The sequence below is a fragment of the Motacilla alba genome, chromosome 7 (assembly GCF_015832195.1).
Source record: "Motacilla alba alba isolate MOTALB_02 chromosome 7, Motacilla_alba_V1.0_pri, whole genome shotgun sequence".
Classification (NCBI taxonomy): Eukaryota; Metazoa; Chordata; class Aves; order Passeriformes; family Motacillidae; genus Motacilla; species Motacilla alba.
In genome coordinates, this window is record NC_052022.1 from 38,037,470 (window position 1) to 38,097,707 (window position 60,238).

The following is a 60,238-nucleotide window of genomic DNA, read 5'->3' on the forward strand; positions in this document are numbered from 1 at the left end:
AGCAGCCTCCTTCCTGCAACAACAGCCATGCTCGTAAATAGCAGGAAGTATGGAGAAGCAATGAGAAAATAAATAAATCACAGGAGGCAACTGCCCAAGAGTCCCCAGCCCTGTGGAGCACATCGGGAGCAGAGAGGTGCCCACTGCCCAGCAGGCACTGTGAGGGGAGCACAGGGAACTGCAAACCCACACCTGTGTCTCCTACTGGCTGCATTTGGGAAGAGCTCTGACACCTTGAGTTCTCTCTGGGACAGAACCAGCCCTTTCCCTTCTACACTCAACCCCAGCATGGGAGGGGAGTGGAGAGGCCCCTTCCTCCCCACCTCCAGCAGACAGCAAGGGCAGAAGTGGAAGAGAACAGAAAGCCTCCAGGGGCCAAATTTGCACCTTGTTTCGCCGCTGGGGGCTGGGGGGTGGGAATTTGGCAGCTCTCCTTCTTTGGAAAGGGTCCAGCTGCCTTGGGAGAGAAATTCCTTGCATAGCTTTGCTGTGAAGAAAGTGCTGACCTGTTTGGAGGCGTTTGCTGAGCAAGTGAAGACGGGCCAAAGGCAGCTTGGAAGTGCTTAAAGAAAATGGCCCAGTTTGCTCATCACCGAGGTGAGGCAGCAGGTCAGGCTCTCTGGGGGAAGCGGTGCCTGGGGACAGTGGCTTTGTGTGCCATAAGGGAGCCCATGAGGGTGTCCCAGTGATCCCTGGCTTCCCACACCTCCAGAGAGATGATCCAACTGCAGCGCACAGCGGCTGCTGAGCATCAGGGGTGACCTGGCGGCTACACGCAGACACTGGGGCCCAGGAAAACCCCACCATTCCCAGGGGTGAGACCCAGGGGACACCTGGAGAGCTGGAATCTCAGGGTGGGGATGAGACACTGGGTCAGGGAGGGGACATTTAGCTATGGTTTGACTCAGAGCACATCCTGGGATGCAAGGGACTCATACAGGACACTGATCACTGCCGTGTCAAAGGGGATTTAAACCAGCAGCAGGTGGCTGGGGGAGAGGACATGCAGGGACTGGGGTGGGAAATGCACCTCATGTTCACTTCTGAAAATGCCAGCAGGAAAACAGTGTAACTGCAATAAATATGGGAGGCAAATCCAACCTCTTGCAGTGCCCGGAGAGCAGCCAGTGCATAACTAAAAGAGCATCCATTTAGTTTAGATGTAAGGCAGCATTTTTTTAGGATGAGGGTGGTGGAACACTGATCCAACTTGCCCAGGGAGGTGGTGGATGCTATATCCCTGGGAACATTTAAGGTTGGGATGGACAGGGCTCTGAGCAACCTGGTCTAGTGAAAGGTGCCCCTGCCCATGAGATGCTGTTTAAATGTCCCTTCCAACACAAACTATTCTGGAATTCTATGATTCCATGACTCCATGTTCCTTTGCCTGGATAACAGAGCAAGGGCAAACTTAAATGTGCTTCCACATCAACACCAGACACCTAAACCAGCTACTCACAGATTTTAAGGGAGACTGTAATAAGGGGACACTTCAACTTGCAGACTGGATTGAAATGTTGGGGAGTAAGACATAAGGATAAAACTATTGAATGCAGTACATGGTGCCATTCCCCCAGAAACGGTCTGAGAACCACCAGGAAAAGGTGCTACTCTGGATCTGCTGTGAAAAGGAGGAGATGTGTAAAAAAAAACCAACAAAAAAACAAAACAAACAAACAAACAAAAAAAAACCCACAACAAAACAAACCAAAAAACAATAAACCAGGCCAATTCCAGACCAAAAAAAAAAAAAAAAAAAAAATTAAGAGTACAAGGAAAAGTGATGCTGAGGAGTAGAAGGTCTCCCAGAAGAACAGGAAATCTGAAAAAACACATCAAGCCAGATATAAATAGAGAAGCAAGACAACTAGGAGCAAGCTGGAGGCTTGTTGTGCTAAATGTTCTCAAATCAGTGGTGACCAGCTCAGCCAGTCTTCTGCAGGGACTGGGAGGTGGGAAGGGTGCACAGGGACGGGATGGACACAGTGACAGGGCTTTCCCCTGGGGGCATTCACATTCCCACCCATTTTTTTCCCTCACAGTGGGAAAGGCTCTTAAATTGGAATAAAAATCCTGGTTGGATTATCCTAGAGAGACAAGCTAAATGTCCTGGACAGTTTGGAAGTGGCCAGCACCAGGATGGGGACACTGATGGTCAGCAGGAGCATGGTCAGCTGGAGCATGGTCAGCTCCTCCTGTCCTAGGGGAGCACAAGAATTCTTGAGTCTGGGGATCCTCACAGGAGCAGTCCTTCCTTGGGGCCACTCCCCTTCCCCAGAATGGAGCCTGTGCATCCTGGCACAGGGAACTGGGGCAGAACCTTGGGGTATCCAGCTGCTGAGAAGCCTGGAGCAGTCCAGTCCTCAGTGTGGAGCTGCGAATTTCCTTTTCCTCGGGAGGAAACAGCTCCTATTTTGACGATTTTGAGTCTTGCTTGAACAAATGGCTTTGATTTATTTTTTTCTCTCTTTTTTTTTTTTTTCCAAATGAGTCAAAATTGACCATTCCTCTGCAGGTGCAGCCTAGGAGAGAAGAGGTGACAGCCTCGAAGCTGATGGGACAATCCCCAAGGAAGCAGTGGGAACATGCCAGGGTCTTCCATTTTGGGGCTGTTTCCTCTGTGTTACCAGCACACTGGGAAAGCCCAGATGTGTTCCACTACCCACAGCATCCCTAGGGCACTGCTGCTCCCTCATGCAGCCTCCACCCTGCACTGCAGCCTGTATCCTGTCCCCATCAAGCTCCCTGTGAAGCCACAGACAGCCACGTCAGCGCTGTGCCTGCCAAGGTGACAGGGATGCTTTCAGGGCTGTCCCCCAAGGGACAGCCTGGGCTCAGCCTCCTTACTCTCTCCTGGAGGTCCTTGTCTTGCCTGGCTGGATTTCAAAGCTCTTCCTTGAGCAAGCACCTGTTTGGCAATTTAGGAAGGAGGGAAAACATGTTCTTTTTCTCCAGTTAAAAATGAACTGCTTTTCAAGTGGTCCCTCTGGAAGGGCTGGTGAGGGGAAGCAGGAATCCAGATGAGTTTCCATGCTTTGTGGCTGCTGGCCTCAGCTCACACCCAGCAGAGAAGGCAGCCAGTGATGATTTGAATTGTATTGAATCGAATTGAATTGAATCGAATTGAATTGAACTGCACTTTGTGGGGAAAAGAGGAAGGGGCACAGTCCACAGTCCACAAACCCATCCCAGCCAGGACTTGGAGGCTGTGGATAGCTCTCACTGGTCATAGGAGGGATGTGGAGGGGCTGGCGATGGCAGCTGGGGTGTTCTAGTGTGGGAGGTGAAGGACTCCTCCCTTGAATGAGCAATTCAGGCATCACAGAAGGTTTTGGGAGCTCTCCCAACCTTCCTGAATTTGGCAGAGGTGAGGAACAGCTCTTGTTACCAGCGAGCCCCAGCCCTGCAGAGGGATAGGGTTTTTGGGCAGGATGTGCAGTAGGATGGGGGAAAGGGGTGGTCTCTCCATCCTCTCCAATGGATCCCTCAGAATCTTTGCGGGGACTAAACCTAGACCCTGCACCTGGGACGTGGATGCCCCGAGGTCTGAGGTGGCTGCAGAGCTCTGCCCTCCTCCTCTTGCAGTGCTGGCCTGCGACTGCAGAGAGGGAAGGGAAACAAGTGCCATTTCCCACAGCCAGCTGAGAGGCAGGGACCCGAGGGCGAACCGCTGGGATGAGGCATGCGAGAAGCATCCGCCGAGTCCCCTTTCCCATGGAATGCTTCCCCCAGTCCTTTCTGTGTGCTGAAGTATTGGTTTTCCTCTGGAGTGGATGAGTCACAGAGAAAGTCGGGAGGGAGCGGGGTGGGGGGGGGGGGGGGGGGAGGGTTGGCTGCCCGGACATCCCAGGTGCCCTGTCCGCTGGGAAGGCTGTGTGGGAGGGAATAGGCACTGCCCAGGCGTGTGGGCTCTGGGAAAGGAAGAGGGGTCCCTCCTTTGGTCTCCCTCACCCTTCCCCAGGGAAGAGGTCACTGTGCATAGGGGTGAGCTCCCAGCTGTCCCTCTGCTGAGTGAGTGGCTGTGTCTCTGCTGGCTCCTCAGAGCTCTCACTTGCCCTTGTCTTGCGGCAATTTCATTGACAGTGTCCAGCTTGGGAACACACCAGGCCAGCTCTGTCACGTCAGGATGCTGCCAGATGGGAGCTCTCCACAGCGGCTGCAGGACTGTGGCCAGGCCTGGGGTGCCCTGCCCAGCAGCTCTATGTGCAGGGCTCAGGGCTGTGGACTGTGCCACCTGGAACCTGTCCCTGCTGCGCCGGGAGGTGATGGTTGCAAGTTCCCCGGCCCTGCTCACCTCCCTGCTGAGCCTCAGCAATCTGTGCTGTCCCCATCCCATCCATGGGTGGGGTGCGGGTGGGCTCCACATGCCGCAGCATTTCTGCTGCCAGCCAGGTCTGCAGCTGCCCCTGGAACACTTCATGCTCTCTGCAGCCCCTCGCTAACACACCCACCAGCTCTGGCTGCTGAGGCCAGGCGTGGTGCTGCCGCAATCCCAGCCCCAGCAACCCAGCCTGGCTGAGCTCATCCCCTGCCTACGTGGGCAGGTAACTGTGCTCCCGACTCAGCCAAGCCCTTGTGCCTGCCAGCTTTCCTCATTGAGGGATTATCTGGATTTCCAATTGTTTCCACTCCCTGCCTGCACTGCCTGGGTCCTTCTCAAACACCCACCTTTGTGGCTGTGCATGCTTCACCTTTGGAAAGGAGGGATGGTTTTCATGTCATCCCTTGCCACATCCTCTCCAGAGGTGTCAGCTGAAGGCAGGGCATGATGCTGCCCTTTCCTGAGGACATCCTGGCAGGTCCTGGGCCATCAGCAGACACAGAGGTCTAAGGCAGAGCAACAGATGTGGCAGCAAGACTCAAAAGCATCTGCTCCCGGTGGTCCCGAGCACTCACACCCGGAGGCTGCCCCAGGAGGAAGTGGCTTTAACACGGACAAATGGCACATCAAAGTGGCAACACCAGCCACAGCCTCCCCATGGGGGTTGGCCCAGATGGGACAGCCCTGTCTGGTGGTGGTTTTCTGCTCCCTCTGTCTGCTTCAGCCTTTGTTTTCCTGCAGGGACACTCGCCAAATATTGTCCTCCGCCTTCTTGTCCTTTATTGCCCCCCTGACCCAATTCCTATGTCCCCCACTGCTCCCCAGCCTCCTCACTCGGCATAGTGGCAGCGGGACTAAGCAGGTCAAAAAGGAGCCTCCGAAGGCAGCCGTGCACAAGCCACGTTTCTGGGCCCTGGTGACAGCTCGCTGTGCCCGCTGGCAGCCCCGCCGCTCCCACGGCTCCTGGGTCACGGCTCCTCGGGCCGCCGGCGCCTGGCGACACGCCGCCCCTCCCAGCGCCGGGCCAGCCGTCCCGGCGAGCCGGGAGGGGGACATGGGCCCTGGTAATGCATGCCAGCCCCGGAGCCACTGCCGGGGACGCGCCTGGGCCACAGCAGACGAGTTTCCAACCCCTCCTCTCTTCCCGAAGGAGGGAAAACAGGCTAGTGTCCCGCAAGGTTGCCAGGGTGACATTTTTTGGCGGCCGTGCTGTCGCGGCCGCTGAGCTGGCAGGGGCTGCTGGGAGCTGGGGCAGCCCCTCTGTCCCCGCACCGGGGTGCCCCTGCCCGGGGCTACCCATCAGCGTGGGACCGCCGGCCGCGGGATGCAGGTGGGAGCCAGGCGCAGGGGTGGGGGGACAGCGGGACACTGTAGGATCTGCACAGAGATGAAAAAATGCCAGAGCTTTGCTGGAGCTGGGAGCCTGTGGGATAGGAGAGCCTTTTTGTCTGGGGCTTGGGAAGTCTGGGCTGCATGCTGCAAGAGCCACCATCGGAGCATTGCTGGTTTCCATTTGGTCGGCTTTCGAAAGAGCTGCCTCCACTGGCAGCGTGGGTGTCCCTCCTCCCGCGGCGGGCAGTGTTTGTTTGCTTGGGAAAAGATGAGCCTCATTATCTGTCCTCCATGGCTCTCGGACTTTAAAGCTCAGCAGGAGGAGATTTTGCAATGGGAAACTGCCCTGGTGTCAGGCGGCCTTTGCATGGAGGTCTGCTGGGGGGGGACCACGGCCCCGCTGTGGCAGTGGGGACAGCACCAGGGCTGAGACACAGGCGAGACAGGAGGGTGGCAGAAGGCGATGCTCTCGAACAAGCGCAGCTGGGTCAGGTGGAGTCAGGAGGTGCAGTGAGGAGGAAGTGTGGGATGTAATCCAGCTCCACATTCACCTGCAGCAGCGATAACATCGCTGTGCTCCGTGTGTGGGAAGGTCCGGGCAGGTGGTCAGTGTAGCCCCGAGTGTTTGCACCTTACAGCTCCGGCAGCGAAAATAACATTGGAAGGGCCAGAATTCCCCCATGGAGCCAAAGCAGCCTTCCCAGAGCTCTCAACAGGCTCTCCCACCCCACCGGGGCACTTATCCACCCGCTCTGATCCAGCCCACGTAAAGCCAGGTCACTTCGAACAGGTCTCTGCTATCAGGCAGGATTCTTCTCCATTTTCAAGATTTTTTTTTCCAAGCACCGTCCTTGTCCCAGGACTCTCCTCCCCCTTGCTCCAGGCCCTGCAGTCCATCCACCCCTCCAAAATCCCTTCGAGGAAGTGCAGCCCGGTGACTCAGGGCTGCCAACGTGTTGCCTTTTGTGTAGCTCAAGTACTCCAACGTCTACCTGGAGGGAAGGAATCCAGCTGCGGGAGAAGAAAGGGCTGGTAAATCACTCAGCACTCAGCTGGGAAAGCATAAATTCAAGAGTCCTGACCACGTGAAGACATTCTGCAGCCAAACAAGAGGCAGCTTCAGTGTGTATTCATGGCCCCCAGACCGGGGTTGTGCTGAGGGGCTGCCTGGCTTTGGTGCCGTTGAAAGATTTACAGCCAAAATTCGGAGAGCACTAGCGTGCCCCTGTGCGAGCACAGAGCCGAGCAGCTGGATGTCATGGTTTATCCTGCTAGATCCAAACCCTGCCTTAGACTAAACACGCCTCTGCCATCATTAGTGAATCACTTCTACATCCCCTCGAACCTTCCAGGGCTTGGATTTCAGAAGCTTTTTGCTGCCGCGGGGCACTAAAATGCTACGGAAGACAAAGCAAGGTGTGGCAGCAGGTTTTGTGGGGATTATCCCGCTGGGATAATCCTGGAGCTGGAGGAAGATGAAAGCTGGGGTATGGGGAGGAGTGAAAGTGGCAGCCCCAGCTTTAAATCCCTTCCCCCCACGGGCAGGGTGAGGTGCGGGGCGCTGCTGCCCTGGCTCTGGCACTGCAGCCCACAGCCAGAGCTGCCCCGGGAGGGTGTCCAGGAACCCCCCGGCTCCACACCCTGCCGGGCTGGGCCGGGCTCACGGCACCATGAAGGAGGCAGGATCGTGGAGTTCCCGAGCCCCATGCACACAGTGAGGGCGAGCGAAGGGCCAGGACAGGAGAGCTGCGGTGCCATGCTGAGAGCGCCCAGCCCTGCTCCGTGCCTCGGGGCTCGGATGAGGGCTGGGAGAGGGAATGAGCTCAGCTCGCTGATTCACTCTCTCCTTCAAGACCAGACCTGGCCTGCGAGCCGAAGCCCAGGGCTTGGTGGAGTAGGAGGTGCCCGGGCAGGTCCTGCGGGCAGTGGGTGACCTTTGGGGGCGAGGGTGCTCTCCGGCGCACCGGGCAGAGGGGGGATGCTCCTCGGGGAGGGATGTTCCTCGGGAGGGATGCTCCTCGGCGAGAAAAGCTGTGTCTCTCCCACTCACCCGTCCCCGACTCCTGCAGGAGACCGCCGGCTGTAAGAGTCCCGGCCCCGGGGGCTGGGGGCGGGCTGAGCCCCGGCCCCGGCTCACCCGCCCGGGGCGGGCCGGCCCTGCCGCCCCTCCCCTCCCCTCCCCGCCCCCCGGGCCGTGCTGATCCCGCCGCTCCGAGCCGAGCCGCGCCGAGCCGAGCCGAGCCGAGCCGAGCCGAGCCGAGCCGAGCCGAGCCGAGCCGAGCCGAGCCGAGCCGAGCCGAGCCGAGCCGAGCCGAGCCGAGCCGAGCCGAGCCGAGCCGAGCCGTCGGCGCCGAGCGGGCACCATGCGCACGGGGTGAGCGCAGGGGCTGCGGGGGCACCGGGCCCCTGGAACCGTCGGGGATGGGGGGGCACAGGTAGTGCGGGAAGCACGGACCCGCCGTGGAGAGGCGGCGCCGGGAATCTGGAGCCGCCGGGGAGGGAGGCACCGGGACCCTGGGGGGGCGGGGGGTCCTCGGTGTAACCGTGGCGGGACCCCAGGGGCACCGGTACTGCGGGGGCACCGGGGAAGGCTGGCACCAGGACCGGGAAGCCGCCGGGCTGGGAGGCTCGGGTAGCGCGGGAAGCCGGTGCCCCGACACACGAGGGGCTGGGGGGTACCGGAACCCTGAAGCCCCCGGAGCTGGGGGTCCCGGCTGTGACCGCGGGAGGACCTCGGGCTGGGGTTGGGGGCTGGGGGACGCCTCGCATTCAGCAGGAAGGTGGGTGACCTCTCTCTCCCCTTCCCTTCCCGCAGGTGCCCCCCGCCGCGGCTGCTGCTTGGGCTCTTTGTCCTGCTGGTCCTCGCTGCTTCCCAAGAGCCGGGTAACGTGCACGGGATGCTGCGGGATGCTGGGGAGGGGAGTGCCTGCCGCCGTACTCAGGGTCCCCTACCTCCTCCCTGTCCTGAAGCCCCCCATCGCCTGGGAGGCTCTCCCCAGCAGGAATGGGGGCTGGAGTCTCCCCGCGAGCCAAATGCTGCACCCAGTCGTGATTCCCGAAGCTGAGGCTGATTCCTCCAATGGCCACATCCCTTGTGGCTCCCCAGTCCGGAGGGTCCCGTGTGCTCCATCCCATCAGCGGCCAGGGATGCTGGGGAAATCCTTGGCTGCAGTTCCCTGGGAGGAGAGTGTTTGTCAGGTCCATGCTGGCTGTGGGACAGGCAGGATGGCGTTGCCTCAAAGTGGCCGTGCTCCATGTGTTAGCGATTTCTCCACAAATCGTCCCTGTGGCTGCATGTCCTTGGAAGTGTTGTGAGTGGTCGGGAGCCTGGCGCCTATGCCCTGGGGATGCAACACCTCCCACACCCTTCTGGGCTTTTCCCTGCCTGCGGGGCTCCCTGTAACATCCCACTTCTCAAGCTGCTGGTGGGCCGGGAGAGGGGAATTCACTGCTGACTCAGCTCTCCAGCCCTTCTTTCCCCACGAGGCACACGAGCCGGTTCTCCCACTGCTGGTGTTTCTGGTGAACTTTACCTCCCCGACAGGGAAGCTTCCTGCCAGCTGCCAGGCGGGATGAAAGCCCTCCTCCCCCTGCAGCCCGTCTCTGGATGCGTCTCTGGATGCGTGCCCAGTGCCCGGAGGCGGGAACAGCCACGGCTGACACAGGGAGCCCCCACTTGGATCCCAGGAACCCCAACTGCCAAAGCAGCTGAGCTGCAAGTGACAATCCAAAAACAAGGATACAGTGGATTTTCTCTGGTGTAGTGGTCTGGTCTTCGGCTTGTGCCAGCAGGGTCTGAAGCATCACTCGTGTCCCTCTCTGCTCTCCCAGGCTAGGCACGAAGTTTCTGTTAGTGGCATCCCCAGGTACAGGCAGATTGGGAGTCAGCCATGAAATTGGTGGATTATTTACTGGGGCAAGGCTTTGTGTCATCTAGGAACAGCTCTGGCACTGCTCTGTGGGCAGCGGGGTCAGCTGTGAAGGGAAGGAGGTTGGCTGGGGCAGCGGGGATGCCCAGCACTCCCAGAGCACGTCTGGGAACACTGGGAGAAGCTCTCCAAGTGCCCCGGGCTGCATTTATGATGCTGCTTTCAGTGGCGTGGCTGCCTCCCCAGGGACTGCGGGAACAAAGCTTTCCTTGGAGATCTGCAGAGATGGGAACATCGTTCCCATGTGAAATCCTGAATTGGCTATTTTAGGTCCCTGGAGACTGTCCAGTGCAGCCAAGCTGAGCTGGAGGGCTGGGCACTGCTTTAATAGTGAGTACTCAGAGTTATCCATGCCCTTCCCATCCTCTCCATCAGCATCCTTGGGCACTCAGGGCCAGCCAGGACCCTCTGCTGAACTGCAGGTGCATCCTCCAGCTTTGAGCAGCCATGCTGGGGGTCCCAGGAGGTTCCCCAGGGCATGCAGAGGGGATGAGTGCTGGGGGAACGAAGCCAGCGCCGGTCACCACTGGCAGGGAGGTGCCCGTCTCACCCAGCTGACTTGGCCGTCTCCCAAAGGCAGGCTGCATATCGGGTTTTAAAGGAATTCAGCGGGTTGGTGTGGCTTTTTTTCCTTCTTTTCTTTTTTTCTTCCCCCCCCTTCCCTTGGTTCAATGTCCAAGGACTGCAGGGCCTGTTCTGCCAGCCCGCCTTTGTGATGGCTTCTGGGGAATGTTTGCTCCAAAGTCTGTCCTGGCATGGAGATAACCTTTCTGTTTATCTGCCTGCCTTGCAAATTTGGGGGCTTAGCTGCCCCAAGGGGGGCTGGCCTCTTATCACTGGATCTCTGGGATTCCTCAGAAAGTAGCCATGAGGAATAGTGTGGGGATGCTGCCACACGTCTGGTCTGGCGAGTGTGGGGGGAATCACAAATAGGGCTATGAGTGATCCCAAGCATGGGCTGGGTCAGACGCTGGGAAAATCCCCATTCCCAGGGGGCAGTCCTGTGCCAGGTCCGTGGATAGGGGCGATCTGCTGGCCAGGCCACCCCAATCTGGTGGTAGAAGCAACCATGCATTGGAACAGACTGCCCCGCGAAGTGATGGAATCACCATCCCTGGAAGCGTTTGAAAAATGTGTAGATGCAGCTCTTTGGGACATGGTTTAATTGTGGAACTGGTTGTGCTGGGTTTGTGGTTGGATCTGATGATCTTGGAGGTCTTTTCCAACTGTAGTACTTCCATGATTCTGTTATCTTCTCTCACACTGAATTTCTGCGCTTTAGTTTGGGGCTGGGAGGATCCCCAAAAGCAGCCCCAGCTCTCTGCTGTGCTGCTGCTGAGGGTGCAGCCAGGACCTGGGAATTCAGGCTGCCTCCTCCCACTGTTATGGACAACAGGTGCTGGAGCTGCAGGTTTAGAGGCTCATTCCTGATAATTTCCATCCCCAGGGGGCTGTGGGTCCTTCTGGCTGGGATTCCTCACTAGGAATTGCTGTGCAAAGTGATTTACAAGCCTGTGACACAACTGCTCTGGTGTCAGCACCTGGCGGGGGGGGTGGGGATTGACAAGGGCATCAGAGCTTTCCTAGCATTATTTTAGGGATTTCTTCAAAAGAATTGGCAGTGGGCAGCACCCAGCATTGTGGCTTTGGCTCAGGCAGGGTTGGCACCTCTCAGCTCTGACAGCGTCATTTGACCTCTGAGGTTCCCAGCAGGGGCTGGAGGAACTGGGAAGGATGCTGTGCTCCAGAAGCTCCTCAGGCTCTTCAACTCCTTATCAGCTGGCAGGACTGCTGTTTGCAAAACCTTATCTGTGCCGTGGGAGCTGCTGGGGAGGGGGAGCTGCCCAGGCTGCTGGCAGCTGGAAGGAGACAAGGCTGCGGGCATCTCCTTGCAGCACCTCTGAGTTCTTGGTCCATCACCCTGGCAGGTGGATCCCATCCCTCCTGCCTGTCCCAAGGAGGTGGCAGCAGGGATGAAGTGGCTGTGCTTGGGTGATGCATTGGGGCTGGAAATTAGGTTTAATAAGAGGCTGAGTATTCCTGCAGAGTGGCTGTGCTCCTTGGCAGGATTTTGCTTCCATTGAAGCGCACAAACTTTTCAATCCCTAATCCTAATTCTTCCATTACTTCCCCAGCTCTGTACCTGAACTTGGTTTCCACAGCATCCATTCTCCCAGAGCTCTTGCCTTGGTTTTAGGTTTCCACGTGGTGTCTGCTGGCCCAGCGGTGTGAGTGCCTGGGAGCTTCCTCCCCACTGCTGTGTGTCCCTGGAGGGATGAAGAGCTGCTCTTCCCTGTGGCCACTAGAAAACCCTGCCCATACACTTCCATATTCTGGAGTAGCAGTGGTTTTTTTTTTTTTGCTCTGAAGAGCAGCCTCTCAGTAACACTGCTCCCTATTTATTTTGGCTTGCAGCTGGACTAACCTCTCCTTCCAGTGTTTATGGCGACAAAACTTGGGTGCTGTTAAGCAGCAAATCCAAGCCCTTGGAGAAAACATTTTGCAATACTGCTTCAAGCGTCATCGCCTGGCTTAAAAACTCCCTGAGCAGGAAAAAATGTGCTGCTGGGAAACTGGCTTTGCTCTTGGGGGGGAATGTCACCACTTCTTTATGAGGAGGCAGGAGCAGGTGGAGCCAGGGGCGAGGACTCATCCAAGGCTGCATCCTCTGATAAGAAAGAGGGAGAGAGATTTTTTACATGAGCCTGGAGTGACAGGACAAGGGTAAATGTCTTCACACTGATAGAGGGGAAGGTTGGATGGGATGTTGGGAAGGAATTCTTCCCAGTGAGGCCCTGGCACAGGGTGCCTAGAGAAGCTGCAGCTGCCCCTGGATCCCTGGAAGTGTTCTAGGCTGGGTTGGATGGGCTTGGAGCCCCCTGGGAGAGTGAAAGATGTCCCTGTCCATGGCAGGGGGTGGAACAAGGTGAGGTTTGGTGTCCCTTCCAACCCACCCCATATTCTCTGACAGGGACACCAAGTCTCTTTTGCACCACTCTGGCCTGTCATAACTGTTAGGGATGATGCTCTAAACCCTGGAATAACAATCCCAGCAAGTGTGCTGTCTTTTTTCCCAAACTCTCAATAGTTTACCAAGAAAAGAATTAATTCTGGCATTTCAGTAGAGAGTTCAAAGCGCTGAAGGAGACATCTGGGATTAAGTATTGATGTATATCAGCAGCCCAGAGGTATGGGATTAATAAAACACTCTAACGATTCTTCTGTTGTGTCTGATGACATTTGGGAAAGCATTGGAGAGGAATCCTTTCCAAGAGCATGCTGCAATCTCACTGAGTGTGCAAGCCTGGAGGCAGTGTCTTGGATGTTACGAAGAAATTCTTCCCTCTGAAGGTGTCGTGGCACTGGTACAGGTTGATGTGAGAAGCTGTAGCTGCCCCTGGATCCCTGGAAGTGCCCAAAGCCAGGTTGGACAGGGCTTGGAGCAGCCTGGGATGGTGGAAGTTGTCCCTGCCCATGGCAGGGGGTGGGACTTTTGGGTTCCTTCCCACCCAAACCACTCTGTGAGGTTCCATGATGGATGAGCTCCACCTCATCCCATGTCCCAGTTTCCTCTCTGCCAGCTGTGGGCGTGCTCTCCCTGGCTCTCCTGTCCTCCAGCCACATTCCTCATCCTTTGGGTAGCCATGTGTGTGGAGCAGCCCTCAGGAGGATGTGCCTGCTGATGGGTGGGAGGTGGTGTAGGGGAAATCTGCTATGATTTCAGCTGGTGCTAAGTCCCCTTAAATCCTGGGGATTGGGAACAAGTCCCTGACTTTGTGGGTGGAGGAAGGCACGTGGTAGCAGCAGCGTGTGTGGCTTTTAGTGTTGGGCTTGGTTAGCCTGGGGAGCTCATTGCCAAAGATATCATTGAAGCACAAGGAGCTAGATGGGGTTAGAAAATGGTTTGGGAATTTGTGCAGCTACCAGGGGCTCTGGCATTGCCTTAACATGGATTTGGAACCACTGGGAGAGACAGAGGGAGAGGCTTGAGGGCAAAAAACCTCCACACCCTTGAGGTGTGAGCATGGTTAATCAGCCCTTTGGGGGTGAAGAGGTGGTTCCCACCACACAAAGGTGGATGGCTTTGACTGCCTAAAGACTGTTGGAATGAAGCAGGACACTGACACCCCCTGGGCTGTGGGCTGGGGCTGCTCCAGGGTCGGGGCTCCGGAGGCTTGCTGTGCTCCTGCCTCTGACCAGCAGCACCATTTGGCAGCAGCAGCCCCGGCACCAGGGCTTTCTCAGCGAGCAACATCTGGTCCGGAACATCCCGCGTCTTAAAAAGGTTGCTTTTGCGGAATTTTTATTGCTTTTTTTTTTGGCATGGCCTCCCAGCCCTTTTCTAAGATGGAAATTGGTCATTAGTGGATTTTATTGTAGTTTTATTTTATTCCCAAGCTCTGTCTGCTGGTTTCCTCTTCCCCTGGGGACTGTAAAATCTGGCTGTTCTTCTGACCCTGTCCTCAGGTTGTGGGAGTCTGCTCAAACAGTCCAGGGTGGGAATAGGAGCTGGAGCACCTGGAACCCAGCAATACTATCCCCATGCTCTTCCCACTGGCATAAATCTCTGAGAGCCCAATGGTCCCTGAAGCTACCTCTGAGTTTGTAATTCCTAAATTAGCCACTTGCCTTCCCTCTGGAGAACACGGTAATCAAACCAATTTATTATTTTCCACCCTCCTCGTTAGTCTGAAACTTGAGTTGGAGATTGTTGACTCCTGGATAAACAGCAACTTTTTGATAATCCCCAGATAAACTGGTGGTGCTCACTTGTGGCATGATGGGAAGGCATCTGTACTGCTTATTCCTTCCCCTGGGGTCCCAAAATGCTTTCCAGAGGGGCCAGGAGCCTTATCCTGGGGACCCAGGACATGTGGATGACAGGGAACCCCTGCACACATTGTGTGACCCTATCAGTGATGCCAGCATCTCCCCAGCTGGCTTCCAAAACTGGAGAAGTGCCCTGTCGTGCTGGGAGCTGGGGCTCAGGGGGGTAGTGACGGCTGGGAGTGGGTGGAGTAGAAACCTGCAATGATTCCAGGTGGAACTAAGTCCCCTCGGATATCAGGGTGTTAGAAAAAGTCCCAGCCCCTGGCACTGTGGGCAGAGAGAGGTGTGTGACAGCGGCACGCCTGTGATTTTTTGCTTTTACTGTAGATTCTTTGAATGGTTTGGCTTGGAAGGGACCTCAAAACTCATCTTGTTCCACCCCCTGCCATGGGCGGGAACAACTTCCACTGTCCCAGGTAGCTCAGACTCCAGGATGTGATTAAGCAGTTGTTACTTCTGCAGCTACTCTGGGCACATCTTTTTGGTGGGGAGATGGTGATGTCGGGCCGTGAAGGTGGAGGGTGTGTGGGTGTCCTGGCATCCCCCATGCCCGTGTGTGGTACCCAGTGGGCTGGGCTGGGCTCTTGATCAGAGTCTAATCCCACCAGGATTCTCCTGGTGCTGGACTGGATGGAGATATCAGGCAGTTCCCTCCAAGCTAGGATGCACTGGGGTGGTAGGCCTGGCTCCCTCTGGATGCCAGGGGGATGGGAATCCTCATGGCATCCTTCAAGGCTGGGCTACCAGCCTGGCTCCTTGCCTGATGCTGACACTGATGGCTCCTTTCCTACCTTCTCCTTGGGTTCAGCTGAAAGAGTTAAGGAAGCCACTGGAGAGGGGCCTCCAGAGGCAACTGCTGGAGGTAATAATCTTCCTTCGGCTCTTTTTTTCTTTTCCCTGCTAATTGCGGAGTTGACATCGTCCCCTCTCATGAAAGGCTCTTTTGTCAGCCGAGTTGCTGGGCAAAGCCCGGGCTTGGCAGCAGGTTTCCAGCCCCAGGCCGTCTCCTGCACATCCCTCTCTGGCGGCAGGTAGTGAAATGACTCTTTCAGCGACAGTGACGTCCCTCCCTCTTTGGCTCCCATCTGAAACAAAAACAAACACCTGAACAGCGACAAAAATCCCTCCTTTTAGCCAACGGGGCCTGATTTTCGGCCGGTTTCACCTCGGCAGCAGAGGGAAAGGTCAGCCCGTCTAGACTCTAATCCGACAAGTGTATTTCTTCGCCCGCGGGTGTCCTAGCAACGGGATTAACCCGCGGTGCGGGGGGACATTGACGGGATCCCGCTCCATCCCGGGCCGGTGGTCTGGATGTGTCGCTCCGCATGGCCGGGCAGCCCCAGAGGTGGGCTGGGCTCCGCCCCGCTCCCTGCGCCTGCCCCGGGCTCTGCTAGCGGCTCCTAGTGCCGAACATCAGCCCAAGCGGCAGGGGAATTGAGAATACTGGTGGTAGAACTTGTGGATGTTTGATCCACCCCAGGCGGCTGGTGAAGTGCTTCTGCCCCAGGAAAGACACCAGGCCTGGTTTGGGGGCCATACTGGAGTGGGATGCTCCACACCGGCACCGTGGGACAGCCTGTGTCGCTGTAAATCTGACTCTCACAGTGGAAACGCGTCTTCCAGTGCATCCCCTGATCCCAATGCTCTGATCTCCCTCCCGGAACATTCCTTGCCTCCCAGTGCTCTGGTCTCCCACTACATCCCCTGTATCCCAGCACCTGGGTCTCCCAGGACATCCCTCCCTCTGTTCCAGCTGCGAAGGGGTGGCTGTTAACCCCTGACATTCCTCTGGCCTCGGGGTCAGCCTCGTTGGCAGCAACACCAGTTAGAATGCGTCTGTTTGGTCGGGAGCAAAAATACCTCCCATTTCCTTCATTCAGCTGTTTAATCATTTTGTCTCTCTGCTGCTGCTCAATCACCTGATGGCTCCAGTTTGCTTCCGGGTGTTACTGGCGGAACCTCCCTGCCCGAGTGCAGCCGGTGCTGGAGCTCAGCACCCAAACATCCGATGGGTGGCTCCCAGTAGGTGCTGTGCATCCGGAACCCCCCCATCCGTGGCACAGCTGCCTGATAACATTGTTCCATTTCAGTCTTTTTCAGCCTTTCCTCTGCTTTCCCAGTGGCCCCTTTCCGGGCTTTCTTCTGCCTTCTTTCCTTGTGGAGTGGCCAGCCAGGGTTTCTCCCAAGAGCTGTGCAAGCTTTGCTATTCCCCCCATCCCGCTGAGCTCTGATGTCTCCAAGTGCGGGGTGCAAAGGAGCCAAAAGGGGTTTGGAGAGCACCGTCTGGGTTTAATCCTTGCTGTTGTGACGAGAGGAGCCAGGAGCTGGCTCCCAGTACAGCCCCAGGAGCTTCTGCAGGCTCCAGCATCATCCCAAGCAAGGTGCTGGTCGCAGGGCAAGGCTGTGTCGGAGCTGCTGGAGCCTCAGCGCTTCGGCTCTGTGCCCTGCAAACGGCCCCACGCTTTAATGAGGAGCTGGCTAAAGCTGGTGAGGCTGTGGGCCTGGGAGAAGGGGGGGTTCATTCCCCCAAATCCCAGCTGGGTGCTCTGGAGACAGGCTGCAGCTCGACCCCGGAGTCCCGGAGCGTAGCTCCTGCCTACGTGAGATTTTTTTTCCCCTGCAGCTGGAGCAGGTTAAGTGGGGTTTTAGAAGCAGTTTTCTTTTCTCCTGGGTGCTTAAAACAACAATAAATAAAATCCCAGCCCTGCAAGTGACACTGCTGCTGCTGAGAGGAAGGGAAGATTTATGGGGATTTTTTTTTTAACTTTACAGGTCACTGCTAGTATTTGTGGAATTGGCTTTGCTGCAGGAAAAACTGGTTTCCAGCATTCCCGATAGGAAAAAACGTCTGTGATCGTGTAATTAAAATGCAGAAGAAAATAAAATAGCAATATTTAAGTAGATGCCAGAGGAGCTGGTGCTCATAGCTGGGTCCTTTGGAGGCTGTAGGTGTCCTCTGCCTTGTTCTGACCTTGGCTATGCTGCTTGCAGTCTGTTGCAGGAAAAAATGAACTTTTTTTGCACTTTTTCTGGGCTTTCTGGCTCCTGTACCAGCCTGCAAAAGCAGGAAAAAAAAATCTACATTTTGACCATGGGAATGTTTTAATCCATCTTGAGGCAGTTTCCAGAGCTTTTTTATCACCTTATCTGAGCTGGGGCTGGCACCAAGATGAACTCCTGTTAGGCAGGGAATGTTGAGACTATGACTCCTCCATCCTGTAAATGAAAAATTATGGATTTGACTCATCCCCATCCTCTTGCAGTAGGACAGCTGCAGCCTGCAGGGTCTTATCCTGGGGGTCCCGACTCCCCAGAACTTTTAAGCTGGGAAGGGAAACTCTGCTTCCATACCATTATTTTTGGGGGTTTGTTTTTATGTGGGTTTTGTTGGATATTTTGTTTGGTTGGTTAGTTTGGTTTTGGGTTTTGTTTTGTTTTGTTTTGTTTTGGGGTTTTTTTGTTTGTTTTTTTCTGTTTGTTTGTTTTTTGGGTTTTTTTTTTGTTTTGTTTCCAGAAAAGATTCACTGCTTAGACTTGGATGCTTGGGATGTGAACATTTTTTCATCTGGGATGGTGATATGAGAAAAAAACCCCTTACTTTAGGGCACCTTGAACCCAAAGTGTGGCCATCAGGAACAAAATCATCCCAAATCCCAGAATGCCAGGTTTGGGTCAGAAGGGACCTTGAAGTTCACCCAGTGCCACCCCTGCCATGGGCAGGGACACCTGCCACTGTCCCAGGCTGCTCCAACCCCCAGTGTCCAGCCTGGCCTTGGGCACTGCCAGGGATCCAGGGGCAGCCCCAGCTGCTCTGGGCACCCTGTGCCAGGGCCTGCCCACCCTCCCAGGGAAGAATTCCTTCCCAATATCCCATCCATCTCTGCCCTCTGGCAGTGGGAAGCCATTCCCTGTGTCCTGTCCCTCCATCCCTGGTCTTCCAGTCCCTCTCCAGCTCTCCTGGAGCCCATTTAGGCTCTGAAGGGGCTCTGAGTACTCCTTCTCTGACAATGCTCAAACACCACCTGGGCACGGTCCTGTGCACCCAGCAGGTGAGCCTGCTTCAGCAGGGCTTGGATTTGCCGATCTCCAGAGATGCCTTCCCAGCCCCAGCCCTCTGGGACTCTGTGAATGACGTTCCCCACAAGGCTGCCCAGCCTTCCTAGCCCGCCCCCCCTTTGAACTCTCTGGTATGTGAATTTTTGCTGGTGTCAGAGGGTCGGCGGCTGCAAAATCCCTCCCGGTTAAAGGGTGGGAATACCAGTGTGTGCAGCTTGGGATAATTACCAGTTGTCAGCAAAACAATAGTGACATTGTAGAGCAGGAGTAAAGGGAAAGGGCCCCCGTCTTGAGAGTAATGTTACTTTTCTATTTAGGTTGCCATAGTCTTTGCTGAGAAATGGCCCTATTCTCTCTAATCCCCCCCTTCAGGCATGCCTGCTGAGCTTTTTTGTGTGGTTTGGGGTTTTTTTTTTTAACCCCTTATCATCCCAGGAAACAGTTTATGGGTACCCATCTCGGTGGTGCTGTGCGGCAGGGATGCCCTTGGCTCATGGCATTGTGCCTGTGGGCTGGGCAGCTTTGCCTTGGGATATTGAAGCCTGGGATGGTGCCTGGCTGTGGCATCATCCCTGCACTCAGGAGGGGGTAAACCTGATCTGAAATCTCTGTCTTCATGCAAGCAGGGACACAAATTACACCCCTCCTTGTTCTTGGCACCTGTCCTGTTACAGGTGGTGAACTTCAGTGCATTAAAGCTGTTTATTGCATTGTATTTTGCTTTAAAATCAAGTGACTTGAAAAAGGAATAATTGGTCAAATACTGGCTCTGGTTGTAGGTTGGAAAGGGCTGATGTGAGTTCTGGCCTCATCCAGCTCCTGCTGGTTTTCCCCAGCACTTGCATGGAGCAGCAAAGGATCACCCACCTGTTTGACCCCTTTACTATCCATCTCCAAGGCTGTTTGGACTTCCTCAAAAGTTTTCCTGCTTAAATACTTGTGGAGACATGGCAAGGAAAGGAAGACTCCAGCCTTGGCTGATACCGGGTTGTCATCGTTCAACTTGATTTCAAGGCGTTCAATTGATTGATTTCTCACTATGGCATTGGGACGTGCGCAGTTGGGTGGGTTCAAGGCCTGGGTGATGCTTTTCCTTTCCCTTTTCCAGTTGTCCCCCATCCAGGCTGGTCATGACCCCAGCATCTACCCCTCAAAAGGCCTGCCAGGCATCTCTCTGTGTCATGTCCCCAGTTTGGGGGCCCAAAAGGTCCAGCACGGAGCACGGTGCCCCGCAGACAGCAGAGAGCCCGGGATGGGATGCAATGGGATGTGACAACAAAGCACCACGGCCAAGGTCGGCTGCCTGGTGCAGGGCGAACTTTGGAAGGAGCCAAAACTTTGGAAATGCTGCCAAAGTCAGCGGCACAGGCGAACTATTGTCTGAGGAGTGCAGAGAGGTGGAAGGACCACAGAGCCGACACGGAGTCTTATTACGAGCACAGCTGGGGGCTTCCAAGCCAAACAAAGTCCCCTGCGCTGCAGGAGGGCAGCGCTGACAAGAGCCAGGCTGGTTGGATGAACTGGAGATTGCAGCTGAAATTCCAAAACAACCCCCCCTCCCTGGTCCCCCTTTTCCTGTCCATTCCCTAAGAAAATAGCGTTCCTTGCCACCTGGTCCCACAGCAAGCGTGTGAGCTTGGATTCTGTTTGCTGCACGCTGTGTTGAGGATGAGGTTAATGACCTGCCAGGTGGTTTTCCTCCCTGAAAATCCATGGCGAGGCTCTATAAAGCATCCACGAGCTGTGGCAGTTGCCTCCTGGAGCAGCACGGACCAGCTGGCACCCAGCCTCTCTGGCTGGGGCAGGTGCAGGATGGATGCAGTTCCACGGGATGGAGTCTCTGACGCTCCGTTGTAGCTTCAGGTACATTGCTTGGTAGCGCTTCTGTATTTTATTTGGCGAATTGGGTTTTTTAAGCTGTGTTGGTGTTTTCTTTGCTTCTGAAGTCCTGGAAAAAAGCTGGGGAAGGGCAACTCCCAGTTTTTGTTGTGTAGGCTTCAAAGCTGGTGCTGGGTTACCCACTGACAGTGCTTTGTTTCTCCATCACATTGGAGGGTTAAAATCCTGGCATGGTTGAGGAATATAATTGGCTTGGAAAGGTTTGTTTGAACTCTGGGGACATGTACCCACCTGGGTGCCTTGTCCTCCTCTGATTCTCTGGTTGGGATGGCACCAAGTTGGATCACAAATCCTCCATCCCATCCCTCATCTCCCCTCATCCTGCTACACAGAATGCTAACCGGGGTGCCAGGTGCATTGATCTCCCTGTGTCCTCGGGGAAAGAAGTGCCTGGGAATGGGAATGCACTTCCTCCCTGTCCCTCAGGGACACTGCAACCAACACCCTCCACCAGCTGCCTGTCTCAAGGGTGGTCATGTTGCCGGAGCCAAGACAGGAATGCCAGGAACTCAATTGAAATTTGGGGCTCCCTGGCTGAGCCAGAACCTTGGTTGGGGGTGAGGAGCAGAGTCTTCTCCTGTCCAGGGAGCAATTAGTCTGCAAGATGATTTATTAACGTGGAGGAGGATGACCCACAGGGTCGAATTCCTTCTCTTGCCCTCCCTGCCTTATCTCCGGGCTGTCGGTTGCCCTGGGGGCAGGTAGGTGATTGGAAGCAGAGACATGGCCCCAGCGGAGGCAAGATGAGGGGGGACTGGGAGCTACAGCTCACTCCAAACTCACCTTGAGTTTTATACACCTCCTTTGGGTTTGGCTGTGCCCAAATATTGATGGTCCCTCTCCACCATCCATTCTCTCTAGGAAACCTCACAGGGTGGCCAAAGTCACTCCAGCCCCAATTCTCTGCTGCCTTGTCTGCTTGTCCGTGTGGACGCGGCAGGGTAGGACACCAGCACCTCTTGGCTGTGTCTTGTCCAGCCCTACTCAGCTCAGGAGCAGGAGGATGCAGGTAATGACAGGGGTCTGGGCATGGTCACCCTTCTTCTCCTCCTGGGGCTATTTGATGGCTCCCGCAGGCAGTTGTGACATTTTCACGGTTTATCTTATCGAGGAATTTGCCGGGAGGATGTTTCTGGCTCTCCATGAGTAAATGTTTAGGAACGCAGCGGTCCCGGGGGCTCCATGGTGTTGCACAGCCAGAGGAGGGGGAACACTGTCCCGGAGGCACAGCAGAGCCTGGCAGAGTGGCACCTGTGTCATTTTTGGGGCTGGGCTGGCTGCTGTCACTCTCCCCATCTCCCTGGCTGAGCGCCCACCCATGGGCTGGGTGCCGCTGCCTCTGTCCAGAGACTGGTGGCAGGGGAGGTCAGCGGCTCGGGATGTGGTAACATCCTCGGCGTGCATCTCCAGGAGGGCCTTTCAACTGCTGTGTGGGGCTTTCAGAAGGGGAATGGATTAGAATCCCAAATGTCAATAGGACTTATAGATACCTGCTGACAGTCCCTGAATTTTTCTGCTAAGTGAGAGGGTGCTCCCACCTCTGGCTTTCTGCCTGTGCTCCTACCAGGGTTTCCTCCCTTCCCCTTCCCCTTCCCCTTCCCCTTCCCCTGGTTCCAGTAGGGCTGTGCCCACCCCTGCTCCCTCCCAGTCTCTGCCCGGAGCTCTGTGATCTCAGGGCTGTGTCCAGCCGAGTGGGGTCTCCTGAGGAATCGTCTGTGCTCTGCTCAGCCTGAGGCTCCCTCTGCTGTCCATCCGTCTGTCCCTCTGCCTGTCCGTCCATCTTCCCGGCTCTTGCTGGGGAATCCTTGGCCTGTGCAGGACGAATTGCTGAGCTGGGCTGCTGCAGGCCCCCTGTCCTCTCTCAAAGTCCTGCAGGGAGAGCAATCCTCCCCGGAGAGAAACATCGGTGTGCTTTGACCACGGCTAAAAGGCTGCAGGTCTGGATGATGGGCTCTTTTTACCTATTTTTATCTATCTTCCCCTTCCCCACCCGCTTTGTTTCTCTCTCTCTTTTTTTTTTAGCCTATTTTTACCCCCATTTTCCCTTTTCAGCTTCCTTTTTTCCTCTCTTTTTGTGTTTTTTCTTCCATCTCTTTTCCTTTCTCATCCACTCCCCTTCCCCCTCTTGCCTTGTTCTCCTCTCTTTTCCTCCTTCTCATATCCTTCTTCTCTTTTTTCTGTTATTTTCTCTGTTATTTCCCCCCTCTTTTCCCCCTCTTCTTTTTTCCTCTCTTTTGTCCTTTCTCCCCTCTTTTTTCTTTCCTTCTCTCTCCTTTCCTGCTGTCATTTTCCACTTCTTCCACTTCCCCCCCATACTTTCCTCCACTTCCCACTCTTTCCTTGACTTCCCCAATCTCTTTTTTTTCTCTTTTCTTCTTTCCCTTTTCCTCCCCTCTCATTTTCCCCTTCTCTTCTCCCTACTCTCTTTCCCCCACCCTCTTCCCCCAATCTCTTTTCTCCCCATCTCCACTCTTTCCCCCCACCTCTGATTTTTTCTCTCTTCTCCTTTTTTCCCCCCTTCCCCCCCCCCCTCCCGCCCCATTCTTCTGGCTTCTGGCCCAGGACTGAGCCCTCAGTGCCTTCTTAGGGCAGCCCCCTTTTCCTGAGGAACCGTGTTGCAGCATCAGATGCCAGACAGTTTTAGGAAGATGCAGTCAACCTCTTTGGGAGGGAACTGGGACCAGGGTGAGGGTCCAGTTTTGCTTTTCAAGAAGTCCAAGGTTATGGCAAGCTGGCAGCAGCATCTCATGGAGTGTGCAAAGCGCTTTTTGGGGGCCTTTAGCCTGGAGGAGGCAAAAGCAAGGGGTTTTCCCTGCTCTGCCAGCAAGCCAGCTGCCATGGCTTCTCCCTGGGGGAATACTTCTCCAAAATATTTCACCAGCTGGTGCCTTCCCAGTCCCTGCCTGGCTGTTTGGCCAGTGGCGAGCTGGTTGCACTGGACCAAGATGCTCTAGTGCCACCTGTGCCACCAGCCCACCCTCAGGGCACCTGATTTGGAAATCCCTTTTTTGGGGATGCCCCAGCCCTGGCTCCTTCCCGGGGAGCTTCCAGCGAGGAGGTGTGCATTGAAATGAAGATCATTGACTTAATGAGGGTGTCCCATGGGACTGCTGCTCCACTCCGCTGTCATGAGCTGCCTAATTCCAGCAGAAGGGAGAAGAGGGAATTTCTCTGGCTGGGCATCCTGTTTGCAGATGCTTGGGCTACCCCAGCAGGGTGCTGCTGCTCAAATCCTCCTGGCAGAGACCAGGCAGCTCATGGGAGCATGTGATGCTCCCCGCGCTGGGAGCTGCACAGCTCTGGAGCAGGGAGAGGCCCTGGGAACACCAAGGTTTTCCAGCCCACCAGTGGGAATGGAAGCAGCAGTCGCTCTATCCCTCTCAGATGTGCCAAGGAGTCCTGCACCGCATGATGCCACCGCACCCTGGCCCTAGGGCAGCCAAGCCTGTCAGGACATGCCAGAAAAGGTTGGCAGGCACCTGGCTCCTTCCCCAGGCTGATGGAAGTACTGGAGCTCTGGGAGGGGGCCATATGGAAGCTCTGCCATCTGGACAAACCCGTGTCCCATGCGGATTAGTGGGGGCTGTTCCATAGCAGGCGCCCCTAACAGCATCGGTCACGGGGAGAGCTGCTGGCAGCAGCAGACAGCTCCCATTTTCAGGGGAAAACTTGCCTGTTTTGCTTCAAAAGTACTGTGGGAAATGTTGCATAAAGCAAAATGAACATCTGAGGATTTGTCTCAGTGATTTTCCTGAATATTTTTAAACTGGAGCATCAGCTCCGGCATGTGGAGATCTCCACTCTGTAGGACCATGGTACGGCACACTCTGACCTTCCTGGTCACACACAGCCAAGGGGAGCCAAAAATTGTCACCTCCCTATCAAAACCCTGTCTCAGGGACACTTCTTGAGCCATGGGGGTGACTTGCCTGGTGTTACCATGGCAGTGTAGTCCCTGGGAATGCTCCATCTCTGCTTGGCCATCCCTAGGAATGAGGGGCACCATCACCCAAGCTGGATAAGTAGATTTGGGGGTAACTTTTTTAAGCAGAGGCAAAGAACAATCAAAATTTTTGGGGCGTGGGAGAGTGCCAGCACTGCCTAGGGAAGATTTTCATCCCAGGCTCCAGGAAAACTTGTGATTGGGAAACTTGTGATTGCTCAGACCTGGCTTCAAGGCGTTGCTGGCGCGTGATGCTTGGGGGGGGGCAGGAAAGCTGCAGTGCTCCCCTGGCCATCCTACGACAGCACCTGGGGGGTCCTGGCCCTGTAACTGAGCCGAGAAAGCGGCTTTAAACACTTGACTTTGGGGACTTGTTGTGTTTCCGGCCGGTGGAAATATTGGAAATGTTTTCTGGGATTTGTTTCTCTCCTCGTTCAGTTTTGCTCTGAGATTATAACCTTTCCACGAAGCCTGAAGTGGGGTGTCCCACCAAAGCTGGGCATCCATGAGGACCATGTCCATGCACGACCCCACCTTGTACGGCTCTGTATGCTGGTGATTGAACCAGAGCCATCGAGCAGGGAGAGACGATTTAGGATCTTCCGGGCAGGAAAGAGTTAAACATCTGGCAGCAGCTGCTGGGACAGGCAATAGGGTGCGTCTGAAGGCTGGCTTGGCTCCCGGAGGTTTTGGGGGGCTCAGGTGAGTCCCCAGACAGGCAGCAGGGTCCCCGAGGGGCCGCGCCAGCAGAGGGAGGCTTGGCAGGGCTGGCGGTGCGGCCACTCCTCCCCCTGCTCTGCTCCGGTTTGAAGGGTCGAGTGCCGGAGCTTGGGAGGAGAGAGCAATGTGAGCGCTCCGAGAGTCTGGCCGGGACAGAACTCCTGCCTCTTCCCTCCTTTCCTTCCTCCAGCTTTCGGGAGCAACGGAGCTTGTTTTTCCTTTCTGATGGCCCCACCTCGCTTGGGGGTTCTGCTCCTCCTAGCTTGCTGCTTCTCCTGCTCCAAAACACAGCTCCTGGACTGGGTTTGGGACCGCACGAAGACCACAGAAAGTCCAGCAGTACCCGCTGAGGGAATCCCGGCGTCGGAGCCGTCAACCTCAACAGCGGCTCCGGCTCCCAGCCTGCCCCCAGGGATGTGGGGTGGCGAGGTGGCAGGAAATGTCACCACCCCACAGCAGCAGGAGCCAGATCCTGCTACAGCAGCACCTGTGGGTGAGGGAGCCGCAGCCAAAACCACAGAGCCGTGGGACAGGAATGCCACAGGGCTCATGGATAGCATGGCGTGGCCAAGCATCGCTCCTCTCTACAGCATGTCACCTGCCCCAGGACAGCAGGAGGCCAGCAGCCCCACCAACGACCCCCAGCTCCTGGGGACAGGGACCCACGAGGACCCCCAGCTCCTGGGGTCAGAGACCTCTAAGGACCCCCAGCTCTTGTGGTCAGGGACCACCGAGGACCTGCAGCTCCTGGAGACAGGGACCACTGAGCAATTGCTATTCCTGAGGAAGAGGACCAACAAAGACCCCCAGTTCCTGGGGTCAGTGGCCCCCAAGGATCCACAGCTCCTGGGGTCAGGGACTACTGAGGACCTGCAGCTGCTGGGGTTGGGCACCACTGAAGACCCACAGCTCCTAGGGAAGATGAGTACCACAGACCTGCAGCTCCTGGTGACAGGGCGCACCAAGGACCCACAGCTCTTGGGGACAGGGACCACTGAGGACCCACAGCTCCCAGGCATGAGGACCACTGAGAATCTGCAGCTCCTGGCGATGAGGAACAGTGAGCTCCTGAGGACAGTGACCACTGAGAACCCAGAGCTTCTGGGGAACACTGAGAACCCACAGCTCCTGAGGACGGTGAACACCAAGAACCCAGAGTTCCTGGGGATGGTAACTCCTACAGCAATGGAGACACAGGTGTCCTTGCAGAGACTAACAGGTCTCCAGCCAGGTAGTGCCCCTTTTCCTTTCTCACCAGGTGACAGTACCCATGAGCAGGCGATGCTGCTCCAGGAATCCTTGGCACAACCTCCCCATAACTTCCACGCAGCATCACCGAACCCATGGCATGGCACCAGCCACCCAGGGCTGGCTCTGGCCAGCAGGAGCGGGAGCCAGAGCCCCCCTTGGCCTGACCAGAGGGTGGATAAGGGTGTGGATTCTCTTGCTGCTGATAACCCTGTCCCTCTGGAGTTCGATTTACTAAGTGCTACCATGCAGCTCTACAGGAGTGACGGTGCGGGACTCACATCCTTTCCAGGACTGATGCCAGTGGCCGGCCGTTGCCAGCCCATCCCGACCCACCTGCCCTTCTGCAGCCTGCTGGGCACCAGCCATGTCCGATTGCCAAATTACCTTCAGCATGGTAGCGAGGAGGAAATTCGGGCAGCTTTGCATGAGTGGGAGGGGCTGCTTGAGTCGCGGTGCCATCGCTACCTGGAGTGGTTCCTCTGCTTGCTGCTGCTCCCCGGCTGTAGCCCCTCGGTCCCTGTAACCCCCCCACCATGCCAGGGGTTCTGCGAGGCCATCAGAGACCTGTGTTGGACTCATTTGGCCGGCAGGCACCTGCCTCTGCCTTGCGATGCTCTCCCTGAGGAGGATGAAGGGGTTTCTTGTGTATTTATTAATGCTTCTTCAGGTAATGTGGCCGGGCAATGTCCTTGTGTTGTGTCTCCCCTGCCCAGACTCCCCCAGGCGCTGGTGGATGTTTCTGCCTTGTGCCCAAGGGATGCTGCTGAATCCAAAATCGCTTTCTATCCAGACTTGGCTTTTCCAAGCAGAACCAGTGAGTTTTGGCTCCCTTCACAAGACCGAGAATCACTCCTGGTGAATCACAGTGGCCAGCACAGGGAATGCTCCCCAAGCGCATCGTGCTGGCATTCAGGGCTAGTTTCCAGGTGCCACAGGGCTTTAGGGAGTCCATCCTGGCTGGGATCAGAGCAGTTGGAGAGCTGGCAGCTCCCTGCAGGAGCAGGGCAAGGACGCAGACCCTGTGGCCAACCAGCCACAGCACTGTGGTGGTGGGGATGTTTCAAGGTGACCCTCAGCCATGCCTGCATGCTCCCCTCTCCGCGGAGCAGCCCTTTGGGGTTAATAATTCACTCGATGGCGGTTAATGTTTGATCCCCACTGCTTGGAAAAGGGGGAGAGGTTACTTCACCCCCAGCTTCATCATTTGGTGGCTGTGACCTTTTAGGGACCCAGACAGGGCAGGGGGTGAGAGAAGGGAACAGGGAGGGGGGTGACTGGTGCTTGGAGAAATGCAGTTGGGATGAAAGCTGGAGCTCCCCCGCCTGCCAGAGCCTCTGAATGAGGCTGTGTTCCCCGGCTGACCCCTACGCCCTCGGGGGATGGCCGGGAGATGCCAAGGAGGAATGCCGAGACTGGGGGCTGGCAAACCAGGGTCTTGCACGGGGTCCCCTCGGTGTCAAAGAGGCTCTGTTCGTGGGGGGGTGCACTGGGATCATGGGGATGCTTGCCGAGGAGGTGCATTCCCATCTGAGACTGCACTGTGGTTGCTTGGATGGGCAGTGTCAGGAATGAATGGAGAATGTGGGGGCTGTGGTGCACCCCATGGAGTGACTTGATGTGCTGCTGTGTGCTGGGGGTCCCCTAAATCCCACACTGGCAGCCTGGGCTCAGGTCAGCCAGGAAGGTCATGGCAGGGTGGGAAGGTGGCTTGAAACATCCTGGGGACGCTTCCAATGTCAGAATCATTGTGTCCAGAGACATCCCCACAGCCATCCCATGCCAGCACCAAACTCACTGCGGCCCCCACCAACTCTCCATGTTCCCTGGTGCATCCCCAGTTTGCCACAGGGATGATGGGCTGCGATATTTGGGTTCTGAATGTTTTTTTGAGAAAACAGGCATGGCCTGAAAGCTCTGGGAATGAGAAGGGGCACTTGGCTTTTGTAGGGGAGCAGACATTTGAAGGGGTCTCCCCTTACGCCTCTGCTCCCCAGTCCCCATCCAGCCTCTGTCATGCAAGGAAAAAGTTCATTTGCTTTGGGAAGTGCTGGCACCCAGGTCCCAGCCCGAACTCGGGGCCAAGTGGCATGTTTGAGGAGGAGGGAGACTCCCAGAGCCGGCTGCAGCTCCAAGGGAAGAATGGTTGCAAATTGCCCTGCTAACAAAAGCCTCTTTCAGCGTGTCCCGATATCCTGAGCCCTGGGGGGGACACAATGACTTGTCTGGCTGCTGGAATTGCAGCACTGGCTCTTACAACCTTGCGGACACCCGGGAGGAAGCTCTGGTTTCCTTTTTCCTTAAAGCTGCCATGAATTTGGCTTCCTCCAACCCCAGATAAATGTGATCCCTGCATCCTGGCATTTGCAGTTGGAATGAGCTTGGGAGGTGCTGAGCATGGGGTGACTCCAGGGTGATGACAGGCTGAGAGTCTGGGGGAGCCCCATTCACTCACCCCATCAGGTTTGGTGTAGGGCTGTGCACATCTGGGAGTGAAAGGGTGCTGGACTCCAGGATCCAGAGGTTCTCCTCTAAGCAGACTGGGGATGCCCCAAGGGGAAGCCTGATCCCAGTGCAGGGCAGATGAAGGGGCTAGAACTGGTGGAATACTGGGAAGGACTTTTTCTCCCAGTCAGGTGTTCAGTTTTGGGGTGCCAGGGTTGGGAGGGACTGGGGGCTTGGGGAGCAGGGTGGACACAGAGCAGTTTCAGAGCCAGTGTTTCAGAAGATCAGTGTGTCTGGCTCTGGCAGAGCTAAAGTTTGCCCCTGCCTTTAGTTGGTGGTACTTCTTATGTCCCCAGTGCTGGTCCCTGTCATGGGACTGTCACTGGCAGTGGGGCTTGGCAGCAGGGGAGCCTGGGAATGCTCCATGCCTCAGGCTTTGGAAGAGGCAGCCAGGTTTTCATCACCATCCCAAGAGACATGTTTTCCTTTTGGGCTGGGCAAGGTTGGGCTGATTTCTTTTTCTTTTTCTTTTTCTTTTTCTTTTTCTTTTTCTTTTTTCTTTTTCTTTTTCTTTTTCTTTTTCTTTTTCTTTTTCTTTTTCTTTTTCTTTTTCTTTTTCTTTTTCTTTTTCTTTTTCTTTTCTTTTTCTTTTTCTTTTTCTTTTTTTTTCTTTTTTTTCTTTTTCTTTTTCTTTTTCTTTTTCTTTTTCTTTTTCTTTTTCTTTTTCTTTTTCTTTTTCTTTTTCTTTTTCTTTTTCTTTTTCTTTTTCTTTTTTCTTATTTTCTTTTTCTCTCTTTCTTTTCCTTTTTCAAGAGTTCTGGAGGAAAATACCTGGCTCCAGAGCTGGGTCGGGGTTCCTGGCTGATCCTCCTGGGTTCACTCCAGGATACCTCAGGATACACCTCTGATTTCCCCCACTCCCCATTGCTCACATGAAAATCAGGGATGGAACTGGGGACACTGAACTGTGTCAGCTCCTGCTCCTGGCTTGGGATGGGGCCGAAACTCAGCACTGAGCATGCATTCCCAGTGCAGATGCTTCAGCAGTTTCGGAGCCAGGATGGTTGGGTTTCCTCCCTCCCAGGAAAGGAGAGGTTAAAAAGCCTCTCCTTTGGAGCTGGCACTGGCCCCAAGCTGTTGACATAGGAGAGGAGGAATCCAGCGCCCGGTGTGTGGGCGATGAGGATGTGCTGGCTGCCAGAACAACGGGAGCTGGCGGACACAGCGCTGGCTCACCCTCACCAGATGTTCAGCTGTGCTGGGTAGGAGAGACTGTCCTGGAGAACTTCCCCAATTCCCTAATTCTCAACAGGAGTTGGGAAAGGAGGCGACCTCCAAATTGAGAGCATCTGGGAGGCTGAGCTGGCTTGAGCTGCGTTCCCAGGGTGCTGTGAGGGGATGGCTCTGATTTATTCCCAGCTGGGGTGACTGTTGGATCTTGTCCTGGGATGATGCGAGGGGTCACTGTGATCCTGGAATGAGTATGGATGCAACACACTTCCCCGGGGCTCCATGGTGGTTCAGCATCCTGGTGCTCCAGCAGCCTCTCCCTACCGTGGGCAAAACCCCTTTCGTTTTATTCCATCTCAGGGAATCTGAGCAACCTGGTCTAATGGATTTTGTCCTTGCTCGTGGCAGGGGGATTGGAATGAGATGGTCTTTAAAGTCCCTTCCCACCCAAGTCATGCTATGATTCTGTGATGTCCCAGCTGTGGTTGGAGGCCCAGCAGCTGGGAATGGGGAGCATTTTGGGAGACGTATCTGAATGATGTAGTGGGATCAGCTCAAGGTCACTGCCTTGGCCAAACACACAAATCTTGGAGTGGGTGAGTGGATGGATCCACTGAAGGACAGAGTGTATTTGGGAGGCTTGGGCAGGGGTGTCCTTGCTGAGTGACCATCCTTGTCTGGACCTGAGACAATCCCCTGTCCTTCCTCCTTGCAGAGAGCCTAAATGCTGAGATCAGCCTGCTGGAGCTGATTGGGGACCCGCCGACAGAGGAGATCCACAGAATTTATGGCCCCAACAACAACCCTGGCTACGTTTTTGGTCCCAACGCCAACACGGGCCAGGTGGCCCGGTACCACCTGCCGAGCCCTTTCTACCGGGACTTCTCACTGCTGTTCCACATCCAGCCCACCACGCCCCGGGCCGGCGTGCTCTTCGCTGTCACGGACTCCTCGCAGAGCATCATCTACGTGGGCGTCAAGCTCTCGGAGCTGCGCGAGGGCCAGCAGCAGATCATCTTCTACTACACGGAGCCGGGCTCGCCCAGCTCCTACCCAGCCGCCACTTTCACCGTGCCCACCTTGCTCAACCAGTGGACACGCTTCGCCATCAGCGTGGAGGAGGAGGAGGTTGTCCTCTACCTGGACTGCGAGGAGCACGAGCGTGTCCGCTTCGAGCGCTCCCCAGATGAGATGGAGTTGGAAGAGGGCTCCGGGCTCTTTGTTGCTCAGGCTGGAGGGGCTGACCCAGATAAATACCAGGTAAGAGCTTGGGTCACCCCAAGGAGTATCTCCCAGAAACCTGGAGAGATGTGACATCACCCATGCCCAGAAGACAACCAGCTCCATGCGTGTCCCAGGAGAAGGGGACGTGTGAGATGGAGGTGAAGGTGGCTTGAGATGCCACTGATTTATTGTCTTGGGGCTCACCAAGGCAAAGCTCTCAAGCTGGGTTGGCAGGAGCACATGGGGTTGCCATGCAGCTCCCACCATTGCCTTTTTCCAGCAAACGCATGGAGCCTCTTCAGATCTTCCCATTCCTGAAAATACCCAGGTCCTTTGGTGGAGAAGCTGATTTGTCTGGGAAAATGTCTCTCTTCAATGGAAAAAATGCTTGGGCTGGAGCATATCTTTGCTGGCTGATGTTGGGCGGTACCTCCAGGAAGACTTTGGAGAGTGAGGAAGGATGTGATAGCTCAGCCTGTGCTTTGAACAGGACTAGTGTTCCAGATAAGGGTTGTGGAAAGTGTGGGGAAAATGCCCAGCTGACATGGAAATTCCCCTGCAGGACTTGAGGAATGTTCAGGTTTATCCTGGGCTGAGCAGGATTTGCCCAGCAACAGAGGCTCTGCTGAGGGGAGCAATGTTTTTCCTGTGGAGTTCTACAAAGCACATTTCTGAGCTTAAACATCATCCTGATTGTACTGCCACATTCCCCCTGGAATGGCTTTGGGCAGGGAATACTCCCCCAGGAAGGGGTTAATCATTGATGGGCTACAAACTGGTTTGCACTGGGATTCCGGTTGCTCCCTTGAAGAGCAACTCTTTGCTCTTGAAGAGCAATTTCTTTGCTCTTGAACATACTGGGAGGGCCAGGTCACGGCTGTGGAGGAGCTCTTCTCCCCAGCTTGAGGGGTTTGGCACCATATGGAAGGCACAGCAACAGCCTGGAGCAGAGCAGACCCTTTTAGCAGGTGATGCTCCCAGGCTTGCCAACCCCTGATCCCACTGCCCGCCCCCATTTTTCCCATGGGGAATAGCTGGCCGAGGAGGGAAGGAGGCCTTGGCTGGGTGAGAAGGGAGTGGCATCTGACTGCCTCGTGGTGTTTCCATCACTGTCCAGCCCTGCCTCGCGTTATCTGGAACTAACGGGGCATTAAGTGGATTAAAGCCTGGCCCTGGGTCAAGCCTGAGGATGAACTTGCTGGGAGGCAGCTGCACGGGTGTCCTGGCACCTCTGTTCCCTGCTGAGTCGCCTTGGTGGCTGTGGCAGGAAACCTGGAGGGGCAAAGTCTGCAGGTGACGCAGAAGGCCCTGGGACAGCAGCTCTCACGGGGGCAAATGTGGTCTCAGCTAGGGCCTGCCGGGAGGGTTCGTTTGCATCTGCTTGTGGCACTTGGGGACATGGTTTCATGGGGGACCTGGCAGCACTGGGTTAATGGTTGTACTCGATGGTCCTAATGATTCCATGATTCTATGGATTTACTGTAAGATCTTTGGTGCTGCTGCTGTCTTTATCAGAGCAAAGAGGCTGCAAAGGTCCTCTGTCACTATCTGTCATGGGACTGCCTCGCGTCAGGGGTTGGAAGTGGCTTTTTTGCCATGCCTTTGGAAAGCCCCAGGTTTCAACCTTGCAGCTACTGCCCAGCACCACCAGCATGCCTGGACAAGCCACGTGCCAGAGCTGGAATCACATGGGCTGAGCAGAGGTAGCAGCCAGGACCCGACCAGACACCCAGCAGAGCTTTTACAGGGATCTTTTGGCTGTGCTCCTTGTTTTTCCTCTGCTGAGGGCTCCCTGGCCACAGCTGACTGCCCTGCCCCACACAAGGACAGCTGGCAGGTTCTGCAGCCCACGTGTTTTATTTCCTGGGATAATCTGCACTTCCTTACTATTTATTTGTGTTTTGCAAGCACCGTGTGCATCCAGGCCACTTGTTTATACAAGAAAACACCACAAATCCCTTCCTAAGGATGCTGCCTCCAGGCAAACCTCCGTAGCATCCTGGCCTCAGCAGGAGAGGTGGTGTGGGTACCAGCCTGAACCCCGCAACTCCCACTGCAAGCGGGGTCACCCAGCACATCCCAGAGCCCAGGCTGGGTCCTCGCTGCAGGGTGGGACACAGAGATGCTGTCGGGATGGGAGTCTGCCAAGCTGGGATGCTGCCCATCCGTCTGATCCCAGTGGGGAGGAGCAGGGGACCATGCTGGGAAGTGAACTCTGAGAGAGGAGATACCTCCCCCTTGGTGTCTCTTCTTTGGGCACAGCAGCTAAAATAATATTTGGGCTGGCCTGAAAGCACAGGGCACTACATCTGGGCAAGGAAACACGATGGACTTAGGAAAATAGGGATCAGGGCAGTCACAGTTCAGCCAGGCTGACTGTGACATAATATTAATGAATTATAAGTAGATTAAGTTATATAATAAATATATTATAAATACATAGTTTATATATAATTAAAAATTATATCAGTTCCTCTCACAAACAAATGCCCCTAGCTGGGTGGTGACCTCTTCCAGCTGCTCGCAGTGCGGACAGCAGATCTTATCCATCCTTTTTCTCCCACTCAAGGACATGGTGGCTGAGTGGTACAGCAGGTCACATCACATCCAGGTGGCTTGTCCGTGTCCCCCACCCATCCATGGTCTCCTTGCAGGGGGTGATTGCAGATTTGAAGCTCCGAGGGGACCCTCGGGCGGCCGAGCACCAGTGCGAGGAAGAGGAGGATGACACAGAGGTGAGCACTGGCAGCATGGCTGGGGAGGGCTCGGGGGTGCCCCTACCGTGCTCCCGGCTCAGCTCTCACCCCTTCTCCATGGGCAAATGCAGGTCTCTGGGGATTTTGGCAGTGGAATGGAAGGTGGACAGCAGCCCTCAGGCAAGGTCGAGGTGAGTTGCTGCCCACAGGTGTGGCACTCAGGGCAGGACCCCAAAATTCTCAGGACGAGGAGGGCTGAGTGCCTTGCGTGTCTGAAGTCATGGGATGATTGATGATGTCCCAGCACCTGTCCCTTATGGGAAGGCACTGGGAGGTGAACGGTGTCATGGTGTCCCCTTGTTGTTGGCGCAGGGTGTCCCAGGGCTGCTGGATGCTGTCCCCGTGACCTCCCCCCCTGTGGCGGGGGGCAGTGGCCCAAGGAGTGGCGGGGGGTCCCCGCAGCAAGCCGAGAGGACCAGAGCGGAGGAGACGCTGCGGGTCTCCACCGGAGGTAATTCCAGCAGCTTTCTCCTTCCCCAGGGTGCACAAGTGGGAACATGATGGTGGTGTGGCCGTTCCCAGCCCCGACTGGGTCCTTTTCCTTTTCCACAGGCACCGGTCGGAAAGGCGAAAAGGGGGAGAAGGGGGAACGTGGCTTGAAAGGGGACTCAGGGACCAGTGGCATTGTAGGGCCAGGCAGTGTCAAGGGTCAAAAGGTGGGTGAGAGCTGGTCCCTGGGGGCTCGAGGGTGCCGGTGACATATCTGTACTTGACACACAGTTCTCTCTGTTTCTGATCCTCAGGGGGAGAAAGGAGACCTGGGTGTCAAGGTGAGCATCACTGGGAGAGCTGGCACAGAGCCATGCCCTACCCAGGCTGCCAGCTCAGAGACCTGCCACCCATTCCCGTCTCCCTCCCCTCCCCAGGGCAGTGCTGGATTTGGCTACCCTGGCTCTAAGGGCCAAAAAGGAGAACCAGGTGACCCTGGACCCCCCAGGACCCTCTCTCGGCATGCCGATGGCTCGGTGGTGGAGCAGGTCACTGGCCCTCCAGGGACACCGGGGAAGGATGGAGCCCCTGGCAGGGATGGCGAGCCTGTGAGTTGATTCCCCCCACACAGGGTGTGTCTGTCCCCCTACTCTACCCACCTGCACACTGACCTCTTCCCTCTCTGCCATTCCTAGGGAGATCCTGGAGAGGACGGCAAACCTGTAAGTGGGGTAGAGGGTGGCAGGGTGATGGGGGACGGCCACCCCCGTGCCTTGCCACCTGCTGACCCCCCACTGCTCCCCTTTGCAGGGTGAAATGGGGCCCCCGGGGTTCCCTGGGATGCCAGGAGAGCCAGGTGTGAAGGGGGAGAAGGTGAGTGCCAGTGTTGCCCCTCTTCCTCTCATCCCCAGCTCAGCTGCACCTCCAAACCACACTCTCTCCTCTGTGCTAGGGTGACCCAGGTGTGGGGCCAAGGGGACCCCCTGGACCACCTGGCCCTCCAGGACCACCGGGACCCTCCTCCAAGAATGACAAGCTGGTGGGTGCCCCCTGGGACACAGGGATTTGAGGGATGGGAGGGTCCATCAAGCCACAGAGGTGCGGAGTGCTGCCACCAGCCCCTGGGTGAGCCCCAGTGCCACCAGTTGCCATGACATCCCCTTTGTGCTTCTCCCTCAGACCTTCATCGACATGGAGGGCTCTGGCTTCGGTGGTGACCTGGAGAGCCTGCGGGTGAGTGGGGCTGAGTGCCTGTCTTGCCAGCTGGGAGTGGGGGGACACCCTCAGCCATGGCACCCCATGTTTCTTCTAGGGTCCACGAGGGCCACCTGGTCCTCCAGGGCCACCTGGCGTGCCCGGTTTGCCAGGGGAGCCAGGACGGTTTGGGATGAACCGCACGGACCTGCCAGGACCACCTGGGCTGCCAGGCAGGGATGGGATCCCCGGGCCCCCGGGGCCAGTGGTAGGTCTGTGGGAAGGCCAAGGAGACCCATCCCAGGGCCACTCTGTGGTGGTGGGGGGCTTGGTGCCCACCAGCCCTACAGGGTTTTCCTGTGCTGAAACCGACTCCTGGGATCTTACAGGGTCCTCAGGGTCCTCCAGGAAGAGATGGGGAGGTTGGGCAGCCGGGGCCCAAAGGAGAGCAGGTGAGTGGCAGGTTGGCCCTGTCCCATGTGCCCCAGGAGCATCTCACAGCTGTCCCACAGGGCAGCTGGCACCCCTGGCACATCTCTGGGAGGCCCGAGTTCCTGGGCTGGGGAGCACCATTCTTCTCCTGCCTGGAGCTGAGCAGCTTCTTCACAACCTCTTCTCCCTCCTCCTTCCCAGGGCGATATGGGTGACCTTGGCCTCCCTGGCCTACCAGGACCCAAGGTACTGTGCCTGCACTGGGTTTCTTTGTATTCTCAGTTGCAGACTGGAGACAGGGATGTTGCCTGGGGGAGCCATCTTGCACAGGAATGGGGAGGGGAGTGCTGCCATTTGTGTTCCTCCCAAATCAGGGCCATATCTCAAAGGTGCATGGAGCTGCTGACCCCATAAAGGATGCTCACCAGGCTCCTGCCACCCTGCCTTGGCTCTGTTCCAGGCACTGCCACATCAGGAAGTGGGCAGGAAAACCAAGGAGGGGTGTTTCAAGACACAGAGGAGACTTTGCTTGGGGGGTGCCCACAGCCCACTGGAAAACACCCCGTCTTCTGTGCATCACTCTCTCCTGCCTGCTTGCTCCAGCTTCTTTCCACCCTGCATCCCCAAAGGTGGAAGTAAAGGCTTACTGGCAGCCCATTAGAGTTGGAATGCTGCCCCTTGTGATGACCATCCACTGCTGCCTGAGCTGGGGGCAAATACCTCAAAAATTAAGGTTTCTTAACCTTAATTCTAACTTTCTGTACTTCTGCAGCACCCAGAGGGCAGATGGGGTGGCAGCGGGTATAAGGTCCAAGCCTCTTGCTTCCAGACCCACTGAAATCCCAGGAATGCCTGTGATCATTCCTTTACAGCACTGAGCTCTGCTGCAGCACTGGAGCCAGTTGCACGTGCAAAGACATTCCCATTTTATGATTTTAGACGAGCCTCTGGTGGCCACTGTGGACATTACACGGGGAGCTGGTGGGATGAAAGGTGCCCAAGCTGGGCAATGCCCCCTCCCACAAAGCCCCAAGGAGCATCAGGGAGGTGCTCCATGTCCTGTCCCAGAGGGGATTTGTGAAGGGATGCTGTGCCTCCTGCTTGCAGGCTCTAGGCAGTGACCACTGCCACCTTCCATCTGTCCCCTTCTTGTCTCCTTTGCAGGGCAACAAAGGAGAAATGGGACCAGCAGGACCCCCAGGAGAAATGGGCTTAGCTGGCCTTCCCGGGCCCATCGGACCCCAAGGGCAGCCAGGGCCTCCCGGCCCCCCGGGACCACCGGGGCCAGGCTACGAGGCTGGATTTGTGAGTGGTCACTGCAGTGATGGAATGGGATGAGCTGGAGCTGGGGACAGACACAGCTCAGCCCCTTCTCCCTGCATTTAGGGTGACATGGAGGGCTCGGGGCTGTCATTCATCCCTGGACCACCTGGGCCTGAAGGACCACAGGTAGGGCTGTTCCTGCCCTTTCCCTCCTCTCCATCCTGATCTCCCTGGGGTATTCCCGGCCATCATGTCCCCTGCCATCACCCAGTGCTCATGGTCCCTTGTTGCTTGCAGGGTGTGCCGGGACTGACGGGGGTGAAGGTGAGGAACCCTTCCAACATGCTGCTGGTTCCATCCATGTAGGATGCCTGCAGGCAGCCTGTAGGGATGCCTCTGACACCTCTTTCCTTGCAGGGAGAGGTCGGCAGCCCCGGACAGCCTGGCTTGCCAGGACCAAAGGTAAGAGCACTGGGAGATGGGGATGGCTTTGTGCCAGCACCTGGGTGTGCAGGGCAGTGGGCAGGACCCCTGTGCTCTGCGACCTGGGGCTGCATCCTGCCCTTTCCCACTCCCATTGCAGGGAGATGCTGGCATGCCAGGCATGGATGGCCGCCCTGGCCTGGAGGGCTTCCCTGGACCACAGGTAGGAGCCTCAGCCCCCCAGCTCCAGAAGACCCCCCCCACCACTCCAGGCAGGGCACCCTTGATTGCAGCAGCTCCATCCCCAGCAGCCAAAATTCCCCCTCCCTGCTGTGGGACCCAGCTCACCATGTGTCAGGGGTGCCCACACCATCCCCTAGGATCCTATCCCCCCCACCTTGTCGCCGCACTGGCCACCACCTCCACCCAAAATTATTGCAGCTTGGCTCATTGCCTGGAGCTGGAGGCAGAGGTGGGGTTGCCTGAAGGATTTTTTGAGCCGGAGGTGGGAGGGGGTCTGCATTGGTGAGCCAGAGTCCCTCTCCATTTGGTGCTCACTCCCTCCTGCTCCTCTTTCCAGGGACCCAAAGGTGACAAAGGCACCACCGGTGAGAAGGTAGGTGCCACCAGGCTGGGGATGGGGACCAGCCACTGGTGGCCCTGGGCTGATGGCTTGTGTTTTCCAGGGAGAGCGAGGCCAAGATGGAGTGGGGCTGCCTGGCCCCCCTGGCCCACCTGGTCCCCCTGGACAGGTCATCAGTGTCTCCAGTGAAGATGTAAGTTGTGGCACCTGGCTTCAGCACAGAGCAGGGGAAGGGGTATTCCAGCAGCCATCATGAGGGAGACCTCGCCAGCAGCTCTGACCCTCAGAGACAAGATCAAGGGGAAAAACCTCATTTTGTCTCTTTTTGCAGAAGTCCTTGGTGGCTTTTCCTGGCCCAGAGGTAGGTGCCCTCCTGCCACCTGTGCCCACCCCTCAGCAGTGCCAGGAGGGCACCCTGTTTCTGGAAAGATGGGGTTTGCTCTCAGGAGCATCTCTGCTTCTCTCTGCAGGGCAGACCAGGCCGTGCTGGCTTCCCGGTGAGTTGGTGACACATCTGGGGACCACGGAGTGGCCCTGGTGACAGCTGTGGTTGCCAGTCCTGCTGTGCTTTGCTGCAGAGTGGTGGTGATGTAGGGGGAGTTTGGGGCCTGCCTTTGGTGGGTTGGGAATGACATGGACTCTGTGTCCTTTCTGCAGGGTCCAGTGGGACCAAAAGGAGACCAGGGGTCAACTGGTCCCCAGGGTGCCCCAGGGTTGAAGGTAATTGCTCCAGGCCACCTGCACCCCATTGAGTGGTCACATTCCTGGTCCCCCATTCTACCTGGCCATCAGGTGACACCAGCTCTGTCATGGGAGGGAGCCTGGTCCCTGCATGTCCCCCTCTCACCTCCTCCTCTCTTGCAGGGGGAGAAGGGGGAGCCCGGTGTCATCATCAGCCCTGATGGGACCGTGGTCACTGCCAAGGTGAAAGGAGAAAAGGTGGGTTCCTGGCAGTAATGGGGGGCACATCCCCATGGGACAGGTGCCAGGTGGTCCCAGTGGTGATGCCCTTTCCCTCTCCATTATTTGCAGGGGGAGCCAGGCCTGCAGGGCCCAACGGGACCATCGGTAAGTCACCATCACCATCCTCCTCCTTGTGTCCCACGGGGGGGGATGGGAAGGATCCTAAGCAGAGGGGGTGCCCCCATACTGAGCATCCCTCACCCTCGTCTTCTCTCCCTTCCAGGGTCCCCCAGGACGAGCAGGGATGAAGGGAGAGATTGGCTTTCCGGGCAGACCCGTAAGACCTGCTCCCGGTTTGTTTGTGTCCATCACCTCCACTGCGTCTCCCTCCCCATTTGCACATCCTGAGCCCCACACCCTGCTGTGTCCCTGAGGGATGGGGCGGTGCCGGGGTGTTGGAGGTGACTCTGGAGCACCAGATGTGACACCAGGGGCTGGCAGGGGGATGGGAATGAGGCTCATTGTGCTGCTCATCCGCAGGGACGTCCTGGCATGAACGGGCTGAAGGGCGAGAAGGGTGACCCCGCAGACGTGCTGGGCTTGCGGGTGAGCACTGCTGTGACCTCCCAGCTACTGGCCCTGCAGGGCGGGGCATACACCCCGAGGGTCTCCCCAAGGACCCCAATCCCTTAGGCAAAGGGCACGTGTCCTTCTCTCAGGGCCTGGTTGTCCCCCTCCACGGTGGGGACTGTCTGCTTTGTAGGACTTTGACAAATCTTCTCACCCCCCATAGGGTCCTCCAGGCCCCCCAGGACCCCCTGGGCCCCCTGGGCCACCTGGCAGCATAGTCTACAACAATGGCAATGTGAGTATCACCACGGTCACTGTGACAGACGTGCTGGTTGGTGACTGGGCAACCCCCCCCCCCCCCCCCCCCCGTGTCCCCTGCCTGCCTGGAGGGCACTGAGAATGCTCTGGTGACATCCTGGCTGGGGCTGGCATGTGGGACTGTCACTAACATTCGGGGGGTCCCCGAGGATGCTGCCGTCTCTGCAGCCGCTTCCTTTGCATCTCCACAGACCTTCAGTGACTCCAGCCACCCAGCGTTCCCTGGTAAGTGGGTGTCCCCTCTCCCAGCCCCCTCTGGGCATTTTGGGGAACCTGGCAAAGGAGGGCTGGGGGAAAACCCCCTCCCATCCATTATAGCTGCAGCTCTGAGATGGCATCTCTGCTGCTCCCCACAGGTTTTCACCAGTTTTCAGGACAAAAGGGAGAGAAAGGTGACACCGGACCCCCAGGACCCCCAGGTATGTAACTGGTCCCTGCTGGCAGAGACAGGCAGGGGGTGGCTCATGCCCATCTTGGCTCCTCTCCCTCTCTCCACAGGCCAGTTGCCCTATGATGTGAGTCTCTTTGGTACCAGCCTGCGGGTAAGCCCTTTGCACACTGGCAGCTGAAACCCAGCATCACTTGGGGTACCCAGTGCATCCCAGCTGCTCACCCAAGACTGTGCCATCCCACAGGGTGACAAGGGGGATGCAGGTCCCAAGGGTGAGAAGGGCGAGCCAGGCAGCACCCCACTCTACGGTCCTGCAGTCTCTGGACTTCCAGGGCCTCCAGGGCCCCAGGGATATCCCGGGCTGCCGGTGAGTACCTCATAGGGTGGAGAGTGAAGTGGGACACAGTGGGGGATGGCATCCCTGGGGGCTTTGCTCCAACAGATGTTCTCTCACACTGTCTAGGGTCCCAAGGGGGACAGTATTGTTGGGCCACCAGGGCCTCCAGGACCTCAGGGTCCCCCTGGTATTGGATACGAGGGGCGGCAGGGCCCCCCTGGCCCTCCTGGTCCGCCTGGGCCACCCTCCTTCCCAGGTCCCCACAGACAAGGTGAGTTCCTGCTCTACTGCATTCCGCCCTGCACCCCCATATCCCTCCCTGCCACCCCCAGCATTCCTGCTTGTATCCCGTGCATCCCTCCTTGCAGCTCTGCATTCCTCCCTATGCTGCATCTCTCTCCATCTCACCCTCCTTCTCCCACAGCTGTCAGCATCCCTGGACCCCCAGGACCACCAGGACCCCCTGGACCACCAGGCACTAGCGGGATGTCCTTGGGGGTGAGTCAGGGCTCTGGGCAGGGGTTGCCCATGGTGCAGGCAGCCGATCCCTGAGCCCGGCCCCGGGCTGTGCCCCACAGCTCCAGGCCATGCCCACGTACCAGGCAATGCTGAGTGCCGCGCACGAGCTGCCCGAGGGCAGCCTCGTCTTCCTGACCGACCGGCAGGAACTCTACGTCCGCCTGCGCGGGGGCTTCCGCAGGGTGCTGGTGAGTGGGGGGGGCCAGAGGGGCACCCCTGCCAGGGCTGCACTGCCCCACTTGAGGGGAACGTGGACAGCACTGCCCCAGGGGCTCGGTGGTGACTCTTGGTGATGCTTGGGGTCCCCCCATCCGTGCGCGAGGAAGAGGAGGGGGGGCAGCTGGGATCTGATGTGCCATGCCCTTGCAGCTTGAGGAGCACAACCTGATTCCCAGTTCGGCTCTGGTGAGTCCTCTGTTTCCCGTGCACATCTTCATTCCTATCCTCCATCCTCATCTATCCTCATCCCATCTACAACCAGCTGTATCCATTAACAATCAACTTCATCCCCTTCTCCATTCATCCCCAACCATATCAATCCCCATTCACAACCATCTCCATTCCCATCCCCATCTCCATCTAACCCCAACCATCTCCATGCCCATCTTCATCCAACCACAACCATCTCCATCCATCCCAAATATTCTCCTTCTCCATCCCCATCCCCACCTAGGGCACCACGCCCCCCCTCATCCTGTGTCCCCCTCCCCAGGACAATGAGGTGTATGACAAGCCGCCCACCCTCCACTACGCTGGCCCCCAGCCCCGCGGGCCCCTGCACCCGCTCCGCAACCACGTCCCCTCGGCCACCGCCCGTCCCTGGCGTGGGGACGAGGTGGTGGCCAACCAGCACCGCCTGCCTGAGCAGCCCCTGCTCCACCACCAGCATGAGCTCATCAATGGGTACTACATCCATCGCCGGCCAGATCCCGCCCCTGTGGCCGCCCATGTGCACCAGGACTTCCAGCCTGCCGTGAGTGCCACATGCCAGCTGAGGGGAGCTGATGGTCGTGGCCAAAACTGTGTCCCTCAAGTCCTGTTGCCTCCTCTTGGCAGCTTCATCTGGTGGCCCTGAACACCCCGCTGAGCGGCGGCATGCGTGGCATCCGGGGCGCCGATTTCCAGTGCTTCCAGCAAGCCCGGCAGGTTGGGCTGGCCGGCACCTTCCGTGCCTTCCTGTCCTCGCGCCTGCAGGATCTCTACAGCATCGTGCGCAGGGCTGACCGCGCCGCCGTCCCCATCGTCAACCTCCGGGTATGCATGTCCCATCCCCTTCTCAACACTCTCTGAGCTCTGATGGATCACAGAATAGGATCACGGAGTCGTTATGGTTGGAAAAGATCTCTTTAAGATCAGCAAGTCCAACTATTAACCCAGCACCACCAAGGTCTGGGATGCAGAGCATAACAAAGCCGCCATCCATCATGAAGCATCCCCTTCCCAGAGGCTGCTGGGGCTTGGAGCTTCTGGGCTGCTCTTGGGGTGCAGGGAGGGCTAAACACCCTCCTCCTCCATTTTCCCACCCTTCACCAGGATGAAGTGCTTTTCAGTAACTGGGAAGCCCTTTTCACGGGCAGCGGGGCCCCACTGAGAACTGGCGCCCGCATCCTCTCTTTTGATGGCCGGGATGTCCTGCGAGATGTGGGATGGTGAGTGCAGGACTGAGTGATGGGGAAATGGGGTTTGGAGCATGGTGGGCCAGCAGCAGCCCCCTACCTTTCACCCTTCCAGGCCGCAGAAGAGTGTCTGGCATGGCTCGGATGCCAAGGGTCGGCGCCTGCCCGAGAGCTACTGTGAGACATGGCGGACAGAGGAGCGCGCAGTCACCGGCCAGGCTTCCTCCTTGGCCTCCGGAAAACTGCTGGAGCAGGCGGCCAGCAGCTGCCAGCACGCCTTCATTGTCCTCTGCATTGAGAACAGCTTCATGACCGCCACCAAAAAGTGACACCTACCCTAGCACCCCTGAGTACCCCCATGTCCCTGGGGAGGGTTGGGCAAGCCTGCACCCCAGCACCCCTGGGCCCCTCAGCCCCCTCCACGTGCCCGCTCTTGCCCCACAGGGTTTCCTTCTCCTGCAGACCTGAAGCCAAAGAGTATTGCCATGGCCCCTGCCCTGGGTCGGCAGGGGCTCAGGTCCCACCCGGGGCAGGGCAGCCATGGGCTGGTGGCCTTCCTCCTCCTCCTCCTCTTCTAACTCCTAATATTTAACCACTTCAGCTTGTTTCCCTCCCTGCTCAGATGCTCTTTTTGGGATGGCTGGGTGGGAGGATGCCTGGCAGGGAGACTTCAGTGCTGCCATGTGGGCTGTTCCCCGCAAAAGCCTGTGAAACCTCTCTCACCAGCCCCCCAGCCCCACGCTGTCCTCACCAGGAGCTTGGGGTTGGACCCAAATCCCTGCTGCTGAAGCCACAGGGTCTTCTCCAACCAAGACACCAGCATCCCACCCAAGGGACTGTCCTGTGGTGATGCTGGGGCTCTCCCAGATGGTGTCCATCTTCCCCAGGTAAGGACTATCCCATCACCATTCTCACCTCCACCTCCCAGCCAGCAGAGCTCTGGTGGGGGTCTGGTCTCCCCCATCCCATCCACGCACCCTGGGGACCCTTGCCTGTGCCCCCACAGCGTAGGTACAGCCCCAGCCAGCCCAGCACAGGTACTGGGGTGACAGGGTGGCCCCAAGGCATGGCCAGCTGTGCCCCTGGCACGTGTTCCTCTGGTGTGTGCGTGTTGAGCATGTGTGGCACCGAGGGCAGGCACTGCCATTCCCCCTCTCCCTGTGCCACCTTTGTTGGGCTTGAATGGCAAAGGCCGTGAGCAAAGCTGGTTGGAATTGGTGGGGGCAAATCCAAGGTGCTAAAATAAAAACCAAAAAAAAAAAAAAAAAGAAAAGAAAAAAGAGAAATTTGTAACTAGCTTTTTTGTTATTGTATGGAAATTATTACCATAAAAGCTGTGCGAGTCACACGGTCTCTATTTCTTACAGTCTACTGTATTTTGTGTAATTAATGCAATTTAAAGCGTGTGGATCTTTATATTATTTTTTTTGTCATCAGTTGTGTCCTATAAACCATTTTCTAAAGGCACTGAATAAAGAAACATTCTCTTGTAGCCTGGCTCTGTGCCATGATGGGGATGCAGCGGGATCGGGTCCCCATCCATACCCCTGTGTGACACACGGTGGCAGTACCATGGGAATCTTGCCCCCACTCTGTGTGTGGGGACAGGGAAGGGGCACAGCCCTGTCCTCACAGAGCAGAAAACGTGTCCCAGTGGTTGCATCCTCGACAGAACAGCACCCAGGACCAGCAGTGGGACAGGACACCAAGCACACAGTGGCGATGACAATGCTCATTTGGGGAGCCAACAGCCGGCCACAGTGTTGTAGTGCCAGCGCTCAGGCTCGCACGGTGCCCGCCTCTGGGCTTTTCTCCTGTGCTGGAATTTCCACTGGGACCTGGCATGGCTCCTTGGCCAGGGCCAACTCCACCGGCTGCCTGCGGTGGCTGTGCTGGACACCCACTCTGACGGCCGCCAGCAGGTAGACCACGGCCAGCAGGGTGAAGTAGCCAAAATACACATAAAACTGCAAAAGAAGAGAGAGGGAGAACAGCACTTGGGGCCCTCCCTTTATCCTGCAGCATTCAGGGACCACCTCCATCCTAGGTGCAATGCCACCCCTACCTGAGGATGCACGGATAAGCCCAAGCCCCTCTTGTCAGCCACGATGATGGTGATGACGGTCTTCAGCACTGTGGCAAAGAAGGTGTTGACCCCAAAGACCAGAGCACAGAGCTCTTTGGAGAGGGAGGTAGCAATCTGGAAACTGGGAAAAATGGGAGCACTGGTGAACCCCTGGCATCGACCTGGCTGTTGGGGTGGGAGTGGGTCCCCAGGAGTACCACGCACATGGCAATGGGCACCAGGAACTGGTGGGAGCCACGGAAGAAGATGTAGGCAGCATAGCACAGCCAGATGTTGGTGGTGGAGTTCATAAGCAGGAGCAATCCCGCCTGGAATGCTGTAACCACTCCAATCACCAGCTCTGACCACAGCTTCCAGCGGATTTTCACGTAGCCAGCAGCAAAGGAGGCGACAGCTCCTGGGGAGGGATGAAGGATGCTGTGAACACCTCAAGAATCCCCTAGGATATTTAGGCTGGGACCCAGCCCAGTAACCATCATGTCATCCCCAATGCAAACCACCAAAAATTCCTTAAGGACCACCATTCCCAAGGGGTGCAGCAGGACAGCAGTGACCCCCTGCCTCTCTGGTGTCCCCAGCCATTCCCACAGGAGGCAGCAGGATGTGAGCGTCCCCCCACGCCCCCAGTGTCCCCATCCCAGGCAAGTTACCCAGCAGCGTGGAGGCAGCATCCACGCCTCCATTGTACACTCGGCGGTTGTCTGTGGTGGGAGAGATCTCATTCCAGAGGATGTGAGCGTAGTACAGCATCAGGTAGTACCCAGCCGAGTTAAAGACCCACCACAGGGACCAGAGGCGGAGCTGGGGCTGCCTGGCCAGGGCTCCCAGCTCCCGCAGCATACGGCACAGCACCATGTCCCGCCAGCCCCGTGTCCCCCCGCCACTGTCCCCCCCGGCCATCCTCTCCAGCTCGGTGGGCACAGCAGCGTCACCAGCCCCCTCGGGCCGATTGAAGAAGAGGCTGCGCCGGGGCCGCTCAAGGAAGATGGTGAGGATAAGGCCAAAGCTGACGAAGCCCAAGGAGACGTAGTTAAGGGTGAGGAAGGAGACACCACCCAAGGTGACGCAGAGCTGGCCCAACACGGAGCTGGTGAAAACCCCCAGGAGCACAGCGGAGCGGGAATAACTGGCCATCTGCTGGTAGCGGGACGGGGTGACCAGGGAGAAGATGTAGGAAGAGTAGGCAATGCGGGCAGCCATGGTGATGCCGTAGAAGAACTCCATCAGCTGCATGGCCAGGACGGAAGTGCCCCACACCAGCAGCAGCCAGATGGAGATGTGGCTCAGGCTCTGCAGCACCAGCACAGGCTTGTAGCACAGGTAGTCTGTCAGCAGGAAGATGGGCACCAGCACAGCCATGTAGGAGTAGGACAGCACCGGCGTGATCACATTGGTCACCTGCCGTGAGGGCAAGGAGGGACTGAGCACTGGGCACATCCCTGGGGATGCCCCCCAACCTGCAGATGCTGTGGGCACTGGCTGCTGACCCCCATGGCAGCACCTCCTCGGGGAGGAATGTGACCAGCAGCATGCTCAGCTGGGGGTCTGGCTGTGCCTCGGCCCCTTCCCGTGCTGGGAATGCAGCATTCCCACAGGCACAGCAGCCGGCCGGGACTGAGGCCAGCATCCCTTGGTTGGGAGAAGAAAACATTGTGGCCCCTCCTTGTCTAACCCCATCGTTGCCAGCGGCCTGGCAGTGCACTGTGCCATCATGGAAAAGTCTCCCCAGTGGGATGGGGCATGACTTCTCCCCGGCCCAGCACCCTCCCACAGGCTGCTAAGGCGGGCAGGGGTCACACACCGCTCCCAAAATCAGTTGCCAGCCTGGGCACAAGGTTTTATGCCAGGGCAAGTTGAGCCTGGGACTCAGGGGACAGGGTGACCTCATAGCCAAGTGAGACAAGGCCCCACAACAGACCACCTCCCCTGCCCAGAAAGCACCACCATGAGTCACCACATGCTGCCACGCCCAGGACACGACCCCCCTGTGCACCCCAGAAGCACTGAGGGATGCTCTGGACAGCCCCAGGGTGTGACCATGGCCATAAACGGGGACACCGGGGTGGGGGACCAGATACCCACAGCTCACCTCTGCCTTTGTGAAGTTCTTGTCATCCCCCAGCAGATAGGGGGTGATGAAGCTCTCCCCAGGTCGGATCTGTGTCATGAAGCCATAGAAGCAGAGGTAGCAGACTTGTAGCTTCCAGCGCTGGTCCGGCACCATCTCCGGCGCCGGCTTTTTGGCGCCATCATTCTCGGGCATGGCTCTGCAGCAGGACAGCGGCATTATCCTGGGAGCCATTAGCTACACAGGCTCTGCTGGACCATGCAGCCCCTCTCTGTCCACAGGCGCTCTCGGACGCATGGAAAACCAGGGCGCTGCAGTTTCTGTGGAAAAAGCAGCATTTGGCACAGGCTCAAAATTCCTCCAGAATCTCAAGGCAAATAAATACCACTACCTTCTCCCCAGGAGATGTTCTGGGAAGAAGAAAAGCAGCCATGCATCTTGCTGTGCAGAAGCAGGGGGGGGTCATCTCAGGCAGCATTCGTGCATCACGTGCATCCGGAGCCTGGATGCACAGAGCATCTGGATCCACAGTGGGGCATCCTCAGCTCCCATCACATCCTTTTCCTCCCCTTTGAGACTCAGTGGGGTTTTGCTGCTTCCTGGAGCAACACTTCCCTCTGAGCTGCAGAGGCAGAGGGATGCAGACACCCTGCACCGCAGATGCTCTGGAGGGGATGGCACAAGAATGTGCTGGCTGTGGAAATGAGTTAATGTGCACACCAGGCATGGGGCCACCCGTGTTACTCAGTAGCGGGGTGGCTGGCAGGATTTCAGCTGAGCCGCAGGCCAGCGGCTGCCCCTTGGCTCTTCCCAGCGGGACATAATGCCCAGCCTGGGGAGAATGCAAAATGCCATGAGATTCATGGTCCAGAGGGGGATTAAAGGCTCAAATCCTCAAATTAAAGGTTTGGCTGCAGGAAACCTGGCAGTGCCAGGAGACCTGATTAGCAGTCATGGGATGAGGGCAGTGACAGGAGAAGGCCTGGACTGATATCCTCCCAGCACTCCCCACTCCCACAAGAAGTCACCAAGGTGACTTTTCATGCCACATGATTCTTCGTATTCCAATACACGCCACAGGAGCAAGGTTTAGAAACCTGATTACCTTGATAACCACAGAACAACTAATCACAGTCATTAAAAAGTAAGTTCATGGTCCCAGTCTGTGTCCCACTGCATCCTGCGTGGTGAAACTGGGGGATAATCTCCCTCCTGCTGCCAGATAACCCAGGATAAACAGGGGCATGAGCCAGCACCGGTGGTGGCAGAGGAAGCTGGTGGTGACCTAAACTTACAGGAAGCCAAGTGTCCATTTGCCCCAGTGAGGACCCACCACTCCAACAGCATTCCCATGAGATTTCAGCACTGGTGCCTGAGTTTCACCAAAACACTCGTGTGCCAGAGCTCGTGGCTGGGCAAACAGCCCCCACCTCCTAGACAGATCCCTGGGGATCAAAGAGGGGCTCGCTCACTCACCGCCAGCGAGCCTGTCCGGCACTGGCTGGAGCACCAGCCCCTGCTGTGGCAGGAAGGGTAAGGTGCAAGGAGCAAGGGCTAACCCCCGACAAATACCCACCCCAGCACCGTGCCGGGGGCCACTGCCAGCTGCGAGTGCCTGGACTCTGCTCCATCACTCTCTTGTCCCCAGGCTGGGCTGCAGATGTCACCTGCAGCAGCTGCTTGCCGCCACGTGCACCACAACCCCTATAGGATGTTTGCCACCCTCTGCTCTCCATTCCTGCCCTGTCCATCGAGGAGGGATACATACATGCATCCCTGGCCCACAGAAAATCATCCACACTAAATGCAGGATGCAGCTCCATGAAGCTGCTCCATTCCCAGGAGCATTGGCACCTAACTCCCAGCATGCGTGTCCCCACACACTAAGGGACTCCAGACTAGAACCCACCTGGCCACACCCAATCCCCCTTCTCCAGAACATCCATGGAGCTACTCTGCTCGAGGTGAGTGGGCATGAGTCCCAGGGAATGCTCCATCCTTCGTCCCTGGTGCAAGCCAGGGAGTAGAGAGAAAAGGAAGAAGGAGAAGAGAGAGGGAGGGAGAGGGAGCAGAGGTCCGTTATCACCGTGTGAACCTGTTTATCACCGAGTTATCTGGGTGTGACCTTGACACGGATCACTGTCACGCCACACACCGCTGTCAGCCCGGGGTCATAGGTGACACGGGCGGCAGAGCTCAGGCTCAGCTCCCTGCACAGCCACGGCCACCGAGGTCCAGAGGGGACAGCCCTGGGGGTCGGCGTGATGCCCTTACGCCCAGCCGCGTGCCGGTGACATACAAGTGACACCGCCAAGGCACCACGTATTTTGTGCGGAGCTGCCACGCCGAATGGGGCGCGCGAATCCCTGGGGTACCTTCCCTAAAATAAGGGCTGGGAAGCTCCAGAAAATGCACCCTCGCGCACCGTACGGGCACCTCTCTGCCTCCCACCGCCCAGAACCAAGGGATGGGCGCTGCGGGGTGGTGTGGGGTGCACTTGGCAGAGGAGGGTGTCGGGGGTACGCGGCACCTGCTCACCCTGAAACAACGCGGGACGGGGGGGGGGGGGGAGAACAACAGAGCGGGGGGAAACAACACAGCACCCGGCACACATCCCCAGCACCCGGGGGAAACAACACTGCCGGCATCCCAGGGACCCCACTGGGCACGCCACCGTCCCGGCGACACCCGCACCCCGCACCCCGTACCTGCTGGGCGGCCGGCATGGGCACTGCGGGCCGGGGCAAGGCGGGGATCCGGGGCTCCCCGCTGCCACCCGAGCCCGATCGGCGGCGAGCCCAGCGACAGCAGCGACAGCGACAGCAGCAGGAGCAGGAGGAGGAGGAGGAGGAGGAGGAGAATGTAGGAGTACCTCGGGAAATGTAGTCGCCCTCCACGTGCGGGGCGGCGTAGGGACTACAAGCCCCACAGTGCAGAGGGAGGGAGGAAGGGGAGGAGGAGGAGGAACAGGAAGAGCCCGGCCACGCCGGAAGAGAGCTGCGCCGGCACCTGTGTCCCGAATAGGGACAAATCCCCCTCCGAAAGCGTCGGCAGGTCGTGAAGGACCCCCTTTTCCACTGCCCTCAGCCGGGGTCCTCTCCCTGCCCATCTGCCGCGGCCTCTGGGCTGCGGGCCCTGGGGAACGCTGCCCCCGCCTTGGCCCCCTCCGCTGATTCATGATACCCATGGCTCCTTGGATTTATTTCTGCACCCCGTTTGTTTCCTGGGGGTGGATTTGTTCCAGTCTACGCTGTGCCCTATCCCAGAGGGTCCCGAACAGTTCCCCGCTGTGCTCCAAGCAGAGCTCCCGAAACTTCTCATCCCCTCGTCCAGCCTGGCAGCAACCCCCGAGAGTTGGTTATGGGGCGAGTCCGGCCTTCAGGACCTGGAGGGGCTGAAGCACGGCCGTGCACTTCTCCCGGAGGAAAGAGCATCCCTAGAGGAGGTGAAGCCCCCCGAGAATCGAGCCTCGGAGCTGGTGCCCCATCTCCCGGGAGATGATGCATCTTCCGAGCGCATCTTCCAAGGGCATCTTCTCTCCCCGCCTTTCCTCCCCCTTTCCCGGCGTTCACCCTGCCAGAAGCAAATGCAAGCTGACAGGGCTCGGCTATTCCGCTGAAATATTTATATCTTCCCACCTGGAAGTGCGGCAGCAGGATCCCAGATGTCCGGGAACTGTCACACACACACACACACACACACACACACACACACACACCCGTCCCACCCAAGCCAGCCTGTAAGGTCCAGGCAGCCCTGGATATTCCAACCCAGAGGCTTCCAGCCCTACTGAGCCCTCCCAGATGGTCCTGGGGAGCGTGGCCAGACCGCAGCAGACGTGTTCACCAGCTCCCCGTCTCCACCCTGACCCTCCCGCGGGCGGGTGGGACCTGTCTGTCCATCCCTGATGGCCAGGATGGTGGCAGGGTTAGGTCCCACCCTTAAACGCAGCCTGGTCCGGGTGCAGGAGCTCCGCAGGGCGGGGATCCGGGGCGGTGTTGGGCGCCCGGGCAGTGCCAGCATCCTGGGGCAGAGTCACCGTGGGCAGTGTCACCTGGGACTGCCCCCAGCCACCACAGGGCAGCGGCAGGGACTGGGTAGGGGCAGAGCTGGTTTAGGGGCAGGAACAGGGGCTGTAGTAGGGCGAGGACAGTGAAGGGCAGGGGAAGGAGTAGGGACTGAGTAGGGGGAAAAGCAGGAGCTGGGACGGGAGGAGCCGGTTTAGGAGCAGGAACAGGGGCAGGGGCTGTATTAGGGAGTGGGCAATGACGGGGCAGAGGCAGGAGTACAGACTGAGTAGAGTTGGGGCAGGGGTGGAGCAGGTACAGGGGCTGCGGCAGGGGCTGAATCAGGGAGAGGGGCAGTGGAGGGGCTGGGGCAGGAGCAGGGGCTAGAGGAGGAGTTGGGCAGAGGAGGAGCAGGTTAAGAGACAGGAACAGGGGCAGGGACTGGGTCTGGGACGAGAAGGAACGGGGCAGGGGCAGGAAGTCGGGGGGCCGGGCAGAGCCCGGCGGGCAGGGCTGGGCGCTCCCGCTCGGCTCCGGCTGCCCCCGCCCCTGAGTCAGCCCTGCCGCTCCCCCGCCCTGCCCCAGCCGTCCCTCGCTCCGTCCGTCCGGACACAGGTAGGACTTTGCCTTCTCTGAGGGGTGTGTTCTGGGCGTGGGGGGCCCGGGAGCTGGAGCGGGGAAGGAGGCTCCCCGTGCGGGGACGCCGATGGGTGCGGTGGCGGCAACATCGGGGCTAGGCGGCTCCCGGTGCGCCATCACTCCGGGCAGCGGAGGGCGTGCACCCACCCACCCTGTCCCCGTGTCCCCCCCGTCCCCAGGAGGTGCCCCCGTGTGCTGCCACCTTCCCGGCTGGGCGGCTCTGCGAGGCTGCTGGGAGTTTTCGGTCCCTGGCTCCCAGCCTTGGGAGGCTCCTGGGCTCAGTTGAAACAATCCCAAAGCGCTGTCCCCGCCTGGGGATAAGTAGGGGTCCCCAACGGGAGCGACTTTCCGATCCCGCCCCCACTCGCTAGTGCAGGGAGAAGTGTGCATAGGGATGGGTGACGGCGGGGATGCTGCATGACTTAGGATGGGAATATCCCGAGGGGTCCCACGGTATGTTTCTGAGCCCTGGCTGCTGGTTTTTGGGTGCCAGCACCCATGGCGTCTCACGAGTGTCAGGCTGGTGGTTACTTACGAGCCCGTGTTCCAGGTGTGGTGGTCACCAAGTGGTGCAAATGCAGCCTCAGCACCAGTACTGGGGGGGAGGAAAGGGGTCCCAGGCCTCAAAACTTCCCCTGTAGCTGGGTAGATATCTGCTGGGAACCCATTTCCCCAGGCAGAACTTTTCTGTCCTCCCTCCGAAGTCAGAATCATCATAGGATCACAGAATGATTTGGGGGAAAGGACCTTAGAGACCATCTAATATTAACCCCCTGCCACAGGCAGGGCTGTCACCCACTCAGTCACTGAGCTGGTTCTTCAGCATGTGCCTCGAGGGACCTCGAGGGAGCAGTGAGTGCCCTGCAATGGCATTGCTTCCCAGGGGAGCCACCACCTCTCATCACGCAGAGCAGGCTCAGGAGGGGTCAGTTTATTCAGCTCTGGTTCCTGGGGCAGTGTTTATTGCCCACCTCCTTTCAGCAGGTCCTCTCGGGGTCTGGGTGACACCCATTCTGGGGAGGGGTCTGTGCAGCAGCCTGGCAGGGCAGCATCCTCCGGCACGCGCTGCGCTGCAGAGATCCCTGCCCCATGCGGATGCTGCATGGCTCCCCGGGAATCACTGCAGGGATTTCCCCCCAGTCCTGCAGGCAGGCAGAGCGGATGGGGCAGCTCGGGGCCGTGGTGCCCCTGGTGCTGGGGGTGTTGGGGAATGCCTGCTGCTGTGGCACAGATCAGGTGTTCAAGGCTTTCCAGGCCTGGGCGAGTCGTGCTGCCCATCCTTGGGAGAGCCGAGAGCATCGGTGCATCAGGAGGGATGCAGTACAAGGGAGTGGGTGGTCCTGGTGGGAGACACACAACACTGCACCCAGGGTCTGGGGTGGGCTGGCAGGGGCACAGGGATCCCCCAAGGTTGAGGGGATGCTCAGCAGCCCCCACTGCAGACTTTAAGGAAGCAAACTGGGGATGGAGAACCCTGGGGAAGGTGAAGAAGCCACTCAAAATCTCCATGACCTAATCCACGCTTTCAAGGAGCATTTGCATGGCGGCCTGTGGGAGAATGCAAAAGGGAAATCCCTGTCTGAGCTCGCTTTAAATGCCCTGGGCAGGTCCATGCAGATACCAAAACACTGCCAGACTGCTAGGGTGGGTCGAGCGATGCTTGGGTCCATGAGGCCGTGGCAGGAGGCTCCAGCTCTGGTTAGTGGGTACCAATGTAACCCCCAGCATCTTTCCCTTCTCTTTTTGATGGCCCCAGGAGAGGCTGGGCTTGTTTTGGGGCCCTGTACAGGAAGGCTGCAGTGCAGCAGTCAGTCCTGAGTGGACCCTTCACTCCCAGCCCTGGGCAAGGAGCATCATCCTCCATCTTCTTGCCCTGTCCCAGCTCAGTGATGCTTGTGCCCACTGCCATGACCATGGTTTGAAGCTCCCACCTTTCCACACTGCAGGAATAGGTCCATTGTCATCAGGTTGGTTGGAAAGCTGGATGCTGCCACCTCTGTTCGTGCCTGTAGGGATGAAAACCTCCTTTTAACACAGAAATTCCCACTTGTCCCCAAGGGACACTTTTCTGTCAAGGAGGGAATGTGGGATTCTCCAGCAGGCTAGTTCCCCCTGTTTTGGGGAAAGCTCATCAAGTCTTGGCACACCAAACAATGAGGATCCCATCAGAGCTACGGATGGTTGGTGGGTTCCTAAATGAAACACGGACTCAGGACTGCAGGGATCAAGAGCCTTCCCCTCATAGCAGTGGAAATAAAGAGCTTTAGATTTTCCACCTTATTCTTTTGAGTTGTGTTTTCACTTTGGTGGACCCCAAACATTGTCCTGTTTTCTGGGCAGGCTTTGTGGTGGGACATGTGGAACAGAAATGACGTTCCCCATTTGGGAGGCCTGTGTTTCCAACCCCATTTGGTCTGGCAGCAGCCCATCACTGGGGTCTCATGGCATGTCTCCCCTCAACCCTTGCCAGGGCAGTGTTGGCACCTGGTGGGTGCACACAGCGGGAAAACCCAGCACTGAGCAGAGGAGGAGAAAGGGTCTGCATGGCAGGGCAGCCAGCCAGCTTCTGCTAGGAAAGGGTTAATCCTGGAGCTCCAGCTCTGGTATCCTATTGCTGGCTACTTTGGGTAAAAGCTTTTTTGGCTCTGTTTCAAGGGCATCAGGCTGGAGGATGACTCATGCATCCCTGCCACCAAGGAGCAAACCCTCTTGTCCCTACTTTCCCAGCACAAGGTGATGATTTCCTGAAAATCCAAGTGCCCCAGAGGCCTCTGATCATGCCTTATAGGACTCTGCTCAGCTGGGCTGGGGAAAGCTGCATCTGGGACTTGCTTGTCCTGAGAGAATTGTGGTGGTGACATCTCTGGCATGGGTTCAAACGCTTGTGTGGGTGTTCCCAGGATGGGGACCTGCTGTGGGGGGCACATTGTTTGGAGGATGCTTTTGCTCCATAACTGACTCTCATCACTTTATTCCGCAGGGAAGGAGCCACCCATCCAGCTGCAGCACCACCCTTCCAACGCTGCCAGATGTGCCTCCAGGTTGTGCTGTGCCTGCAGCCCAGTCCAGAGGTGAGGAGGCAGGAACAGCCCCACCCCAGGCCTGGTGCTGTCCAGGGAACCCTTGGGGTGACGGTGGCATGTTCCCCCCTGTAACAGGTCACGCAGGCTGGTGGCCATTCGAGGCTGGACACTGCTGTGGGCATGGGGTCACAACCATGGGTATGCAGATGTCATCACTGTGGGCACCACCATGGAGTGGTCCCCTTTTATCCAGGTGATGATCTGTGATGAGGTCCCTGCTGCCCAGTGTGCTCTGAAAAGGATAAAAATGAGGCCTTTTGGCAATGGCAGTGGCTGAGGGCATCCAGGGAACATCTCCTTGTGTTCAGGCAGAAAATGGAGGGCTTGGAAAAAGTTTTGAGGTTTCAGGGTGGAGTCATTTCATACCAGGCAGCCTAATCCATCTCTGGAATGACCCTGCTCGGGGTGGGAGCTGGGCCAGAGACCTCCAGAGTTGCTTACTCTGTGCCTCTAAACTTTCCTTGAAATACAGAAACAGTTCCCTATTTAAGGGCTTTTATTGGACTGATAACATGAAGGCAGGGCATGACGACATGAGCCCAGGATATCTGGGAAATTAAGCCCTTCCCTGGCGCAGTGTGGCTCCGTGGGACAGGCAAGCCTGTCAATGGTGGTTTCCTCTGGAACTCAGTTTCCCCACCTGGAAAACAAAACAGGTTTTTCTGGGATTCCCTCAGGGGAATTTTGGGATTTTCCCCAAATCTCCCCTCCAGGACATGGGGATGGTTTTGTGGGGGACTTGAAATTGCCTGTTTTGACTGCATAGCTTGAATGGCCATGATCCTCAGGAGCACACCAATGGCTCACCCTCTGTCCCATGCCATTCCTTAGGATGTGCAGTGGCACCCAGAGAGGTGGCACTGATGCTGTGCTACACTTGTGGGTGTCACACCTCATCAGGGCTTCCCCAGGCTCTGCTGGCCATTCATGATCCTCCATCCGAGGTGCAGGGTACAATCCAAACCCAGATGCCACACATCCCAGCCTGTATCTTTTCCATCCTCTCCCTGGGCTGCAGCCTCCTCCTTCCAAGCATTTCTGAGAGCTCTCGTGCCTGTCCTCATCAGCGCTCCCGCCTTGGAGTTTTCTGAGTAGGGCTGACAATATCTGGCTAGACATTTGTCCCTTGTGAGCACACAGGAGGTGTTTTCCAGCCCTTGGGCAAGAGAAGAGGGGGCACAAGAAAGAAAAGAACACAGTCTGGAAGAATGAGGGGTGGCACAAAATTTGCTGACCTTCTTACTTTCCGTGGCCTCTGGAGCAGAAGGAAAATGAGTTGGAGAGGGTTGGCGCTTGTGGATGGCCCCGGGAGCAGGACCAGGCTGTGTGTCCTTGGACTGACCTGTGGTTTGGGGTCTTTGGGGCAGAAACACCTTTTTGAAGGACATGGGGTGAGCGTAGCTGTGGTTGATGTCCATGGTGGGATCTGCTGTGGGGCTTTGACATCGGCATGTTGTCATTCCCAGTCCTTCTGTGTTTTGGAGAAAGCGTGTTTGGCTCTCTAGATCTCATCCTGTGAACCTGGACTAACCCTCTCCAGTGGACTTAATCCTCCTCCAACAGTGAGGAAGGACCCGGGATTCCACTGTGGGTAATCCACCTCATCCCAGTGGCTGCCCCTCCAGCTTTCCACACCCACCAAGGACCTCTCAGTCTTGAAGAAGCCTCAGCCTGTCATGGCTGGAGAGCATTTTGGAAGTTTTAAGAGCTCACCAGATATGGTTTTCCACACAGAGACACCAGCTGTTGTGCCTCTCTGCACAGGGCATGTGAGGCTTAGCTCACTGTGACCTGAATGTCTCCTTGTCCCCAGACTGGGTCTCCACCAGGTACCCAAACTCCTGGTGCCTCCTCTGCCTTCGGGAGTGCTGTGATCCCTCTGGGTATGCTGGGTGCTGCTGGGTTTGCCAGAGGAGGGAGGAAAAGGTGGAATGTTGAGCTTCCCCCCCCCCCCCCCGCCAACGGATTTGTTCTCTGGGAGATTAGTCCTTTCCCTAGCTTACGGGGGGATTTGTGGCTGCTCCATCTGCTCGAGCCCAGCAGGTGAGCGGGTTCCAGGGAGGGGCAGCCTGAACCCAGCTGCTGTTTGCACTCCCAGGCATTCCAGGGAAAGGGTTGCACCCTTCTTTTGGCTGTTTCTGGCTATATTTGTTGGAAAAGAGCAAAAATCCCTGGAGCCAGGCAGGTGAAAGTCTTGCTTGTAATGGGGTTTAGACCTGAGACTGCTTGCTGGTGGAGGTGGTGAAAACCATGTGAAGTAATGACAGGGTTTTTAAGCTGCTTTTTAGGCTGGTGAAGAGCCTTGAGGATGCTCCAGGATCTCTCCTTTCAGCCAGGATACTTGGAGAGAGGTGTTTTCTCTGTAAATCCACTTGGCCTTTAGGAAAGCAGGCAGGCAGGTGGGGAGAAGAGCATTTCACTGTAGGATTTGGGGGGGAATGGGGCTCTTTGCTGGCTCACCAGTACTTTTAGACCCAGGTTTTCCTGAAGGGAAAGCTGGATGGCAATTGGAGTGATACAGGGCTCTCCCTTCTCCTGCTCCATCGCTCCTGTCTTGTCACCAGTGGAAGGTTGGTGGGTAGGGAAGAGGCTGGAGGTGAGTTACGGAAGAGCTTGTGACAAGTGGCCTAGGGAGGCTGGGTTTATAGGGACTGACAGAACTAGGTTTGTGGAAGCGTGGGGGGGCTGCTGGGCAGCGCCGGGGGCTGAGGCATTGCTGAGTGCCATCCTACTCCTGGGATGTGGAGAACACAGGACACAAGGGGCCTTTGCCAGTGCCCAGATCCCAGGCTAGAGCAGGTCTGGTGTGCTGATAGACCCAGGAAAGTGCTCCCTGCCATGCTGCTGCCTTTTCCTGGGGTATGGGGTGGCATGGGACCCTGCCAGACCGCGCCCCCCCCCCCCCCGCAGCTCCCAGAAAGCACCAGTTTCTCTTTTAAGGTGGCAGAAAAACACAAGCAGGGGAGATCTGGGCAGCGTGGATGAGCTGCTGAGATGTAAACCCTGCGGTCCTCTAGCTCACCCATCCCTGTGGAGCCGGGGGGTGACCGCTGTTCTCCTTCCCCTGCTGTGTGGTCAGGAGCACCGAGGGAGGCTGCCAGGTGTCAGCTCGGAAATCTTTTAACTTTTCCTCATCTCCACAAATGGACAGTGTCTCCGCTCATTAGGTACCCACCCAGGGGGCAGATGTCAGCTCTGCTCATGGCTTTTCTCAGCTCATCTCTGCCCAGGCTCCTGACGGCTCTGCAGCGCTCAGGTTCCATCACGTCACGGGGCTCTGCCGTGGGGCTGCCCCTCTGCCAGCTGAGCGGCACCTCCCCTCCGACCCCCGCTCCAGGCTCCCTGCCTCCCCCTCCTCATGGGTAGGGTTTGCAAGGATTTTTTGTTAAAAGGCTGGAAAATCTCAGACACTGGTGGCACGGTGTGGGTGTATGTGGTGTATGTGTGTGTGTGTGTGTGTGTGTGTGTGCGCGGGTGAAGCTGGAATTGGTTTTCCTCGCCCAGGCAGCGCATGGGAGGAGAAGGCAGCTCTGAAGGCTGCCCTTTGAGGCTGATGCATCCCGACAGCTTGTTCATTGGGACATCAAAATCATTGCCTCTGTCTGTGTGGAACACCCAGGCAGGCGGAAGATGGGAACACAGGTCAGGGGAGGATCCCTCTCTCCCTGCGCAGGGAGCGGTGGTGCCCAGAACCCCTAAAGCGGATCCTGGCGATGTGGGGGCTGCTGCGTCCCCAGGGGAGGGAAGGGGAGTTCCCTGCAGCACAAACGGGGCTGGCAGCCTGGGGATCAATGCAGGTGGAGCCATCTCACTGGTATTCTTGTCTTTGGGGTGTACTATGGATCTGGGTTTGGTGGTATGGTGGGAAAAAATCCCCATCCCATCCCCATTCCCATCTCATGTCATTCCATCCCATCCATCTCATCCCATCATATCCTGTCTCATCCCCACCCCATCCATGCCATCCCAGCCATTCCCATCTCCATCCTATCCCTCCCTCACCACTGCACAGCATGTTTTCCAAAAGACCTTGAATTTTCCCTGGACGGTCACAGCAAATCTATAGGACCTCTCCAAGCTCTCCACACTCTCTGCAGAGCTTGGACCTCACACATGCACCCCATGGTCCCAAACATCCCAAGGAAGGTTCCTGATGGTCACAAAAAGCCAGGGACTCACCAGTGAGGGGAAGCTGAAGTCCTGAGTTTGCAGGAGAGGCAGGATGGGTGTTGCAGCAGGCTTTGGTATTTTTGGGAAAGGGGAGTGGTGTGGAGCAGGGGATGTGGTACTAGGGGTGGTAGATGGGGCTGGCCTGGGCAAAAGCAGGGAGTTTTCACAGCCCTGTGGGACCAGGCACAGGAGCTGCCCCCACATGGAAGTACCACCAGCTCACCTTGGAAGCTGGGCACGAGCAGGGAGCCACCCTCGGCTCCTTCCCCTTGGCATTCTGCTGATGGTCCCAGATTTGTCTGTGTGTTTGTGTTTCCTGCATTCCCATCCCAGACTAAATTTCAAGCCCCCTGGAATGGGGGTGGCTGAGGGCTCCAGTGCAGGTAGGGCCATCAAGCTGCAGGTGCTGCCCAGCCCCTGGGTACCTGTGGCCTCACTGGGATGAGTTAAGAGCAGTGAAGTGCTGTAGTCTCCAGAGGCTGATTTTTGGGATTGGTCACATCGGTGCATTGGAATTCCTTGTATCCTCAGATGCTTTTATCTGGGAGCAGTAGGTGGGATTTTGCTGGGATTTGGGCACTGTGCTGTTCAGAAGTGACTCCTTCAGCATCCTGGGTGATCCTTTTGAACATTCCTGACTAAATTTCCTGATGGGACGTAGCCCATGAGAGCTAGCAAGCAAGCTGGCCACGCAGGGATGGAGCCATGCTCTCCACTGCCATGGATCAGGAGGTGGAAAGTTTTTGGTGGGAGAAGCCTACTGATGCCCCTCCTTGCAATGCATGCTTCACTGGAGAGAGCAACCAGGAAAAAAAAAAATTCAATTGGTTCCTTTGCTTTTACTGTCAGGGCAGCCACAAGGTGCAGGGCCTTTAGCCATGCTGGAGAGAGGATTTGGGAGATGATGGCAAGGGTGATAATCTCCCTGCAGCCCAAATGTTGCTTATCCATCTCACAATACCTTTTAAGACAACTCCTGAGTGCCTTGGACTGGTCAGTGATGAGGAAGGAGCTACTGTGGTGCTATGTGGCAGGTGCTGGATGGCTGTGCCCAGCAGAATCTCCTGGAAACAGCCCCACCGGAGCCGTCAGATGGTGCTTAAAGCAGGCAAGATGACCTTGGCAGTGCTGAGGTTTCTGCCTGGAGGCTGCTTTTGGGTTGCTTGAGCTTCACTCTTACCTGTGCTGGAACTGAGGTTGTCCCAGCACAGCACCAAACCTCCTGTGTGCCTGGAGGTGACCTGCACCCTGATGGCAGAGAACACCTCCTGCGT

At 57.3% G+C, this 60,238-nt stretch overlaps 2 protein-coding genes and 1 long non-coding RNA gene across 10 annotated transcripts; 2 read left to right on the top strand and 1 right to left on the bottom strand.

Annotated features, from left to right (window-relative positions):
• The first annotated feature begins 5,385 nt into the window (after window positions 1-5,385).
• On the top strand, window positions 5,386-7,843 carry LOC119703303. The gene is made up of 3 exons (XR_005257611.1): window positions 5,386-5,651; window positions 6,625-6,775; window positions 7,723-7,843. It is a non-coding gene; the product is annotated as an uncharacterized LOC119703303 (long non-coding RNA).
• Window positions 7,844-7,894: 51 nt separating this feature from the next.
• COL18A1 (collagen type XVIII alpha 1 chain) lies at window positions 7,895-43,275 on the top strand. Of its 5 annotated transcripts, XM_038142197.1 has the most exons (43): window positions 7,895-8,027; window positions 8,469-8,536; window positions 30,669-31,213; window positions 33,832-33,912; window positions 34,005-34,064; window positions 34,246-34,384; window positions 34,486-34,589; window positions 34,677-34,703; window positions 34,800-34,970; window positions 35,058-35,084; window positions 35,173-35,235; window positions 35,315-35,401; window positions 35,542-35,595; window positions 35,675-35,824; window positions 35,946-36,008; window positions 36,190-36,234; window positions 37,153-37,293; window positions 37,375-37,437; window positions 37,549-37,575; window positions 37,669-37,713; window positions 37,835-37,897; window positions 38,255-38,290; window positions 38,361-38,450; window positions 38,589-38,618; window positions 38,728-38,754; window positions 38,915-38,977; window positions 39,122-39,196; window positions 39,290-39,325; window positions 39,444-39,497; window positions 39,701-39,766; window positions 39,954-40,025; window positions 40,240-40,273; window positions 40,405-40,467; window positions 40,547-40,590; window positions 40,684-40,806; window positions 40,903-41,047; window positions 41,201-41,274; window positions 41,355-41,483; window positions 41,665-41,700; window positions 42,008-42,268; window positions 42,352-42,549; window positions 42,829-42,944; window positions 43,027-43,275. In XM_038142197.1, the coding sequence occupies exons 1-43, from the start codon at window positions 8,017-8,019 to the stop codon at window positions 43,238-43,240; spliced, it is 4,020 nt and encodes a 1,339-aa protein (XP_037998125.1). In that variant the 5' UTR covers window positions 7,895-8,016; the 3' UTR covers window positions 43,241-43,275. The 5 variants fall into 5 exon arrangements, with proteins under 5 accessions (XP_037998125.1, XP_037998122.1, XP_037998121.1 ...); XM_038142194.1 differs by lacking the exons at window positions 7,895-8,027; window positions 8,469-8,536 and adding an exon at window positions 24,815-26,261 and having other exon boundaries at window positions 40,405-40,440; XM_038142193.1 differs by lacking the exons at window positions 7,895-8,027; window positions 8,469-8,536 and adding an exon at window positions 25,256-26,261.
• A 267-nt stretch (window positions 43,276-43,542) lies between these two features.
• SLC19A1 (solute carrier family 19 member 1) lies at window positions 43,543-51,474 on the bottom strand. Of its 4 annotated transcripts, none has more exons than XM_038142199.1 (6): window positions 49,938-51,474; window positions 47,087-47,385; window positions 45,648-46,395; window positions 45,202-45,394; window positions 44,977-45,118; window positions 43,543-44,148 (listed from the first exon to the last, which is right to left on the bottom strand). In XM_038142199.1, the coding sequence occupies exons 2-6, from the start codon at window positions 47,297-47,299 to the stop codon at window positions 43,582-43,584; spliced, it is 1,863 nt and encodes a 620-aa protein (XP_037998127.1). In that variant the 5' UTR covers window positions 47,300-47,385; window positions 49,938-51,474; the 3' UTR covers window positions 43,543-43,581. The 4 variants fall into 4 exon arrangements, with proteins under 4 accessions (XP_037998127.1, XP_037998126.1, XP_037998128.1 ...); XM_038142198.1 differs by lacking the exon at window positions 49,938-51,474 and adding an exon at window positions 49,774-49,928; XM_038142200.1 differs by lacking the exon at window positions 49,938-51,474 and adding an exon at window positions 47,457-47,725.
• Between the last annotated feature and the right edge of the window lie 8,764 nt (window positions 51,475-60,238).

Bases quoted from the DNA above. Each gene is read 5' to 3' on its own strand.
- SLC19A1 (XM_038142199.1), bottom strand. From the start codon at position 47,299: ATGGCTCCCAGGATAATGCCGCTGTCCTGCTGCAGAGCCATGCCCGAG. The intron at 46,396-47,086 runs GTGAGCTGTGGG...CCCTCACGGCAG, and splicing joins AGAACTTCACAAAGGCAGAG to GTGACCAATGTGATCACGCC. The intron at 45,119-45,201 runs GTGCGTGGTACT...CATTTTTCCCAG, and splicing joins TTCCTGGTGCCCATTGCCAT to TTTCCAGATTGCTACCTCCC.
- COL18A1 (XM_038142193.1), top strand. From the start codon at position 25,256: ATGGCCCCACCTCGCTTGGGGGTTCTGCTCCTCCTAGCTTGCTGCTTC. The intron at 37,294-37,374 runs GTGAGTGGTCAC...CCCTGCATTTAG, and splicing joins CAGGCTACGAGGCTGGATTT to GGTGACATGGAGGGCTCGGG. The intron at 41,048-41,200 runs GTGAGTTCCTGC...CTTCTCCCACAG, and splicing joins CCCAGGTCCCCACAGACAAG to CTGTCAGCATCCCTGGACCC.